At 41.6% G+C, this 72,089-nt stretch overlaps 1 protein-coding gene and 1 pseudogene across 2 annotated transcripts; both read right to left on the bottom strand.

Annotated features, from left to right (window-relative positions):
- Positions 1 to 6,285: 6,285 nt before the first annotated feature.
- fam222aa (family with sequence similarity 222 member Aa) lies at positions 6,286 to 41,702 on the bottom strand. Of its 2 annotated transcripts, XM_020920973.2 has the most exons (3): positions 40,988 to 41,702; positions 20,407 to 20,549; positions 6,286 to 7,895 (listed from the first exon to the last, which is right to left on the bottom strand). In XM_020920973.2, the coding sequence occupies exons 2-3, from the start codon at positions 20,501 to 20,503 to the stop codon at positions 6,481 to 6,483; spliced, it is 1,512 nt and encodes a 503-aa protein (XP_020776632.1). In that variant the 5' UTR covers positions 20,504 to 20,549; positions 40,988 to 41,702; the 3' UTR covers positions 6,286 to 6,480. The 2 variants fall into 2 exon arrangements, with proteins under 2 accessions (XP_020776632.1, XP_055017621.1); XM_055161646.1 differs by lacking the exons at positions 20,407 to 20,549; positions 40,988 to 41,702 and adding an exon at positions 14,614 to 14,729.
- A 12,759-nt stretch (positions 41,703 to 54,461) lies between these two features.
- On the bottom strand, positions 54,462 to 54,579 carry LOC129411411 (5S ribosomal RNA; annotated as a pseudogene).
- Positions 54,580 to 72,089: the final 17,510 nt, after the last annotated feature.

Here is a 72,089-nt window from a genome sequence, read left to right on the forward strand (position 1 = left end):
ATTGATCATAATAAAGAGAGGAATGAATAAAAACACCCTAAATCTAGACCTGAACTTGAAAAGATTGTCTAGTCCCACCAGAAGCAACTCTGTGTACCACCAGAGCTACCCTTGTACCACAGTTTGGGAACCAATGTTTAAATAAAAATATTCGCCAAAGCCTCCTTTCTTATTACCCAGGTCCTCTCCTTATGGCCAGCAGCGTTTGAAGGACACAGGGAATCTCTCACCACCTCAGAAGAGAGCATAATCCTCTTTGCCCCAACTTTAACTGGGCCACTAATCCTGCAGGTTTATCTGAGCAGCGAGCACCTAGCTAGCACCTCGACCTGCCCTCCTCCTCACTGTCCTTTAAGTAGGCCAGGCCGCAGGTCGTTCAAGTGTCACCGTCAGCAACTTTGCATGGTGATTCTCAATGTATCCAATGAAAGTTAAGGCTACAACAAACAAGACAGTTTACCAACATGCATTTGTGTGTGTTTCAACAAAGAAAAAAAGAGAGCCAAATTGGATTATCTTTCAAGGACCCAATTTAGTAACCACACATAAGGGAGAGCCCCATTCTCAGCCAAAAGGTCTTAAGTAAACCAACTAGCAGAGATATTGGCAGTACAAACTGTTCAGCTTCTGTATGCTCAGTTCAGCTAAAAGGTGTTTAGGCTGATGAGACTCAAATGGATACTTGGCTGGACTAAGACCCAGTCATAGTTTATTAGAATACTACTAGCCTACTACCACTACTAATACAACTAGCCTAATACTACTGCTGCTACTGCTACTACTGCTATTACTAATACTACTATTACTATAATTACGACTACCATTACTACTACTACTACTATTACTGCAGCTACTACTGCTATTACTGATGCTAGTTCTCTGTAGCCCACAACACACATTTTGTATCTTGTGGTTAGATATGTTCTGCAACACACAATTCAATCATATTTTGTAGTCATTTATTTATCATAGGCTATTGTGTAGTCATAGGTGGGGTTCATCACTGCATCACAGCAGTGAGCTATTTTCATGCGCCACTTTTGTTTTTGTTATTTTCAGATTTTGTGTGCAGTGAAGAACAGTGGGACCTGTCATTTATGTGTGGTATTTGTGAGTGAAATGAGTAATTACTGGGAACACGGGGAGATGTGGACTCATATAATTTGGTCAGGGGGTGCGTGAGATGACCTTTGAGTTGGATCACAGTAGATACTAGTCTGAAATGTCCAAACCCATAGTACCTGCCTGCTCCCTGCCTGGCCCTGTGCAAACATCTCATGATTTACAGTGAAACCGCAAGGGCTCAATGTGGCGTGCAGGTGAATGAGTTTCACTAATAAGAGAAGCGTTTCTGCTCTACAAAGCTTTTTTTCCGTCTGGCCAGGTGCAAATGCATGCAGTGTGCAGATTCACAGTAGCACATCATGCTCTGTTGAGGTCTATTCTTTAAATATTTTAGCAAAGAGGAAGAGAAATCAAATATAACATATAGGCCAATGAAACATATACATTTTTGTTAAATTCTGAGTTGACTGAAACTATTTTGCACCTACGTTAGCAAAACATTATGATCACTGGCTATAGTAATAAAATTATACATGACAGTGGCTAAGTGGTCAGCACTTCTGCCTCACAGGGCTTTCTCCCCAGTGACCTCAAAACATGTACAATGGGGAAAATCCACCAGCTAAGGTGGTTCTGACTAAACTCAGACCAAGATCTGGAAACCACAGCACCCACAGTTCTTGACCCAGCTCCCCAGCGGCACTGAAGGATAGGTCAAACCTTAATAATGACTATCTAATATGTAACTCAATAGTGAGCAATAAAATATGGGTAGCCATTATAACATTTCATGAGATAATCTTAAATAATTATTTTTTGCTTCAGCCATACAAACTTGAGGATGCCCAGTTTCTTTGTGGCCAAATACAGATGCTGTGATAATAACAATAATTTACATGTGCAAATTGTCAGTCTGACCTTGCTTTTCAAGTAATCACTACAGTAGTCTTAGTGAACATTCAGTCTCAGAGGTGAAGAAGGTTACATGAACAACAGGATTGCAAAGGGAGGCAGATGGCACTGATGTGTGGGGGCTAATGTGCTTATACTGTTATTCCTGCAGCCCAGTATCTTCAGTTATGATCTGCTGAGAACAAAAGTCTATAGAGGACGGCTAGAGGAGTCCTTTTAATAACTTACATCAAACAATAGTACATAGAAATGGAGTTAAAATAATAATAAAAAAAAGTACACTGAAATAAAAGGTATTTCAGTCCTGAGATTGACAAAAGCAGAGTTAAATCTAGTGTTGATGTGAGAATAGCAGGGGGCAGAGGCAGTGTGAAGATGATGGAGGAGCAGAGATTAGGGGAGATTTCAGAACTGCAGAGGGCTAAAGTAAGCAATCACCCGAATGCTAGGCTGTAGGCACATTCAAAAGTTGAAAACCCTAAAAGACAACAGGATTTTACAGCTTTTTGTTAAGAATCAAACTTCTTATTTTTAAAACCATCTCCAAAATTACCACCAAAGAGGAAAAAAAACATATTTAAATGTTTCAACCTGAGAAGACAAAAGCATTTGAAACGTAAATACAATACTGCAGGGAGAACAATATGAGAGATGCTTTATAGATTCCCATTTCCATATATATTATTTTCTCAAGGTTGCAGCAGCCTCAAACTTTGGCAGCATTGGTGCATTTGAGATCATTCAGGAAAGAAAAAGTCAAAACAAAACAAATGAAAACCTGGAACATTCGGAGAGCCACACCAATACGAAGAAATAGCAAAATCCCCAGACTTTTGTGTCATGATTTGATATCACAACCATTAAATAACAAACTGTCTGCCCATGCATCCTCTTATGGGTAATAATGTATTTTAAACAAATCAAATATAATTTTTGTTGCACTTTACAAATATAGTGACAAATGAGCAAAATGGTCACATAACTAAACACACAAAATATATTTAATGAAATTTGGGGTCACTTCATTAAATATATTGCAATCACTGTGACATGGCAGGTATGATGGAAGAGGGTAATATTATTGGCCCTTTGTTGTACTAAATGTATAAAATATATTTGCTATATGTTTATATTTATAAAGTAAGATGTAAATGTAAACCATACTGTACTATATCATGCCACCAAATTTGAATTTACATACATGCAGTTGTTTTGCAATTGTGGGTAAAAGTATTCAAACCTCAGTAGGGCCTTTAGAATGATTGATTTTAGTATTTTCTTGCCAGTTCAGTGGACATGATTGAGATTGTCCATAAAGCACCATTAGCCTTCCACTTAAGTGTCCCAGGCCCGGCTGCTCTGCTCTCCTAAAGGTGCCTAACATGCAGCCAGACCTTTGTGCTGGTTAAGGGGCTTTAGACAGGGATTTGAGCTAATTGTACATTAGCTTTGCCCTCGGGTCGTCCTTCTGTGTCTCCAATTGTCCTTGAAAATCTTGCAACAGTCAATAGTCTGCTCAAATAACTATAGATCTGTAGGCCCTATATTCATTAGCACTTTCAATAGCGTCATTTATCATTTCCAGACCAGTACGGTGCAAAAAATGTGTACTAGGTGCGTGTTAAAGGTAATATTTAACAAGGATTTTCTTGATGTGAGACACAGAATGTTACCATAAGACAAACACAAAACCAAAACCAGTTATAGGAACATTTATCATAATAACTGATGCTATGAGGCTTTTCTGATGTGAAATCCCTCCCCTTATAGCTTTCTTTTTTCCAGTCAAATTCAGTTATATTAGACTGAGACCTCATTTGGGCATAGAACATCACATGTAATCCAAGAGAAAACAAATAACCTTGATGTAACAGAGGCAGCCTTTACAAAGGCTCTATGCAGCAGGCCCTATGAGGCTGCCCCCTCCCCAAACACCACCCCCTGTCCTCTACTCCAGTGCTGCTCTGTCCTAACCTCCCGTTTGTTTAAGTACCGCTGAACCCTGCTGGCCCCAGACAGGGGGAGGCTAGGCTCACATAATGACATGCCATATGCCATTCTGCTTCCACAGCTGAGTGAGCCACGCACAGATCAGTTCAGGCACAAATCTATTTGAAACGTAATTCTATTATCCTAATATGGGCTAAGCGTCCATTGTCCAAATCAGGGAAGGCAGAGTGCATGGGGTTCCTGGGCTAAGATGCATCAAATCAAATGCAGATAATATAAAAATTTTAAGAATCAGGACATATACTGTAGTTTGTGCAGTAAAACATATGACATTGTCATTTAAAATAAGAATGATTGAATTGACAGTGTCTAGCAGCTGTACATCATTCAGTGTAACCAAGGTAGGAGCCCCAGGACCATATAAAGTGTGTCTTCTTCCTTCAACATCATGTGACAGGGTTTAATGCTCAAGCACTGAAGCCAAGCACAAGGGATTTAGAGATGGGCTGAATCTGTAAATCTGTCAAAATATTTCTACAAGACAGAAATATGCTGGGTATTAGGACTCTGAAACAACACACAGATTTTGCTGGAATGTTAAGGAGGCTTACAGTGCAAATTTCAGCCAAAGGGCTTGATACTTGACACGGAGTCTTTGTCAACCTTGACATGAGCCGGCACCATCAGCTCAGAGTTTAAGGCTCATAAAAGTTGGCAATTGTTTTAGAAATCTGATGTTTTGGGGCATACAAATGTTTCCATTTTACTACTAGGCAGTAGATCTCTTGTTTTACAAAGCTCCTTGAGAACTGCTTTTGGAAAGCCAACATGTAAACAGCAGAAGAATAATTATTAAGTGACAGTAACATGAATAAAAACAGTTACAAATAATGACAGACTTCAAAGCCAGAGTGTGGCTTCTGAATAAATTCTTAAAGAAATTTATTTTACACCTCAAACAAAAAGGATTAGGATTGTGGTACATTGGGAATGTATTGACAACTGTAATTTACATTTTTTGGTGTAAGCTCAGACAAAAATGTTAATACAGTCATAATAATTGCACTTTATAAATCTTGATGCCAGTTTTCCCCAGAACAAAGCTTCACTTTTCCCTTCAGTTAATAAATTCAAATTTCCATTGAAATTTCACTGACAAAAGAAATGCTAATTTAAGACCAGAAGACTGCTGCACTGATCCATTTTCACTTGAGTCCCACAAGGCAACAATCTATTGCAGTAATTTAAGTGCAGTACATTCAAGGGAATCTCACAGTCATAATAAATATTTCACTGCTGTGACTCAAGTCTATGGACTGAAACTCGTTCCCCCTGACTTCAGAGGACACTACATGATTGTTTCTGTTTGTTTGTGTAGAGTACCCCCACAGTAAATCCCCACTCCCATCTCACTCATGCACCTCTAGTCATTTGAGTGCTTGGTAGTTATCCTCATTGTTTCATAAATTTGAAGTTTTTGGGACACATCAGTTGTTCAGTCTTTACCAAAAATTTTAATGATACAAAGTTTAAAAAGTCTGAGGATTTTGAGAAACAAAAGCTAAAATGCACACATGCATGCACTCGGCCTCATACACACAGTATCACACACACTGGTTAAGGTGATAACCCTCAATCACATTCTTCATTGTAACATTACTTTTCTTGAATTTTTGCTGGAATTTCCTTTTAAATAGTTTATCAAGATTTCTAGAAGATTCCAGTGTTAGCAAAAGAGATCTGTGACCGGTTCTTACAGAACCAAAACAGCAACTATGTCTCACACAAGGACATAAGAAACTGCACATCAGCTTGAGGAGAAAGTTATTAAATCAAACAAAGTAAAGAATAAAAGCTTCCAAACACTCCCTCATAGCAGCCAATGCATAACATAACATACCTACAAATATATAAAACAACAAAAATAGGTTCAAGTTTTTCAAGTTTCTTAAATATTTCATTTGCAAACTACCCAATTCCAAACAACAAAGTTAACAAGATTCAAGCAGTGCAAGTTTGTATCAATTATATTAACTAATAATAATGTACCATCATTCCTTGGATCCTTGTAGATCCTAAGATTGATCTAACTCTTCACTCGTGTATAACTATGGTCTCATTAATAAAAGCATATGCACTGTTAAAGAGTTTTGGATTTCAAAAGCAGCCCTAAACATTGGCCATTAAGACCTTTTCAGTGACAATCTACTCAGTAGCTTTATCCTTAGCATTTGGAAAGGGGTAAGAGTGCTGTTTGCACTTTATGTTAAGCTCTATCAAAAGGTTCAGGCAATTACAATACAAGAAGAAAAAAAAAAAAAAAAAAAAAAAAAAAAAAACAGTCCAAATTTCCGACTGGCATATCACACAATGGAACATCCCTTTAAATTTAGTGTCTTACAGTTTGTCTTAATTCCAACCAAACCTAGTACCATACTGCACAACAACTCTTGGTTACTCTTATTCACTGTCATTGCAGTGTCACAAACTCTAGCCAAAGAACCACAACAATGTGTTGATTTTTCTTCTGAATTCTGTCCCTGTCTGTCCTCCCTATCTGTAAACAGGGAGGCGGATGTGTGCGTGCTGGTGGTCCAACAGCCGCGGCACAGACACCGTCTCGTAGCCTTTCCCGAGCATCTGCTCCTTGATGCAGGGTGGGTGGATGTCATTGATTAGGTACTCCAACGACTGCAGGCTGCTGCTCAGAACTGATGTGTTACACAGGCTTTTGCTGGGCAGACTGCAGCATAGAGCGCCTCCACTGTCCATGGCGGGGTGGTGCTGATGGTGATGATAGTGGTGGTGATGGGGATAGCCCAGCTCTCTGTGGCCTGTGGCAGGACCACCTGTAGAAGTGCCCAAAATCTCCTGGGGGTTGTAGCAGTCACTGTCTGGAGTAACCAACACACTGTTCCACGGTGGAGCAAAGTATTGCCCCACTGAGAAGTTCCCATGCATCCCAACACAGTTCAAAGGGGATGAACTGACTTTGTCCAGCCCGCCTCCGCCACTCGCTGTCAGATGATAAGGTCGGGAGGAGGAGGAGGACCCCTGGGTGCCCATGATCCCTCCAGGAACACTTGATTCAGGGGACTTGCTGACGGCGCCCCCACCCCCACTGCCCCCACTGTACATACGGAGCACAGCCTGCTGCTGCTGCTTTTGCCAAAGGATGTAGTCCATGCTGTCAGGGTAAACCCCATGTTTTATTGCCTCCGAGTTCTGAGTTGGTACAGGTCCAGTGTATACCATGTTACCCTGGGGCCCCATAGCCACCCCATAGCCTCCCCCTGAGGAGCCAGAGGAGCCCATCACCGTGGAGCCTTGTTTAGAGGGGCTGGCGTTTGATGACGCGGTGGCAGCTCCCTGACATGCCTGCTGCATGGCCTGTGCCTGGCATTGCTGGTTGATCTGATAGATGATGCTCTGAATTGAAGGGAGGTTTGACTGTGGGGGCAGAGTGAGGCCTCGCCCTCCTGTTACCGGAATCACAGATCCTGCAACAGTGACATTTGGTGGAACTGACAGTCCGGATCCTTCTTGAGGCTTAGTGGGTCCAAGAGGATAGACCATTTGGCCATGGCCTGTGGCTAAAGTGCTACTATTTGGTGGTGGGTATGGGGCAACCGCTATGTGGGCTGGAGAGAGCTTAGTCCGTCTTCCGTCAGAGTTCTTAAGAACTCCTTTTGATGGGACAAACATGGGGGCAGATGAGGAAGAGGGGGAGGGCTTGACGATGGCCAGCAGGCCCTGGTATCCCCCTGTATGGAGATGTGGGTAGGGGCTGTAGCGCTGGCCTGTGGTGTCATATCCATTCACAGTCCTATTAAGGTGCTTGTGCTGGGGTACCCTGATGTTTGTGGGGAAGATTTTGATGGAGAGAGGGTTGTTGGCTGTCTTCTGGGCATATGCATCAAGTTCTGCAGCTGAGGGGTAGCGAGGAGTGTGTGTAGGCACCAGCTCACCTGCAAGACAAAAATATAAAAAATTTAAACCAGTGAAAGGAGAAATACATTATTACAACAATATATTTAAAATTTATATAAAAAAATAATAAAAGGAACGCTACTAATTTTGCAATTATTTAAGCCACAATAAGGTTGTGTTCAGTTCAGAACTGAAGAAGCAGATTGGATGTTGTTGGCTTGGATGCTTCTCCAGTCGACAAACTGAATTTTCTCCTCGCCATGGATTCTACCTGGACGACTGAAGGATTCTTCACACATTGTGAAAACATATTTAGAGATGGTAAATATGAACTCATAACTGTCACCTCCCTTCATTACATTCTGATTTTCATCAGATTTTGAAACTCTCCTGTAACGTCCTCCCAAGATAATTGTATCGGCTTAAAACTCATTCTGTCAAAGTCTGGCACCTTAGGCACTGTAAAATCAGCACATGTGAAATCCATTTAGGATCTCTTCAGCACTGAATTAGGTTAGTCCTGGCTATCAGCTAGAGGGAGGGACTAAAAGAGAGTTCAGTCATGACCAAAAATATTCTACAAGATAAAATACTGTATAGAAAAGAAAAAAGAAATCACTCCAAATAATCCAGCATATTATAGAACCACAAGATTATTAATGAATGAATGAATTGAAGATGCAAACATAGCAGATAAAAATAAAGTAAAAAATAAAGTTAAAAGGCACTCATTGTCTGGGGTTGAGCAGAGGTAAGGGGCAGTGGTGAGCTTGGATTTAATTTATATTATTCAGGCAATTTCATGGCTCCTTAGCTCAGCGTAACAAGACTGGGGAGATGGAAAAAAGAGCTCAATTACAAGAAATATCTGCTGCCATAAATGCCTCTCCAAACAGGAATCTTATACAACAACATAAACTGTAAAAACTGATAGTCACAACTGTGCTGTCTGCAGAGTTCAGAGTGTGTCCAGAATCCTATTCCATTTATACTGAAAGTATAAAATAAACATGATCAGCATATTTTAAGCAATCAGGAATAACCTTTACCCCTTCTGTGTTTGGGGCATAACTACAGCCCAGAAATAAATTACAAATATACATTGTAAATAATATAAAGTAAAATAATGTATTTTAAAACAAAACAGGAAAACAGGTATGGGTCTAATAACCTCAGAAGCGGGTCCTGTCTGCTCCAAATCTGGCTCTGTGCCATCCTTCAGGGCTCTGACATTTTCTTTGATGTTTCAGCTCACAGAGGAAATGACAGAGGACTTTTCATTTGCTCAGAAGAAAAAAAAACATGCTTATTTCAAAGCATATTGCCAGTCCACATGCAAATGGAATGGCATTTTTTTCTGATCTTTTTTACATGAGGGTAAAAACATCTTTGATCATCACATGGTCTAAATGAAGGAAGATGCTTGGCTTTCAGGCATATCAAGGGCCTTGGCCCTGCTGCCTCTCCAAGCCCCCAGCTGCAATGTGCCCATCAGTTTCCCTAATTACTGCCACACGAAGAGAAAGAAATATGAAAACATAATTCATTATGGGTGGCTAATTCAATTCCTTCTCTCTGACTGAGTCCATATTTCCATGCCCGAGCTTGCTTTTTTGTGCAAGAGAAGAAAGCTTGCATCTTTTTGCAGTCTGGCCCTTGTTTGTCAATAGGCAGAGCCTTTGGCACACCAACCTGGCATCAAAGAGTTTCACACTTCACAGGCCACAGGGATTAGAGGCCTTTCAGGCCTACAAACCCCATCTCAGCTACACAAAGGTTTCCGGTTATTAGAACTCACAAGCATAAAAGAAGAAGATCCAGGAGGAGGAGGCAAATGAGCATCTGGGAGTCTCTGATTCCAGCTTCTCTCTTTTAAAGCTTCTTCTTTAAAAAGTTCCACAGCTTCAGATTTAGAGTAAAGTTGATTACATTAGGTATGGCCACTGTGCATGATTTTAGTCTGCCTTCATGTGCTCCAGAGCAGCTAAAGAGGAACTGGAGCTGAGAGTGTTATTGATAAGACCAGCAGCAGAGTTTAGTGAAGCAGAGTACAGACAGAGCAGCCTTCACCTGATCAGGAATCAGCATGGACATGTAAACTTTAATGTGCACAAAGAGATTCTAAATCTCTATGTAAACACACATACTTGCACAAGCTGAATCTGCAGCTGGATGTGTCATTTGCCATCAGTGAAGCATGTTGTTATCCTCTGCTCAGCTCCTCTGCTGAAATATAGGCCAGGGACAACAACAGGTGCCTGTGCGGGCGACAGCCTGCTATGCCTCCTGGGCTAAATGCTTCACACTCGCTACATTTCGACATGCGACAGCCTTGTAAGGATTAATTATTTCCCCCGGGGAAGAAAGAAAATGCTTTTCTCCTTCCTCAAAGAGGAGGTGTTATGTGAGCACCCACACAACCAAAGTAAGTGCACAGAGGAGTTGGAGTGCATCATTTAAAGGAAAAGAGCAACTTAAAATAAAATTTCACTGATCTAATGTAACTTCAGAGGAGTGGAGCTGAACTGAGGCAAACACATGCACAGGCTGGGAGATCACGAGCCAGGCATACGAGATGGCAGGGAGGCAATTAATGGGCTGACCTTCGTCCTTAATCACCCAGAGCCCTGGCACACAATGCCCATGTGTCAGAGCAGCACATCTCTAAATGCCACCCCTCATTAGCGGGAGGTGCTGAAGCCAGCAGCCTATCTGTGCCTATCTGTGCCTATCTGTGTGCTGTTCACTCTAACGCTCCAGTCTGATAGTGAGGCTAACATGAGCTGCGCCAGGCCATGATATGATCTAGAGGACCCATTTCACTTGGAGGATGGGCAAGTTTCTCACCATTTTTGATTGGCATGAAATTCCCCAAGCACAACGTCCTTGGTGCACCCGCCGCTGTCACTGTGATTGCTGTGTGCTAGAGTGGCGACGCCCCTGTGTGTATTTCTGTGTGAAGGGGGTGCCCAATTCTGAACACTCAATTAACACTCCTTTAATTAGCCAGCAGTACAGTTTGAATTCTGATGAACTAATTTTCTTGGTGTGAGGTGGAGGAAATGGTTAGAGGGGGGTGTGGGGGAAGCAAAGATGAGGTCCATTGGGAACAAAACAGCAATAAAAGAGAACTGGTTAGATTAGACTGTAAAAAATCCATTAAATTCTGTGCACTACTTTCAAGTGAGGGGTCAAATTGTGTTGATCACAAGAAGCAGAAGGAGTGGGAGCTGAGGTGGAAAACGGGGCGGAGGCGAGATAGGCAGTCAGAGAGCACTGCACCAAATCCACAAGACCATGAGAATACTTTGCATTTTAATTAGAGTTTAAATGAGTAACCAGAGCAAAACACACAGAATACCCTGAAATGCCCTTGCTCTAATTTATTACTCTTTCAAGTGTTCTGAAATTATGAGCAGGTTGGAGTTTCTTCTTATTAGCAGAGAAATGCTCTACATCAAAAACATAAAGATGGCTTTGATCCCCTTTGACTGTCCACTAGCAAGTTGAAGAAAAAAAAATAAGATGAAGGAAAAGACCACTGGGTTTTCACAAAACAATTATTGTATGATGCACATTGGCTAAACAAACAAGCAATGTCTATGGTGATGGCAGGGCAAACAACAGGAGCAGAGCTTACCCCAGAAACATGAAAGAAAACATGGGGTCAGCTGCAGTCCAACACGAGCCATTCCTCTGGGAAATGCAGGCTGTTCACCCTGTGTGAGGTATCAGTGCAGTACAGAGGACACTGAGCACTCTCTGTCCCTGCATAGACCTTTACAGAACAAGCAGCCTATTCCAAAAGATGGTTCACATTTTATGACCCGAGGCACATCTATTTGAAAGAATGTATTAAAGTCTAGGACACTTCACCTTCACCTCTTTTTAAGTGGAGTTTTGAATTTTTTAAAACCTATGATTCATTGACTTCAAAAAGCTCTGGGAAGAATGCCTAATTCTGTGTTTGACCTGGGTGTGCCTCATCTTGAGCAGATTTGAAAGTGTTTTCCAAAGCAGAATCCTTGACCACAGGCTATTGTTAAGCCCTGTGCAGATAGGATCAGAGCATATGACATCCTCTGCTTTCAGCCCAATAAAAAGGATGGGCAGCGATGGCTAAGTCAGAGGCAGCCCCCTGCTTGAACAATACCTGCCCTGTGCTAATGGAGGTGTCATCTGGCACAGGCCTGATTAGTCAGCGATTACAGCCAGGCCTCAATTGCCGTGACAACTGCTGCAAACACAATGGGCCCTGATAGAGCCAGCTGTTTGGTCCTCTGCAATTAACCCTGCATCCCACTCGTCTCCGGCAGCGCACTGCCTCTAATTGACTCTGGGCCACACAAAGCAGGGCTGCGGGCAGGACCCCCTACATGCAGCCCCGCCCCTCTGTGAGGTTCAGATGATAATAATAGAGGAGTCCCGCCGACTAGGCTGCCAGTCAATCAAAGCCCGCATACCCCTCCGGAGCTTCCTGAGGAGGCATGAGCCACTGATCAACAGGGTAGAGCGGCTTGGCAGGAGGCAACATGCTGAATATTCCCTCAGCCAGAGTACTAATCAATTCAAGTGCATGTGAGGGGAAAGGGAACCCTGCTGCTAGCTTGATATCAGAAAAGCCATTTATGGAAGCACTTGTCTCCCCCTGTTCTTCTCAAGGTTGATTATCAATCCAAAAACAGAGCAAAGAAAAACAAAGCAACTATTTGTAAAGTCTATAACTGCATGGTGATTTTTCAGAGAAGAAAGGTCTATGTAACAAGTGCTTAAAGTAAGACAGACGTTTATCAATAATTGTATAACAAGCTTATATCTACTATTTATGCAATTTGTAAAGTGTAATGAAAGTAGTATTTAGCAAACTCTTAGACCATGATGTAGTCATAGTTAGGGCTTTTAACCTGCAAATAAGTTTATAAATTTAAAAACGATAAAAACATTGTTAAGCAATCTGCACACTGATCCATCATAACAAGCATGGCACTTCGTCAAAACGTATTAGTCAAGGAGAATTTTAAAAACTTGGACAAGACTCCGATGTCTAATCTCCTGTTTCAGTAAATCTTATCTCATTTAAGATTTCATCCATTTCTTGCAAGCAGATGGAGGGAACACCAAAATAAGTAAAGTGGAAGAAAACAGCTTCGCTGATGAATGCCTCCTTGGTTAAACTTGGAGTGTTTGTGGAAGGAAGAAAATGCAATTTACAAAAAAGTATAATAGTTTTTCTCTTAAAAGTAAAATATTGCTTCATAGATATTGTCATGTTTAGATCTGCTCATTAGAATTTATCTTAAATTCCAGATGTTACAGGATCAGTCGTGAAAATTAATTAGCCGGTTTGATGTGGCAATGCTGCTCCTTCCAGACAGACCTGCCTTTTATGAGCTGGGGGCAAATTACTGAGGATTGATTGATCCTGAAGGCATGCTGACACGGCAGAGGCACACTCAAACCAGAGCGAGAAGCCAATGAACCTAAATAAAAATGAACGAACATCTCCTTCCAGTCTCAAGTCTTTAGTCTTTTGACCACGTCTCTGTGCTTTCCTCCCCTGTTCTCTATCCCCTCTCTTTCTCTTCTGTCTCCTATTTGGAATAAGTGAGTTTCATCTGAGGTGCTGGCTGGGCGAATTCACCTCAGGGCAAACACTTTATTATCTGTAGTCAAAGCGTCACCACAAATACCATTCTACACACACAAGTGTCACTTTCCATTTGTCTGCGTGCAGGCTGCATTAGCAAAGCCCGGCCTGCCCAGAGCCTTGTCTCAAACACGACGGGCAGAGGAAAACTAACAGCGTGGGAAAGCGTTTGTCCTGCATTCCTGCCCTAAAAACACACAATCAATGAGACCATTAACTGGAATCAACTAATTATCAGCTATCATTTACATGTTAACAATAAACCAGGCTTAAATCTTGATTCACTACATGCAGGCTAGGCAAGTGTCTAATTTGTTGCATTTCACTAAAAAGCAGGCCAATCAAGTAAACTCCTTTGTGGGATAACTGCTCACAAAACAAAACCATAAACGAGGCAAACAATACACTATGCACAGTAATCGTAGCAACATGTTTCAACAGAGGAGCAGAGTTCAACTTTGCATCTACTGAAAAACATCAAAACAGACACAAGCATTAATTGAACAAACAGTGTTTTCTAATGCAGTGTCGCCATTAGGCTTAAGGGCCTATGTTGAATCCTGCCTGGGCCATCTACACAACAACAGCTTTATCAGCAAATAACCCCAGTCAGCAGAAGCAGTGGGGAGGTCATGCGTGGAGACTGGCACATGGGCCGATATTGTCATGTACAATTAGGCTTGTGCTCATGAGCCTGTGAACTCCAAGTCCCCACACTGTTCTCTCCATTACACTGTATACTTTCTTTACACAATATACACAACATAAAAAGCAAACAATTGTAACACATATATTATTAATAACATATATATGCGAATTTGAAAATTTTTCTAGAAGGTTCCACTGTACTGCATTAAATGTAAAGGAGACAAATTACTACAGCAAGTATGTCCAATAAGGCAAGTAAGAATGCATGTTTCCACTAGGGATGGGCATGATTAGTCGATTAATCGATAATTGATCATTAAGAATTTCATCGATTACATAAATTTTAATTGACAAACCGAATGTAGGTTGCTGTGCGTAGCGTGACCAAACAGAGGTCCGTACAAGTAGCTCTCTGCACTCAGAAGGAGCGAGCAAACACAGTCAGTCCGCCTGTAACGTACCGACGTGCATATGCGTATTTAAAGATGACTTGTACAAGAAATTCCACACTTTCCGTTCCGGTCGGGACAAGTGGGAGGCCGTGTGCACAGTGTACAAAGCAGGAACATATGTTTCGGTGTCCAGTGGGAAAAAGCTTTGCCAGGTGAGAGTCGCGCAATGTCGATGACGAGTCCCCACCTCCCTCCTCCCGTACGGTGTCCTGGTTTTGACAAACGCAAATCTGGTCACACTAACCTGTATTCCACTGAATCATGTCTTTTAATCCGACAGAAGTTGACCGCATCAGCGCACAAGAGCTGTAGTTTTATCTTCTCGTAGTTTATGCAAATTAGCGATGCGGTTTTAAGTTTCGTTTCTGTGAGAGATGCGCAAAACTGAATTAAACACATTTTAATAAACGGGCTGATGTGGCTCTAGTGTCGTTACGGTTTATTTGTCGTATAGTTGAATTTATTTATGCAGATTAGGAGTGCAGATAGTAATAATAATGATGATCATTTTAATATAAAAACGTTAATGATTAATCGATAATCGATCGTTAATTCTCTCGACGATCGATTAAGAAAATTTCATCGAATGCCCATCCCTAGTTTCCACTGTTGAGAAAATGCAAGAGGGATCAGTTTAATGCCATAAAGGCAAAGCCATAACACCTCAATAGAAAAGCAGGTGATGAACCCTCAAACTGAAAGGTTCCATAGTCCACCTTTAATTAACCAATTAAAGTACTGATTTATAACTTGACCTTGCTCAAAGAAGAGCAATGGCTGAGCCAGTCATTTTGATTCTTTATGTATAGTAGAGGAAGCAGATGAGATGAGTGATAAGGAATAGTGCCGAACTCAGACATCAAAAACTGACCTGAAACATCCATGTAAAGCTTTTTGTACTACAGCTTTTAGACAATATGCTACACAGAAATATATTCTTTGTCAAAGGGCCACATATTCAGTCAAGAGCTTGTGGCAGTTGTGGACATACACAAACTCAGAAGGACACAAACACAACACAATCTGTGGGGGTAGAGATTAGTGCTTTTCGGAGTTGAGGGGAAAAGCAAGGAAATGCACAGGACACAGCGCGGAGGACTGTCAGGCCAGGAAAGAGCTGGAGCGCAGGCCTGCAGGTAAATGGGAGAAGAGAGGCGCCCGCAGGCAGCCTCAGGCAAGCCCCAGCCCTTCTGTTCTATCATTTAGAAGACAAGTCCTCCACTGATTCTCAATTAATATTTAACACTGCACAGACAACAAGACACTCGGCAGCAGAATGCATAATTTGAATGAGAAGCGAGTGGAGAAAAGGATGAAGGGAGTCACGTGATTAAGGACAGAATATGCATTGTTGTAATTAATTTTTGTACATCTGAAGCAGGTTGAGTAGATGGTTAGTTCTAAATCTTATCTGTAATTTAGGTTGGACAAGTTGCAACCTGGACTCTTTAGGTAGGCATTTGTCATATCAGAGTGGTACAAAAGTGGTATATGAGGCATCCTTATAATAAATAATGACTTGAGTGGTCATATCCTTAACAACCCCTGTGATTATTCTGCATTGGGCACAGCTCTGAGATGAAACAGGCACCATGTCATTTCCTGTGGGGCAGCTTCACTACATCACTATCCCTGGCAGGACGGGCAGAGGGAGTCAAAGCCTTGCACCTGTGATGTCCAAATGCCAGGCTGGAGCCTTTGGAGCAGGAGCTTGTTTTTCAACCCAAGTCTTGCTGTGCCCATAACTAAAACTGAGGCCTATTCCTCAAGCTCACCTCTGAGGCAATAAGATTTTTTCACCTCCTGTGTACACAGCAGAAGGCAAAGGGCAGAGGGAAGGCAAGCCACTGTGGGATGCCACCATCCGGAAATGATCCTCTACAGCCAACACAAGCGTGAGCTGGAACACAGTATAAGATAATGCAAACACTGCTGTGCTACTCTCTGCATAGAATAAATAAAAAATAGATTACATTGTGTGGCAATAAATGACACCCCATCAGCCGGCTCAGGGTTAGAGAAATTAAACTACATAAATAAGCATGCAGAAGGAGGGGGCTCGTAGACAGCCGTCAATCACAGTCCACCATGAAAAGTACCTCTGACCTCTGCTTTGCGACTGCACACAGAGGATAATGACAGTCTCTGTGGGCACTCTGTGGAATTTCAAATGGAGCTGGAAAACCAAGTAGTTCAATCAGTGGGAAAAGGTCAAGTGCATGCAGATCGCTCCCTCGTCTGCAGTTCCACTTTGCCTCACCTCAAGAGCACAGAAGCAATCAGGAGACTGCATTTCCTTCTATTCATAACCACAATGAAATATACCAACTATTGAACAAATGGGCTGCAAAAGCATATTGTGAAGTCCTCCTTTGTCTCCATGGAGTGGTTTAGCAGGGGGGCAGCTAAACCCAAAACAACTAATGGCAGGGTCTGCTAAACCCACAGCGTCAGAGGGCAATTAGGAAAACTACAATCCCCAGGTGAGCCTCCATGACATGTCCTGAGGCGGAATGTGACAAGGCCAGGTTGTCTCTGTCCATCACACTGCAATAGGGCTGAACCTGGGTCTGTCCATGAACCTGGGATCCCAGAACGCAGAGGTAGAGCAGTTCTTCTGGATTTGGTTGATTGGCACTTCACGGCCCTGGGGTGATGTCACGGAGGGTTATGGATGAGGCTTCAACAATTAAGTATACTTGGAGACTGAATGACACAGCTGGGAATCTCTTGCTTGACCAGTTTTATACGGCTAACATTAATGTCAGTAAATATATATACTTTAGGGATTACAAAAAGAATTGCTGCAAATTAGCACCTTTCTAGACAGACAGGAAGGGTTAAGTGAGGAAACACGCTAGTTTAACCTAGAGTCTAATCCAGTCAAAAAACACTCAAGGTGTGGTGGGGAATTGTGTGGTTAAGTTAAAACCCACAACAAGAGAGGATTACACACACCCAATCCAAAATTCAATTCTGAGTTATACAATGTATTGATTAAGCATAAACAAAACCAATAAGAAATTAATTGTAAAATGTAAAATCTGTGGGTGGAAATCTAAGCAAATTTGATTTTTAGTAAAGAGCCAGGCTGAACTGTCCACATCAGCCAGTCATTTATGGGATTGGGGACCTGTTTTCTTTAGCTGACATGTGGCAGAGTAATTGCTGTCTGGTCCAGGAAGGAGGGGGTAAGTGATGAGCTGGGCCTCCTGTCCAGGCATCAGTGTTACTCATCACTGGGTGGGTGCACAAGCCCCTCCTGCTGCAGATTTACTGTGCATTTTGGACCCACATGCAGGACAGTGATGAAGAGAGCAGCACAGTGAGGGAGGGAGCCTGTGGCCAAAGGTGTACCGGGTCAGTGGCGTCCATTCACCCCTCTCCCCCCAGGCCCTCTCTCTCATCTGTCTGGATAGGTGCCCTCTCTCTGGGGCACTGTATGATGAGAAGCCCTGGCAATACTGCCGTCTCTGCCTTTCATGTCTCCATCTAGGGCAGTGCTAGAGTAATGTGAAGGGGAGGATGGAGGTGGGGGCAGGCTACAAATGTCACCCATAAGGGAGGGATTTAATTAAAAATGACAGGGGCTGGTGCTGGTGAGTGGAGAAACATACGTGTGGAATTTGGTCACACTGAAAGCAAATGCCTATGATTTATAATTCAAGTAAAGTCCCACATTCCTTTTAATTCTATGCCCAAGAAAAAATATCAAAAGGCCACCCTGTGAGGCTAATCCAATATGATATTTTTAAGGGCAGGCGGTCAGTGGGTTTTCAAAAAGCCGGCTTCTCTGTCTCCCATTCTGCTTCTCTCGCTTTTCTTCACTTGTCTGTTTTTTGCCATCTTCACTCTGCCATTCCCTCCTTCCTCCTCCTGCACTCCCCTCTCGACAGTAGCTCATCCCTCCCCCCTGAGCCCAGACACAGAGCGGGCTGTGATAATGGAAACATCTCGCTCCCCGCCTCCCGTTTCTCCTGCTAAGCTCTGCGCGCTCGGGGGAAATTGATTGTCTGGCGAGCCGATCTGAATGCTTCCAGCTGATGGTACAGCCAGTTAAGTCCTTTTTTATTGAGGGTATGAGGGATTTTTAATGGGAGTCGCATCAATGAACTGTACAGCCACTCGGCATCTGCATGCACAGGCTTTTTCTAAAGCCTCCTTAGCCCCATCTTAACTGTTCTGCTGCTCTGCTATTCCTCATGTTGTAAAGGACAGCAGATGCAAATGGAGCATTCCACCTCCAGCTCTGTGCATTTAGGACCCCTCTCTCCTTATATTTAGAGTCTAAGCAATACAGCCCACCTGTCGGGGCCCAGGTCACCTTAAGTACCACTGCGTTGGCTCCCACTGGCGCACAGTAGCTCAAACTCACATCAGTCATAGCGCCCTGCTCTGCCTGGTGACCTGAGCATGGTCACTGCCTCTCTGCACCCTCTCTGGACACAACAAACAATCGGCTTATTGAGGCCAAGAGCTGCACAGGGGTGGAAATCCAACACTCCCCCCTCTGCTCCTCCAAGGATAGAAAGGCGGCCATTATGTTCAAACATCCTCATTATGAGCCTGGAGTCAGTCTCTGTGGTAGCCTTTCAATCAACAGGTCTAACAGGTGGAGAAGTGGAGTGAGAGTTTGACAGGGTCAGTACAAGGCTGCTGGTTAGACTGTTCTTTTCTATTGATCTGAATCTTGACTCCCTCTGGCAGCTTCACAATGAACGGCCTTGAAAGGAAGCAGACTAATACCTCAAAATTGGATGGGCTGAAACACTTAATACGAGTGCCTCCCTCATTTGACCATCTTCACATCTTTATTTTCATTTTGCCTGTTCATTCTTCATTAGTGAACCTTGCCAACCCAACAAAAGTTAAAAATTACAACTAAGTTTCTTCCAATATGAAACAGTCATTAAATGTTAAATGTTGATAAATGTTTGCAACTTAAGGGAGCTACAGTGTGATGTGGAACTGGGAAGTGGTTAGTTGGTCAGTGGAGTTAGAGATTAGTCAGGCAGGGGCAACCAAAGACTCTTTAGGGCCTGTGTGCAGTCCTAATTTAATGCAATGTCCTGAAGACAAAACATAGCTTTTACAAGAAAACCTCTTTAAAGGGAGTTATCAGTTCCTCCTCTCTGTTATCACAAAAAATGATTTTAAAGAACTGGCTAATTACATGACATGTAAACAATAACCATCAAAAAGAATAATGAAGAAGACAAGATGGCTGTTTTACCCCAGTCTGCATGGTTCATCAGCATTACAAAATTCCTAATGCCTCCCTGAAGTATCCCATAAACCCAAACTGGTTAGAGCTAGTTCAGCCAGGCCTTAACCTGTTTTCATCCCTGTCCCTTTGCGCCATTTTGTGAGTGGACAGGGTGGTGCTGGGAGCAAACAGAGCAGCTGTCATGCTTTACAGGCAGTGTGCAGAGCCAGGGCCAGACACTGTAAATGTTTACAGACCCTCAGGGTCACCCCCGGCCAGTGAGGCACGTTAAACACTGTCTGTTCAGCCCTGTTGCCACGACTGCACAATCAGCACAGCTAAACAGCCCTGCACAATGAGCAGCTAACTACAGAGCTGTCCGGGGTCTAAGTGCAGAGCCAATGAAGCTGTTTAGAATTCCTCAGCATGATGAAGGAACATAGAAACCGGAAAGTCCATTTCCCTTCACTCATTCATAGCTGGGGTTAACAAGCCGTTTCCATCAGTCACCAAACTCAAAGAGACAAACAAGCCTCATTCCTTTTGGCTGATCTGAACCTTTGACCTCTATGACTCTTGTCACTTTGTGCACTCACATTTCCGTCCCAGGGCTTGTGGTGGTTCCAGGGCCTTGCTGGTACACACTGGGTGCTGGGGAGGGGGATTCTGCCTCCTCTGCAGACAGGCCAGCATGGCGAGGTGGGCACGGTTCAACAGCCGGAGGACTTCTGTGGCCAACCTGCAGCAGAAAGAGAGAGAAGTGGAAGAAAATTGAGTAAGTTGGTAGGTTGATTTGAGGTCAGAGCTCCATGGCTGTGTCCGGTAAGCCGGCAGGAGCTTGCTTTAGGTGAGATGGGCCAAGTCTCTCACCCTGGATTTAATTGGGGGAGCATGCCTCCAGCTGCCTGCCTCCCAGCTCTGTGTGCTGAATGATAAACACACACCTGCACCAGAGAGGCTGACACGGGTTGAGAGCACAGCCTGGTCCAGTCACTCTGCAGCTCACACACATTCACACAGCCATTCAAGCACATCTCCTGCCTACGAGGCTCTTCTCAAAACAAACACGCAGGCACTCCTAAAGCACCCACATTCGGGCACTTCCCTCCAGCCCTGTGCATGTGGTGATTGATGGCGTTATCTATGGACAGCAAAAAATGGTAATGCAGAGAAAACAGCAGTCTGTTGGCAACAACTTAACATGCAACAGCTCTGGGGTACTGTCAGGAAGGGCCTGGGGGACCTAGTTTTTCTGTTGTGTGGTTATGTGTGTGTGTTTGAGCCACTACGATGAGTAGGGAGGAGACTGCCAAGTGTACATCAGGGCTAGTGATGGTGCTAATCAATCTTCCTCCAGGCCATAAATCTCCAGCTCTACACTCCTGCTGCGCCACACTTCCACCTTCACTTGGCACCAGCGCGGCACTGTGAGAGTTTCCACTCAAAAAGCACACCACAGCTCAGTGGAACAGGACATGCTTTTTTCTATTTATTTATTTGTGAAAACACCTTGGCTTCCACTCAGAGTGCCCCCTACCGTCATGTACCATAGAGGGCATCATTTATCAGCAACATACCACTGTCACAAGGCACAATGATGACTGATTACAAAGCCTTCATCTCAGATTATGTGGCCGATGAGAACCACTAAAGCAAGGAATTTCAGTTCAGAAAGTGATTTTATGTGATAAAGATCAAGATTCACTGTACTATACTTCACTTAGTGTATATTGTTTTGTTTCCAGAAACCCACATCTCGTACAGTACTGCAAAAACCATTCTCCCCCTAAAACGTGACTCTAAAGCAAGGGTGTCAAACATAAGGCCCGGGGACCAGATCCGGCCCTCCAAGACCTTTAATCTGGCCCTCAGATGATTTTCTACTAAAATATTTTAATTATATTTTCTATTAAAATATTGGTAATTTTCTGCGGTGCTTATCATAACAGTGTCTCCAGCGCCTCTGTGCGTGGCCCCTCCCACCAGAGCAGCACAAATGAAGACTTGTCTCTTTCCAAATGCTCTTAAAGGACGATCGTTTTGACTGTTGACCGTGACACCCTCATCAGCAAAATGTCCAAAATGAGAAAAGTGGAGCCGAGTTCAGGATTTTCCAAAAAAAATTTGACTTATTCTTACTTGCAAACAAGTTCATGTTAAAATATTGTGTTGAAATTGCATTTTTCTTAAAGTTTCAGGTTGTTCATATTCATATTATAATATTTTGTAAAAGAAAGAGTTCATCAATTTAAAAAGATTTTTGTAATAGATTTGTTTCTCTGCACCAATATTTTAACCTATTGTTATTTTTGGGGTTTATATGACATGAGTCTTCTGATCCGGCCCCTTTGGGATCAAAGTAGGTTGGACATGGCCCCCGACCAAAATGAGTTTGACACCCCTGCTCTAAAGGATTGTGAGATGAGACTATGGACCAAAGTATTGCATTATTGAGACACTATCATTTCCATCTGGGCTGGTTGTGTCCCATAATAAAACAAAAACACAGGAAAATATTTCATCTCCTCTGTCACCGGCAGCAGCCTGTGCTGTGATACGTGGCAGATCATTGAAAAGGGATTCCTCATGAGACTGTCACACGCTTCTCCCTAGTTATTTATTTTCTCAGTGAATCACTAAATGAACATTTAGCCACCCGCCATCAGTCCATTACTTCAATACAAATGATCATTCTAATATGAAAGAAAGCTATTACAATGCATAGATGATAAAGTCCAGGTACAGTTCTGACAAACAAGAAATAAATAAGGATTAAATATTTAAATTAATATTCATTTATTTTACTTTTTATTTTAATAAAATATAATATTTAATTCAAAATGTATACTCTATTTTTATTTATTGTATTGTATTTATTTATATGTTTTTTCGATAAAAACATCCGTCTGAAAGTACATGTTTTTTTATTAGTTGTAGTGTTTTTCAGATTGAAAAAATAAATAGATAGTGATGCGCATCACTGGTGCCATTAAATTAGTCACAGTTTAATAAGAAAACAGTTACCTTTGACCTCAAGGCATGTGCAGCTCTAGTTCTATCATGTCGTCCTGTTGTGTACTTTTCTAAAAAGCAGGACCAAAATGAGGACGTTAACTCTAATTAAAATCAGCAAATTGCACTCTAAAAGCCTGTCTTTCATTGCCTTTTTATCACACACACGAGGTGCAGATGGAAGAGAAGGGGCCACTCTATTTGTCGCCAGGTGCTGCTGTTAAAAAAGGTTTGCTAGCTGGGCCATTTCCTCTCCAGCGTGGACAGAGCTGGCCCAAACACACTAGCACTTTGAGCTCATTACCGCCATTCACATAATCCTTTCTGTGTGTCGTCTCTGTGCAGATACTCATTTCACAACAGGGCCATCCTCCTCAGAGCCCATTTGTTAAAAGGTAGTGGTTGAGTAAGGGAGAAAAGGAGAGGGAGAGATCGAGACTAAAAGCTGGCCTTACAGGGGGGGATACCTCCACAGCTTTCTGCTCTGAAATGAAAGACAATCACCATTTTTCTTCCATTTGCTGCCCACCAAATGTATTCAGAAGCATTACTTTGGTGAAAGAGGCCCACTTTTTCAATTCAATTTCAAGAACCAATTTTCTCTTATTATTGCCTTAAAGACCAAAGAAAGAGGGTGAGGTCTTGTCTACTTGTTTGCAATGTCCTTCTTTCATCTCATCTCATTCTATTAGGTTATTGTGCTACTTAGTAGATGTCTATTGGTGGCAGGAAATTATGTCAGACCAAAAAAACCCCACCAATCCCTTGATGCATTTGAGGCTGAAAAGGTCAAAGGTCAGTGTTTGTCTGGATGTGGGAGAATGTGTGCAACTACTACACATCACTCACTCATGCACTTAGAAGTCTCCTATTACTGCAGTACAAGGATATCTCCAAAGCCAGGATGTCTATGGGCTCTTTCCCTTCGTTCTGCTAACTCTGCTGCAGGGTTTTGTGATGGGGGCGGAAGATCAGTCCCATGAGATGAAGGAATAAGCCAGAATCAAGAGGCGGTGGGATTGGCACAGGGCTATTTCTTAGTTAAAAGGTTCTTAAACTGCAGAGGAGATCAGAGGAGATAGCTCCCTGCACCCAGAGCTGTCTGCCCAGATAAGCATCCTGCCAAGTGCAGGGTGCAACAGGGTGGTCACGGGTGAACACACACAAACGGAGGTGTGGGTTACCATTAGGGCCAATGAAGGAAGGTACAGGCAACAGGCAATAGTTGTTTATGAAGAAAATACTTCCTTGTATTTTTAAACAAAGAAAGAAGTTTATGTTACAATCAACATAAATCACCATATATAGAGAGAGTAAGTTGTTTGGTCTTAAACCTATGCTTAAATTCTAGCATGAATGCTTATAATTTGCTCTGTCATATATATGAAAAAAACTAATGGAATAAACAATTGAGGAGTAGTCAGAATCTGGTTTGTAGTTGTACCACATTTAGCTTTAATAACAGAGTTATTTGTGGGATACAGTAGTGTCAGCAGTTTTCCCTTGGTAACACTGTCTGATCCGGTAGCCCAGAACACAGCCTGCCCAATGAATGTGGGCGGGTCTTGAGTCTAATTGAATGGTGACCCTGCCATCTCACTGTGGGATGCCCCATGCAGTGCTTTTAACAAGCTGCTGAGTCTCCCCTCTTAATAAGCCCAAACAAGTTAATCCAATCGACACACTCAAAACCCTTTCTTTTTCTTTAACAAGGCAGTGCTGCAGCCCCCTTAATCCCTGCCCCCCTTCCTCGTCCCTGTCCCTATATCCTCACAGGAATGGCACACAGTGAAAAGCTCCATTAGGACATATATAGCATGGGCACTATAAGTACATTTTCAATAAAATATGTAGAAATTTGAGAATACAATTATGCAGTAATTGCTACATGCACCTGATGCAGAGCAGCTTTGTTTGAACACAATAGGAGTGTTAGATTCAAAAACAGCAAAACAAACAAAAAATGGAGTGGACGTTTGCCAGCAGCACGCAGTCTGCGACATAAAAAGGCATTGTTAACAAACCCTCTCAGCTCCCCAAACAAGGGCCACTGATTCCCTAACAATACGAGCCCCTGGATGCACTCAGTGCTGGTGCGGCTCAACCTCACACCCGTGCAATAAATAACCTGCAAAACAAAAGGCCATTGTGTGTTAAAGCCTAGTTTAGTCATTACTGCCTTCATATACAGTTTGAATAACACTTTGGCAAATGTGGCTTTAGATTATACTGCATGTCACAAACAAACTAATCGCCTTTGATTTATCAGTTTATGTCATAATAACCAAAACATATGCAGAGTCCCATTGTGAACAAACTATGGAGGTACTTTTCAAGTTTTATAGCTTTCTTAGTTAGTACCATTAGTTTGAACTGCAGAACCATGTATCACACCATGCTCTACCAATACTATTGCCAGTTCAGCAATTTTATTAAAAACTCTAGCCCTAAACCATTGTTTGTTGTACAAAACATGCTTGTCCATTTACATTAACTAAAACATACCATATAAAGCATATTACACTGACAATCTTCTACTCACTTCTCTAGTGAGTGGTCACTGGTATAATGCAGTGCCATGTCTCATTGGTGCATGCAGGCTTGCACTATAAAACTGCCAATAGAAAAACAAGTTGCCAAAGCACTCAGCTGTCGAGTTTCCATATTCCAGTCAGCTTCGATGCTTCACCTCTGGGATGAGGGGTGAGAAATATCTGGCAGTGCAGTAGTAACTCGTCTGTCATCTCTAATCAAAATGCGCTGCTTAGACTAATGTCAACCCTCTAATAGCCTTGAGGACTAATTGACTTCACAGCCAACTGCGGCAGCTCTGAGTTGAGCCACGTTTCATTAATCAACATAATGCTTCTGAGATTACAGCAAATGGAAAAGTCCAGAAATAACAAATATGAAATTGCAAAAACTGTTAAAGAGTTAGTAGTATGTAGGTGTCTCATTTTGAACATCAAAACACAGCAGGTTTACACACAATCTTGAGAAAATATAAGACCAGGTAAAGTGTAAAACTGCTGCTAGGAAACAGTAGTTTTCTTACTTGCATACTTTCTGGTCAAAACACCAACCCAAGAATAAACCAGCAGCATCTTCATCTTCACCACAGGATGCTAGCAGCGTTGACCTTTCCCTGGGTCAGCTACACATATGTTTTCCACAATGATGTACAAGGTGTTAATATTAGAGCAATGTTTCCCAAAGAATGATGGGGTATACACTATACACTTTCACTATGGGTTGACCATTTGTACTCATAAGAGTAAAATACATGACTCACATCACACATTCTTTTTGTATCTGTGGTATAATGCAATATTCTGATATTTCTTGATAACAGCTAATGTAAAATAGTACTGATATATCCAATATGTCACAGTGGCTATTAGTAAACCACTACACAGAAAAAACAAAATATTAACCCTTAACAATAGGACTCATACAAATTTAATAGGGACTGTGCATATCAATGAACATCTGCAACACTGCAGTGTAAATATGCCAGATTATAGCAAGAATGCTAATTTCCATCTGTAGTGAAATGTCTTCCACAAAAGCCTTGCCTACCCATTCATTTGTTTAGAAAAAAGAACAAATTTTAGATATTCAATTTGAGATGTTTGTTGTTTTGTATAACAGCTATATGTGTGATATGCCAATAAATAGTGTCATGGTGCCACACACTTAATCTTTATAATGCTTTTAAGAGGTAAATAAAGTCATCTGCTTGTTTTGAGAGTTCATATGTCACATTGATTGGTTAATCACATCTGTCACTGACTCAGAGCTAGGGCTGGGCGATATGGATAAAAAAATATATCTCGATATATTTTGCTATATCTCGATATACGATATATATCGATATATGTTCAAGAAAAAATAATCCCCTAAAACTGAAAACTGCAAAAACAAATCTGCCAAATTCCACAAGGTCCTTTTTTTTATTGAAGTGTAAGAGGTCGGCAGTTCATATAGGAACATTTAAGATTACAAAAAACCTAATTACATAAATAATAATTTAACTGTAAAATAAAATAAATAATACATATTTCCTTCTTTTCATTCATAGATAAAACAACTCAAGACAAGCTCATCTTTGCATTAACTCTGTTATCCAGACCAGAACCAGAACCATGAGCTCCTTCAGCAGAAGAAACTCAGGATGTTCCTTATTTTAATAGATCCATGTTCCAGCAGTAAGGAGCTCTGAGGTTTCCCACAATCCACTGCAGATCAAACCCAACGTTTCCAAACACTATTGTACAAGTGACACTGCAGCAGATTATTCCTTAAAATCTTCTCCATCAATAAACTTTACATTACTAAACTTTACAATATATAAAGCACAACGACTCTAGAGCCACATCAGCCATTTTGACATTATAATGTGTTTAATGCAGTTTTGCGCAAGTGCGTTTACATTTTACAGAAACGAAACTTAAGCGCATGGCTCATTTGCATAAACAGCGAACTTCTCATGCAGCTCAGCTCGTTTAGCTTCTTTCGGGCTAAAGGACGCGACTCGGTGGAATATGAGGATGTGCTGCTGATGCTCTTGTCTGTAAATGGTGGAAAAGGTTCGTGGTGCTTGAAGCTTTTCACTGGCACCAACTTTCGGCGTTCACGGCGATAGTGAGGAGTGAAGGAGACACGAGCGAACAAAATCAGGGAGGCGGGGACGCGCGGAGGCGACGACAGAGAAGGTAAACAAGCGAAGCGGCGAATTCTAAATTTAATATAAGCATTATATCGATATATACGATATGTCAGAATTCATATCGAGTTTAAAAACTATCTCGATATATATTTAAAATATCGATATATCGCCCACCCCTACTCAGAGCCTGACCAGAGGGTGGCCAATAGGAAAACTAGGTGGGGGAAAGTCAGAGTTGGATTATAGAGCTGCAAGCACTGACTTGTGGTCTAACAATATTATAGAAAAAGTAACATGGATGAGATCACAATTCAATTTTTATCATCATACAGCCCAGCCTTAGTGTATACTCCATAACAGACTGTGCTCATCCTTGACCAAAAGCATGCTGCTGGTTTCACACTTGGAGAGTCACTTGAGTAAAATGAGTGTACACAGTGTATAGAACATGACAGAGCCTCGGAGCACTGGTGAGCAATGAGAGAGTGGCTTCAGACTGTCAGACAAACCACAGGGGAACACATCCTCTTCTGCTGTTATTGCCTCAGCCTTTGTTGTGTTGTTTTCAGCTGCCATCTTATACCCCTCTCACTCACTATGACACACTGAACAGATGTGAAGGGAACGCTGTGTGTGGAGTTTGCGCTTGATCACATGACGACAATGCTCAGCTGTTGATAAAGCGCCTCTACAAAAACAATTTAAAACAATACAAAAAGTCACAGAGAGAGATTATTTGCTAATTTTTCACCACCGATTCCTCCACTCCGGTCAGGACTCCTGAACATAAATCAAACTGTCTCTGCACAAGCGTCAGCCAAATGTGAAAAATTAGCTTTCTTGTTTTTGTGGCCAGATTTATATATTCTCTGTAAACCTTATTACACACCATTTGTAAAACATTGTTAATACAGAAACGAAAATCTTATCCCAATGTGACACAATCCTTTATTGTCCCAGACAGGTCCATTCACGGCTTACCACGGCAACAACAAAACAAGAGCTTCTTTTTTCTTCTCTTCCCATCCTATAGTGGCCCTCTTGAATATTCAAAGTGTTCATTGTCTTTTTGTGTTTTGTTCATTGTTTGTTGTGCTGTCATTGCTCAGGCTGGCTCCTGAACTTCAAAGAAAGGCTTATGTCAATTTATGATGAAATATAGCTGTTGAGAGAAAAACCAAGACAGGCCTGACACAAACAGTATCTATTAATACCTGTTCAATATATCAATAGAATATAATTAAATTCAAACAATACTTGCACATCCAAACACTGTGCCTAAGGTGAGCCCAATACCCATGGACCATAGGAGAGCTTCCACTGGAGGCTGTTACAGATCTAATAGTCAGTCATGCATAACATTAGCGTGTTGCAAGGCCCACGAGGCAATCAAACAGTGCACCGTCAAAACGCTGACACTGATCCCATTTGATATATGTGGAGTGTGACAAAGCCATTTTGCTCTACTAGATATTAGGAATTTTTAAAAGACAAGATGACATTGCAGCTCAGGACTAAAGCAAGAAAACAAGCAGACATTTTTACTATTTCTTTAGTGGCCTATGGAATCACTAATGTGTGCTCTCCAGCTGTTGACATGCCACTAAAATCTCAAATCCAGGGTTGGACCATGCCACCACCGGGAATCCAATTGGACAGAGTGGGAGGTGAGGCTGCGGTGGGTAATCACCTGCTGGCTAAAGGCACAGATGGCACAAACACTAGCAAGATGTTCATGTAATAGCATTCCAAAAAGCTTCGAATGACATATGACAGAAATACTATCAACATATAAGCAATATTCACAATGTAGTAGTAGAGTAGTACTGTGCGTGTTCTATCACAACATATTCTATAGTTATCAGTAGCTCTGAGTGGCCATGGAGGAGGGTGAGAGGCGAGGTCACGGGTGTGATAATAGCATATGTGCAAATGTTATTGCCTTCCTCTCAAGGATATTTGATGAACATTATCCTATTATTTATTCACCAGTGCAATAACATTCCAAATCCTGTTTTTAGGCCAACAAGTTGCATGTGAGTTCACCTTTACAATGGCTGTAAACTGTATTGTGATATGGTGTATAGTGATTAACACAAGATGATTGTTGCTGATAAGTTTAATGACTGAGAAATGAGGTGCGAAGTCTTGTCTGTGTGCCTTTGACAGGGGAAGTTGAAGGAGTAGTTTGGTTTATTGATGCTAGCAGGCATGCTTTATGGTAGTCAAGGCTTCCAGCACATCAAACATATCACAAGAAAATGCCCCAGGTACCTGGTTCTTCCTCAAGACTCCCCGGCAAATGAGCTCCTTCTGCTCCCAGTCTTACTGCTCTGAGCCCTGAGTTTGTCCTTCACAAGAGACAGGTAACTCTGCCAAGACCCAGTAATTAGTGCAGATGGAGACTGTAATACGCTCTTCCCCTCCCTGCAGAAATGCCAAGGGAGGCAATCTATAAATTCCTGCATATTAATGCAATTTAAAACCACTCCAGACACCTTGCTGGAGGCAGGTGATAAAAAGGTGAAAGGCAGTCTCGCTGGCACACAGCTGCTGATACTCCACTGACATCTGTCCTGTCTCAGCAACTTCATGAACCCACTCTTCTACACATCTACGCCAAAATAACCCCATAATCCATCTTTCCACTCAGAAGCGTCTCTCCAAATCCTGACCCTAGGCCCTACAACTGAGTCTCTATCAATAATTAAATGGTAATCTAAAAACCCATTTTAGTTAGGTCATCTTTCTAAGCCATTGTCCCAGCTTCCCTTCTTCCTGTGTCTATTTTTTCCTCTTTCTGTAAGATCTAGTTAGAGATTCCATTAGCATGAGAAAGCAGGCTGGTAATTGTCTTCACCCTACTGAGTGATCCCTAGATAGAGGATTAGCCAGAGAGAGAGAAAGCCCTATTTCAACTCGGGAGCACAGATGCTGCCCACAGCTCTGTGCTCCAGATTAGATTAGACTGTACTGTAGGCGATGTGGTGTGACTCACAACTTCAAGAAACATTAAATCTAAAACCTGGACATGAGGTTTATAGAAGCAAAAGACTTTTATTCACCTCCTGCCACCATCTGTGAGCCTTAAAATATTCTAATCCCCTTTACTACTGAAAAAGGGGGATTGAGGGAAGGCATCTTAATTTTCCTCCTATTCATATATACAGAGAATATTTAGGTGCAGATACGCCTAATTCACTTCCCTAGGCCATGCTGTCTGTCACTAATCTGCCTGTGATAGTAGAAGAAGGTGTCACATTTCAGGCTCTCCTCTGTGGGATCAACACTTCAAACAGCACCACTCCTTTCCCTGACCTTTCCACACAAATGATCGATTTAGCTCATTGGATTTATTTCATAAACAGGCATCCTTTACTTTAAAAAGCTAAGGAATTTACCTCAGAGGCACAACTCCAAATCCATATAAGCTTCATGAGCGCTTCACATTTTATTGGCTTTTTCAAATAACCTGGGTATAAGAACTACTGAAGTGGCTATTTGCTGTTAAATATCAAAAAAGCCCACCACACATTTAATGCAGAAATCAATGTAAAATGAGTGCTTCCTTATAGAAGTGTCTGTAGCTCAGTTGCTGTATGATCCATTAGGTTACACTACAGGCTGTCTGTTTTTATGCACAGACACTTTCTACATGCTTTTAGCAAGGACAATGCTTAATAGGAACAAATAAAAGGCCAAGGAGAGAATTTAAACTGAATACATGGACACACAAATTGCATAGTTCTCCAGCTGCAATTTGCAAAACTAAAGAAATTTTCAGAAGTGGAATTTGCTAGTTACATTAACTGGATGGTCCCAGATCTCGAAGTCCATTGAGCTTCTTCAGCTCCAGGGGACATGTGCTTTATGGTGATCATTTTCTATTAGAATAATCAGGCAATAGGACTGCTACTGCCCACTCTGTCTGCATCCAGCAATCCTCGACACTAATTCTAGCTCCATCTATAAAGCTCTGCTCATACATATTTAATAGAATCTATTACTTTAGGGTTAAATTATAAAAGACTGTCCTCCTTACATTTTTTATAGTTTGCATAATTAGTATCCAGGCATGGACAAAACACTCAAAAGTGACACTGAGTGGATTGATGGAGTCTCATCATTCACACAGGGTTTATTAAGGGTTGTCTTGTTGTAAAGAAGATGGTGCAAGAGATAGAGCAGGTGTGCGCAACCATCTGCTGCCACTCAGGTCAAGAATAAACAGGAGTCGCAAAGTAAATAAAAAAAAAAAAACGTAAAATGTTGTACCGCATGTACAGCTCATCTTCATCATTAACACAATAATCATACACAACTGACCAAGTGTGTCTGATGATTCCTTTCTAACGTAGAGCCCCTATGAAATCTATGCACGTCACCTTCCCCCAAATTAGCACCACAGGGACACCCCCTCAACGTCCCTGTCTGCTGGCGGCAGCTCTTTGGCATATCTGTAGAGGGGAAAATATTTCACACTGTATGAATTATTAAGTGTGGGGCCAGTGCTAAGCAGTGTGGAGATAGGCCAGTTATTCACAGCTCTTTTGGGACGGATGCGTTGGAAACGCAGGACGCTCGCCTATCAGACCATTTGTCAGTAGCAATAGACAATTTACAATGAGAGAATTTTTCAATTTATCCATTTTGCTGTCACTGCAGTTTTCCACCTCAACTCACTTCACTCAACAAGCCCTTCCACCCTCAGCTATGCTCTGCTCAGGGGCGTCATGTCCGCCTCTCCATCTGATTAGTCTGTGTGCTGATACACTTACAGAACATATGCAGAGGGACCTGAGGACCACCAAAGAACAGAGGGGGGTGAGCTGCAACATCTGTCTTTGACTGGCAATCACCATAAACAACTCAAAAGGCAGACCACCTACGAGCAAGAAGAAGAGAAAAAGAAGAGAGTTGATAATAACTACTGTAACATATGCAGTTTATTTCCTTCTATCCTATCTGGTCCATTTGGCAGTGGAAAAAATGATACTCCCACACAAACACAGAGGGCATAAGGCTGGCATTTTAACTTTAATTACTAAAGGTGAAGCAGATGTCAAAACAGCCCAACTTTGTTTTTATTCATAAAGCTCCAGTTAAAGAGGATAAACTGCAGATGAGGCAGGGCTTAGCCTCTAGTTCCACTCCAACGCTTCATTTAAGAGATGGGAACATACACTCACCCAAGACAAAACAGGGGTAAGGTTTCAAAGCAGTTTGTTCCATCTGAACTAAACAAGACAATATAAAATGGCAGGAGCAGCTTTGTTGGTCTAAATGCTCACTGAAAACAGTTTGACCTGTAAAGCAGCCCAGTTTGAGACTCTATCAGAGATGGCCTTTGAAAGATGGACACAGACGGCTTCCACTGAATGGGCCTTGATGTGAAAGGCAGAGATGTTAGATAAATGTCCTCGCAGTCAAGGCCTCTGCCCTCTTCCTGATGATGCATTCTTATAGTCAAATACTCACTCCCCCCCACACACACGCACATACACAGTGCCAACAATCCCACTGAGGGCACCATTTGTTTCGGGACAAGGTGACCTTGTTGCCTAGGGGCCTGTGAACAAGCACAATGTGGGCCTCTCATCCCCACACACCCAGCTGGCTGCGCAGGACGGATGGCAGGTGGGGTGTGAGCGAGGGGCATCCAGCATGAACTACCCCCCCAGAGCGTCCCATTCACACCCCGCACAACAGAGCGCAATCCCTCCCTGTAACCCAGAGTCACATAGTCAACAGATGGAGGGCTATTGAGTGAAGGATCGCAGTGGCAGAGGCGGCTCCCCATCCAAACCAGCTGGAAGACAATAGGGCAGCAGGTCAAGACTGCTGTCCAGTGGGAGGGGGAGAGAGAGGGGCATACTTCCACTGACTACCTCGAGTACTTTGAACAGAGAAGTTACCAGGAAATGGCATGTGTGCATTTACAACCTTGAGAGCTACACTACATTAATATATATTTTGCCTTCATTATATTTTAAGTACTGAGTAAAAACAAATTATAATGGGCCTCAAATACTGAACAAATGAATGTTTAATTCCCATATCACATATGACCAGATGCACATCAGTCCCCTTCTGCATATTTCAATATGACTTCATGATCAACGGATCCTGTTCCAAAAGCAATAGGACACTTTAAAGTGTAGCTTTATAAAATAAATGGCTGACAAACTGACAGCCGTCTTCTAGGCGCTTACTTGCCTTAAGGGAAAGTATATCCATTTACCAGCAGTCTGGCTATCACATGGCTCTAACATGAGAGTCAATTAGTTGCCTTGCTGCCTCACTGGATTTCCAAAGGCCAGCACATAGATCTAGATACAAAGTGCTCTGTGTATCAGAACACACACATCCTTATGATCTAAGCTCACTATTTTAAAAAATGTCAAATCAGCATGCAAAGACCATTTACAAAAGGTGAAAGATTTTCCTCAAAATTACAAATAAAAACATTTATGCAAGGACACTTCTGAGATGCATCTGTGCTTTCTTCTCACAATCATTTGTGTTGAGTGAACAAGCACATAAGGTTAAATAGTAGTCCTTTCACCTCTCAGTCACATTAAAATACAATGATTCAATGATTTCTTATTTAAAATTTTCAGTGGAAAGAACTATGAGTATATGTAAACCCATTGGGGATGTATGCATGTATTTAAAAAAATAACTTGTGATAATAAGTGTTTTGTGAAAAGGGCAAATCTGAGACCAGCACTAGACAGGACAGTGATCAGGAGGTGCCTCAGAGTTATGCATGCACACTTCTTTAAATTGCCAGTTTAGAGGAGACATTCTGCCCTTTTTAACATTTGAAGTGGTTTCACAAGCTCCTCTCAGTTTTCAGCAAACAATACCATGGGTTTTGGCCCTTGGTTAAAAAATTAATTGGATGCCACCTCAGCCTACAAGCAATCAGTTACATGACAGCAGAAAACATGCAAAAGATATGGAAAAGAAGAGAGATGTCTGTCTTGTCCTGTATTTGTGGCTGAGTGGGCTATTTCCCTGTTTCTGTGTGAGTGTAAATCACTCTAGAGGGGGAGATTTTAGTGCAACCAGTAAGTTGGTCGCTTACCCCTAAATGATGTCAGAATGTATAATCACAGAATGCCTTTCTCTCAATCGTTGTTCCAATTGGTAGCACAGTGCTGTCACCAGAAATGGGGGAACAAAATGGAGAGCTGACTAAAAGACAAGCTTTAAGTGACACTTAATTTGAGATACCCAAGTGTTCTCTCGGCTCCAGTAAACAGGATCCATCAAACTTTGCCTAGAGCTGGTATAGACTGCAGCTGTTTGTGTGCCAGAGAGGCCCTTACTTATCAAGAGGACTGATGAAGAACTCATGTCCCTAAGAGTTTCTTAAAACACCAACGACAGACAGAAGCCTGGATAGGACTCTGGTGCCTAGTCCATGTGTATACTAATGCTGGAAACGTGTCAAAAGCTAATGACAGCCTGAGAGTAGACAAGATATGCTAAAACACAATAGCTAAATCCTGAAGTGCAAGAAAAATAGTGAACAGCTGCTTTCTCTCTGCTCTCCTGGGCTGGTCCCTGGAGAGGCTCCTATGAAGTCCCTGATCCTGTTTTGAGGCAGACAGAGGGACGGGCTCCTGCAGCTCTGTGCCCCAGTGTCTGTGCCAGCAGGGAGGGAGGGCCCACGGCTGGCAGTGGGGGGCACATCAAGGAGACACTCTCCCAGTGGGTTCCTGTCAGTTCCAGGCCATTGCACCTCACTTGCTGGGATGTTATTTACACACACATGCACACACAGATACCCAAGCAAGGCCAGATGAGTTTTAATGGAGGCACTAACAGCACATGATGTCTAACTGTACTCTCATGCTGAAAGTGCTAACACAAATCATTGCAGGTAAAAATGCCTAAAGTTATAGTTCAGACAATTTCAATTAGTGCAGTGACACAGGGCTGCTGTGACCATGGTGACCACAGAGCTCAGGGGCCTGTAGACTACAGACTGTTTGGGACACTGAGAGTGGCAGGACGCCCCAGTGAGTTCACATCTACAGATGTTGCCTTGGGACCCACTGACTGACTACACTGACAGCTGGACAGCTGTTCTATACATGCAGGCACAGAAGCATGCCACACAAATGAGGAGGGGTTTACTGGAGGAAGTTCCCAGGACATGTAAAGCTGTCACTTTTTGCAATGGTGCATGGATAAGGAAAGATGGCACAAAACAGAGATCACAGATGGGTAAATATTTGACAGAGCTAAAAAACATAATTTAAAGACAACACAACAGATACTCATTCTTTAGGGAAGGATTGGACACAAGATCAAATTAATCTGCAGCATTTATTTATTGCCAGTTTCTGTTTGTTCTATTCAACAGAAATAGCTCAAGATGTGATGAAATATGAACTCAAAAAAACAATTTAAACTCAGCAATATTAAATGCGGTCACTTGCTGAACAAACATCCGGCAAATCACAAGTTCAACAACTTGGATTGATGCCAATCTTCTCTGCCAAAAAAAATCTCATTTATCAGGAGCCAGACGGAGTATTTATTATGCTACAGAGATCAGCAATTTGTTCAACTCAATAAAAATGTTAATAAAACTAAGAGCACACAAGAAAAATACTTATAGTCATCGACTGTCTCTCAAAATGTACAGTAAGGCAAAATAAATAACAAATTTGAAAGCAACAAACTAAATAAAGTGCAGGTCAGAGGTTGTAATGGGACTCATATAACACCTTGTTTTGTTGTAAACTTGGTCAAACTTCAGACCATGAAACAGCAGATAAATAAGTGATGACACAGTACTACGATAACAGACTTGTACTTAACAACACTATATACAGACTTATTATAAACATGAAACTTTTTAAACATTAATAATTAACGAATAATATTATCATTTTGTTATATCAGCATGCAAGTCTGACATGGGGGCATGCTTTCATTGCTTGCACTTCAGTGCCTGTCTCCTGTACTAACTCTCTCTCCTCCGCTACTCTCTCTCGCTCACCCCTCCGTCTCTTCGTCCGAATACAAACAGAGATAAAGAACGCAGCAATCGCTCTTGACACACAAATAGGTTAACACAATAAAGCCGGCTTTGCCTGGCTCACTCGAGGGAGGAAAGCAATTCCAGCAGCAGGCAGGAGGTAATAAAACAGAGCAGTGTGTGTGTCGCCGTGTGTGTGTTCATATATGTCCTCATGTCAGTGCTCCTATGTTTTTGTATGTGAGCCTAGCCAGGCGCATAGAAGCTCTTTGGCCGTAGGGCGTAATATCCTACAGATCTCCAACTCTTTCATGATACAAATAATAATAGTGAAGGGAAAATGACTGAAAGCCCATGCTTCTGCTCCATTTAAATTGGGGAAATGGAGGCTTTATTGCTGCAGTACATACCTGACGCTCACAAACTCATAAAAGGTTTACATATGGAACGTAAGGATAATGGCCTCTTGTAAATAGAACTGGTTAAAATTCAACAAATTTATCTGCAATTCTTCTGCTTACTCTGCCAAATGCTGACTGGGCTAGCAATAAATGATAAAAATCTACAGTTTTATTGAATTGTGTACAGCATTAGAGCTGAACTCAGGAAAATGGTGATGTGGCTTGTGCAATTACAATCCGGACGAGACAACATTGTTTTCTCCAGTCAGTGAAAATTTCATTACCTCACAGCAGCAGCCACCTTAGAATTGGGTAATAGCCTCTTTTTGTCACAGACACAAACCATCTGGGTAGGTGTGACACTCCATAAGTGTTTTCCATTTACAACAATATGCGGCCAGTCAGTGAGAGTGAGGGTCAACATTACATGAATAGTTATTTGATGATATGGTGACTTTAATGGAGATACTGACAGTCAATAGCTAATTCTTGCACAGACAGTTGGGTAAACAAATGCATTGAACCTTGATAGTCTTGTGCTTCTGGCATGACTCTCCTAAGGCTATTCTATAGACAGATGATGCAGGCCACACATGGCTCATCTATTAAATGTCAATAAACACCAACAAGGCTAGCTGATATCCTGACATGAGCTCCAATTAAAGTTTACCACATTTGTCCAAAGAGAGACAACCCCAACTGCCCAGTCCCTCCAATCCGGTAATCAAACAGCAAAGATGTAAGTGCTGTTTATTGTCAACAGGGAATAAATTACCTAAGCATGAAGAGAAAACGTCTTATCTGTCTGATGTATTTCCTGCTTCGGCTGAAAGCTACAAAGCCCGAGGGAAAGCAGTCGTCCAAAATGCAGGAGATAGAGATTAGGATGATGTGCGGTTCCTTGTTCCATTAAAGTTTGATCTTCCTCAATAGCCGAGGAGAATCAGATATCTCCCATTCAAGATTAAAGTACAGCGGCATAGAGGGAGAGATTAATCAGAGGCCTGCATGAGATAAAAACCTTGCTTCTGGCATGGAAAACAGTAGCAATAAAGAGTTCAGCTGATAATATGAAACATGGCCAGGCACAATAGCAAATCAAACAGTGCATATATGGGCCTCCAAAACAAATCAAAGGGCTGCTGAGGCTGCTGGTTGTGGCTGGAGCAGAAGGCTGATCAGATAGTGAGCACTGCCTTGGTTTTATTACAGCTTCAGGTTGGAGAGGGCACACTGAGATTTTCCTTTGCTACTCTCTGTCGCCAGGGTCTCTCTCTCTCTTCCTCTCTCCCTCTCGGCCGCCTCCACCTCTCCTTCAGATCAATGGCGCTGGGGTGATTTCACAGCAGCCTGCACTGTCACCCAGAACAAATCAATGTGACCATGAGGAAGGCAAGAGCGGCATTGTTTTTAAGGGGAGCAAATTTGCTGTTGGAAAGCTTGTCAGATTTGCTTTATTCTTCTAGTCCCCCCAAGAACTCTTTGGATGGAAAAAAAGCATGTCTTTTCTCTACACTTTTCCAGCTGGATCAAAGCCAACTATAAACTGCTCAGTGCTCATCATAACAGTGCATTACTCATTAACTACACAGACACTTATGTTTACTATGTACCCAAGAGGGGAAATGGACCCTAATCAGTTATAATGCAAGGCTATACATTAAACAAGAGGTAAAGTGAAGTTGACAGAGGTTTAAGAGGCTGAGTGGGAGGTGGAGATTGTGGCAGCATGTCATGTCAGTAAGTAGCTGGACAAAACCAGTTTGTTTGAGGAGAGGACAGTGGCACTCACATAAATACAGCACTCTAACCAAATATGAAGCTTTCCAGCAGCACCAGAAGTTTCTATGGTTTCAGTAATTCTGTACCATACATACATCTCATTAAAGTGTGGAGTCAGTGGGGAGGAAAATAAGTTGTTCTTTTTTGAGTTCACTACTGCTAAACACCACCTCATATGACATAAGATTTATTCACTATTGCTTTATGATGCAGAGTGCAGATGGCCAAGAGAAAACGGACACAAACAAGCAACACACTGGTAAGAATTTAAGCAAATGTCATGTAGATTTGTTATGAACAGAAAAGGCTACACCCTTTGCTAGTGTATGAGAAATGCTAAAAAGTGACTCCTTCCCCGAATAAGCGCTTTGATCAAACATCTAATGAGCTGCATTTGTAGCTGCTTTTGAATAAAAAGTTGCCTCTTATAATGTGCCTGAAGACATTTTGAACAAGGAGAGTTAAAGCTTTTCCAATATTATGACAGGAGGAAAAAACATGCTGCTAATATTCTAATGAACAAATGTGTATTTCTAAAGCCTAAAAAGTAAGTAAAACTCACTATTTCAACAAGACATACTAGTCAGCATTCTTCTATAGTTTTTACTACTTCAGGGTTATGAGATGTTTAACTCAAACCGACATATTAAGAGTCAAAATTAGCTCTGCTGCCTCGGGAAGGTGTGGAGGCAATTTAAACAGGGATTAAAAAAGATTAATACATGCAACAGGAAATTAAACTTCAGTATTCATGAGCTGAGTCCTTTCAGACAGGAAGTTTAATAACAAAAAATGATCAGATCAGTTCAATCTGGGCTCACACCAGTAAAATGCTGTGTTCTGTGAGACAGATGATGCATCCATAATAATATGGAACAATTGCATAATTGTGTTAAAAATGCAAGATATACAGAAAATATACATAGTTTAATATGGATACTTCACCTCTCTCTCATCCTCTATGGGATCTGAGCAGAGCATTACACTTAGAGGTCTAACCTATTATGAAAAAGATCCAACAGCAAGCCATAAAATAAAATAAAAGGAAAAAGGCTAAATAAGAACTCTAAAACATAATTCACTGACCTAGATATTAAAGCCTTTTGCCATGCAGTTCCCCGTGCCTTGTCCAACCTTCATGTTGAGTTAAGGCAAGCATTATGCTGGGGAGACTATTTGTTTAGGTGAGGAGCAGCCGCAGAGCTAATATGAGCACAATTTGCTCAGCAGGTCATAGGCGCAGAGTGGAAGAAGTAAATGAGGCAGTTCTGCCCCCTCGGGTGCAGCCCCTGCCTCATACATCACTGGATGTTTTATTCAATAGAGCCATGGAGGCTCTATGGCAGGTGCCCTGACTGTGGGGGCGCCTGGGCTGCTGTAGGGGCCCATATTACATTCAGTAAGCTGTCTGTCTGCTGCTGCCTGGGGAGAGCGACTGGGCCAGGGGAAGATGAATTCTGAGGATGCTTGTAGTCTAATGATAAAACATACTGTGCAGTTTTTTACTGCTCACTCAGCATAATGTGTAGCCTCATTTATGTGCAGCATGAGAGATGTAGCTAAATGCAAAGCAACCTCAGCAAGCCACCAGCGCAAAGTTCAACCGCCCCGACTTTATCTTCAAACAGATTCTATCCACAGACATGTCATCAGACTTGGATTGTCTGCGCCACACAAGACAAATTTGCAGGACAATTCACGATGTAGTGACATTTTGCCTATTGGCCAGATACCGGAACATCCATGATCCAAGCACAAAGGCAAAAGTTTTACCACTTTACGCACACGTCCTCGTGAGTTTTAATAGCAACGTGCAGTATGCCATAAAGGAGCCTTCAAGTCATTAACACTCCGCAGAGAGAATTCACTAATTGTGGCAGACAATAAACGACCCCCATATAAGTGGCGCACAGAGGCGACGCTACACTAGAGAGAATCACACCTTTTTCTTGTAGCCGCACTCTACTGGTGCCATATATTGTGCTTACGGCGCAATCCCCATGACAGTACATCTAATTGCACGCTGTACTCGAAACGACCAATATTACACATCAAAGCAGCTCCTATTGCCTATTGGAGCAGCTCTAACAAGTCGATTTTACAACACTTGCTTTATTGTGGGTCAGTCAGAATGACAAAGACGTTAAATCTAAGGCATCATTATGTGAACAACATCCTGGGAATACCTGGCTTTTCATCATTTAGGGCTCGTTTTACGAATGGGTTGAGTCTGATTGCCACCACACACGTGTCGTGGTCTTTACTTGTCTGAACTGGGATAAAAACAATACATAATATATATATAAAACATTTACCATAAATTGCTCCGTGGTGCAGGCTAAAACTCCATGCAGGTAGGAGCGTTCACTGGTCCTTCTGCCTCATACTTGTGTGGTCCAGATTAGAGGAGATGCATTCTAGAATCCCAATGGTTTGAATCAAACGTCGATCAAGTTTATCCTCCTTTTCCAGGGATATGCAAATGGAACTGGAACCCTGCGAATTAGATTCCACACTATAGCCTCGCATGCAAAGTTAATAAGCTTTGCCCTTTTCTACATTTGGTTCCCAATTTGTGACGAGGAGACAAGTGCGAGTCAGTAATTTCAGAGCTTTCTTGAAGCGCGCACGGTCTTCATCTCAGGAAGAAAGTGAAAGGTTGGAGCTCTTGTATAATATCCCAAAAGCACAGCTTTTACGCACGGATAAAGTGATTCATCTGCTTTGTTAAATTAGATAAACCGTATTTCAAATAAAAGATGCGGAGTAGTGAATGTACCCTGAAACCAAAGCTGGGCCAGAGCCTGTGAAATCCTGAAGTAAAAATCCCGGAGTAGCTTCCTGGCTCCGCACTTTCCTCTCCGCGGTGTCAGCAGCCGGTAGAGATGTTTGGACCTGAGGTGATGCGCCAAGGGGAGTGTGCGCCTCGACAGCAGCACTCCGACACTGGGGCTCGTCGTTCGGATAAATGGATACTGATGTGAGCAGCTAGCTCCAGCGGCCAGCTCCGGGATGCGGTCCTACCCTCGCGCTGAGCTGCCTAGACTGACAATAACCCGGAACGCTGCAGACTGTCAGCTCGCGCAGACCGCCCACCGACCAATCAGCGCACTCGGAGAATAGAAACATTCCCACGGGTTGGCCAATCATGGCTAATTGAAGGCTGTTACCATAGAGATGATCGGCGTCTGTGCGTCTGAAACCACGTTGTTTATTCATGGAAACAAAATAAGATTTTTAAGAACGTTACAGGAGGTAGACAGACCTAAATAGCATATGGGTGGTCATTTTAATTGTCTTTTTTTATAAATTAAGTTCAAGGTTAAGGGTCTAATTTGATTTTGAGCATTTTCTTAGCCTGTGACTTATGCCCATTGGCAGATATATCAAGGTTAGTTTGTGCATTTATGTGTCAGTAGGCAATGAGGCTATGTTTCATCATCAGTTTAAACCCTTTTGTACATAAATCACATGCAGGACTACTGTTGTGTTTAACTTGAACTTTTCATAACCTCACTCTTCATTCATTCTTAAATCAATTTATCATATATTTCGATCTTGTTAACTAAAATGCATTGTATGTGACATATTTGTGATGAAACCCATGGGTTATCAAAATTTCAACACATCTTTCCTTTTTCTTTTCACAAAGTAAGACATCAGCATGCAATTCACTGTGGTGGCGGTTCTTGAGTTCTTTTTGAGTGTGTGTACATGGAGCCAGGAGCCACAAAGGCAGTACAAGCAGCAATCACACATCATGGGCTCTCATAATAAGCTGACGCTGGGAAGTGGGTGATGCAGCACTCAGCTTATGCCAGCGCTGATAAGAGCCTGAAAGTATTACCTCGGTCTGGCAGGCCGCTCTAAGAAATCCATCCTGCGCCAGGTCATCAATTCTGCCCTATCTGATGGCTTACCAATCCCTGGCAGCTCCATGTCGCTGTCCCGTCTTATGCCTTTGAAATACTCTCTCTGACTTACACATTTATGTCATTGTTTCAACATATGGATCACAGACCGAACAGCTTCATACATAGATTAGCCTGTGAAGCATACATTAAAAGCCTGCAGAGCTCAATCATATCACCTACGCTGTGTGGCTGTATAGTCGATCAAACAGGCCAACAATTAATTGAAAAATACCCAGAGCAGTGCAGAGTGCAGATGAGGCAGGCAGGCAAATAAGCCATTTGATTAGCCGATAAGCAGATGACTCAACAAACATTCAAGGGATGTTTACCGAGGTTTGATTAGCGCACGCCCAATACACTGAAGATTGGACATAAATACATTGTGAAAACACTCAGCTGTTCCAATCCCCCAAGCAGCATGAGGGCATATAAAAACAATGAATTATTTATGGGAGAGACACAGAAAATATCCCAGTGGATAATTTTCCGTGGGCTATATTAAATGCACTTTTCAAAATAATATGTCTATGTCTTGCATTTTCCAGAAGCGATTCAAAGTGACAGGCCAGGAGATTGGAATATACTGTGCTGCCAAGTAACCTAAAGACCAATCAGGTGTGGCAATTGAAGCAACTACCTCTTAATGTTAGTCATGATGTTGCGAGTACATGGCTACTGAGCATCTTACTTAACAAAACTAGGAGGCACTGTGCACATCTGAACCAGCATTGCCCATTTAAATGAAGTTTGAGTATAGAAATTGATTGATACATCTATTGCAGAACAAGGATACACTTTATCTACTCAGATTAAGAACAAACTGATAATTTTACTATACCGATCACCAAGGCACCGATCACCTGTCAGTGGTGTTATGCCAGATTGGTATGCATTCCTCTGACTACAACATGCTTTTCCTAAACAATATGCTCAGTAGTTTAAAATGACGTATTTTGTGTTGAGTGCACTATCAAGCCCTCAGCCAATAATGGTTTCAAGTTGCCTTTAAGCTCAGCCCCTGTAAAAAGCACTTCAGTTTGGTTTGAGCCTATCATAAATAAAGTTTAAAGGAAACAGTATACCCTCATTCCCGGGGCTAACATCAGTCTGCCTTCAAAACTGAAAGCCATGCGCTGTTACAATTTGTTCCTCAAAGTGAACTCGGTTAAATTGAGCAAAGTTCAAGTCTCCACAAACAGAAAAGTAACAGGGCAAAAAATCAATAGCGGCAGAGGCATGGAAATAGAGATAGCATTGATTTATCTGCCATTGATTGGTGGGGATCGCTGCATTGTGCCCCCGGAGTGAAATGCATGCTGTCTGCCAACTGATGGGGATGAATCTGAAAAGGTGTCAAGTGGTTAGAGGACACTGGGGGTGGAGGAGGAGGGGTGAGGGGTACGCAGAGGTGGTAGAGGATGATGGAGCAACGGCCTAAAGTATCAGACAGAATAAGGCCTTAGATGAAAAAACTCGATAAGAGGAGATTATGTTGCAGTGAGCTATGCCAGGGTGACTCTCTAACGGGCTACTGTGTTAAATGTCTTTGACAGAGGCAATAAAAAAGATCACAGCACTGACAGCAGTTGGCAAAGGGCCTCAAGCTTCATCCATCAAGTAAAATTAGCTCTGATGTGCGGAGGAGTTTTGTTATCTTAAACAAAGCTGGCCCCTGATTGGACTCTTCACACAGCTTCAGTGTATATCTATGTTGAAACATGAGAGATAATATGCAATATAGTGGATTACTGTAATTGCGGTGTCTCTACAGACTTTGCACTGAGAGCCAAACACTGTGGAGACAGGAGGAGGCCGGACAAAGATCAGAGGGCAGAGCGGTCACAGCAGACAGAGAGATACTGCTCAACTTTGCTCCATTTACAACATTCGTCTGTGTCTTCTCCGGCAGCTGGCATCCTCCCATCTTTACAGGAACTGAGCCGTGTCTTCTATTGCACCATATGACCATAAGACTATGGAGCAAAGCTTGCAAAACTTGAATGTTGGCAAACAAGCAAAAAAGAAACATCTTGCAGCATTGTGTTCAGTGCCTACTTGACTTTGTGCTACTTTGATACTAAATAACTTCTGCATAAGAAAAAAGATAATGAAGGATGTGTATATAATGGAAATTTCAAAAGTAAAACAAAACAATTAATATCCTTTAAAGTCTTTATGTTGTCAAAGTGCCAAGTGACAGTGTAGGCAGACAGTGTTTGCTTGCTTTGTTCCTTCCTTTCAAAGAGCAGCTGCTTTGGGCAGGTCTGCCAGAAACACAGCCATCTTCCTGTTGTTGGAGACCCTCACATGTCATACAGACCTCTTTGCACACAAAGCGCTGTAAGGTCTCCACTGGTGTGAGTGACAGGTGAGGCCCATTCAGTACACTTAGTCAGGGGACAAGGCCCTTTTAAAGTCAATGCACAGGACTTATACTCATAAGACTATAATAAACATGAGAATCTCTGATATGAAAAACAACAGTTGGAGATGGGACTGTTATTTCAGCACAAACTGATTTCGCAGCCTCACAGTTCTGCTTCACTGCAGTGACACAATAGATACAAACAGAAAAGGGAAGGGAGTTAAAATGTCATGTTGTCTTGTTGGTATGGTGATGATGGACACTATTGTTCCACAGTAAAACTGCACAATGGCCTTTTAAAAATTTCAAAGGATTTTGCATACTGATTTCAACATGTCTGCGATCATCTAAATCTGTGCCATTTAAGACTTCTATACCACAGTGTTACTTCATGGTCAGATAGTATAATGTATTGTATTGCATATTGAATAGAATTTTCTCATTTCATTGCATGCAGCAGCTCGTTGAGCATGTTCCATGTCTCTCCATCTCAGTCATTCAGGCTCCAGTGGACAGAGGGACCATCATCCTCTGCTCTGCGCACTGCTCAACTCGGCCCAATTTTGCACCTCCGCTCACAAGTGATAGAGCACTATCAATCCTGACAGCTCCCCAGAGCCACAGGCATTTGAGCTGCCTACTCCTCAAACACACATAAGGTTGACTCCGTGCCCTTACACATTCAGAGTCTTTTGTTGTTCTAGTTTTGAAAAAACAGCAATACAAAAGTCCACATGATATAGTTCATTTGATGTTATATACAAGTAACAAGCACACCTCAGTAATCTGTGTTTGGACGGGGATTGTACAACTTAATCTAATGCAGTGGTGGTTTCAATAGTGCCCCTGAAAAGAATGGCTAAAACAACTGGGTTAATATGCTACGAGGGATGGTTCTACACAAAAGTTTCATAAACAAAGGTGGAACAAATGCTGTAAAGAAAGAATCCGAGGAGACATCCATTGAAGGATAATGGCATATAGTTTGTCCCTAGTTCCATTATTGTTGTGTGTTTAATTTGAAAAACAGACAGCTAATCACATTAGAGACAACCTCTCTACAACACTTGAGCACTGCTTCTCCTGAAAGTAATCACTGCGCACTGCGATCTGTCTCATTGGATTCCGAGTCCAATTACTTAAAGCCTAACAAAGTGCTGTTGATGCCACTGAATCATTATCTGGAAATACAAAGACATTTTTAAATGTAGACAACATTCATACAAGGAACATTAACACTACCAAAATGACTATAATGATGGTTATAGTAGAAAAGATTATAAGCAAATATAAGGACATCCCAAAGGCAAAATACTCCATCCATAAATGAACACTTTGGACACTAAATGAGGGAGCAGGTTAAACGTCTGTGTTGGAAGCTAGTTAACAATCCCAGCAGGACTTCCGAGCTCAAAGCACAGAGTATGAATAAGATCAGAGAAATATCTGGAAAGCAAGGTCTTAGGGGCAAAGATTTCAAACATGCAGTCACCTCACGAGGGAGGCAACCAGCCGAAATAAGCAGCATGCAATTAGCCCGTGTTAGAGGTGGCTTTGTAAAATTAAATAGCCCGTTTCCCATTTCAGCATGACATAATTGACTTTCAGAGTGATTTGGTGTAAAAAAGCAGGCAGTGAATGAGCTTTTAGTCAAATCCAGGTGTTCATTTACATGTGACACGGTGGTTAAAACAGCTCGGCAGACTTAGGCAGAGGTGAACACTTGCTTTATAGATGCTGGACTGGGTTTTAACAAGGCTTTGACCTCTGTCGGACTTGGCACGCTGCACTGTTCTTTACCTTCATCACGCTTCACTTCATTCAACCTGGCTCATTTCTATGTTGCTCCACTGCTGCTTTCAACCTCTGACTGCCCCATTGCACCAAATCCTCTTTTTGTGTCATGAGAGGATCCAGCTACATTATTTAATATTCATATTTCTATCTTCATCATTCTTCCCTGCTCAACTCTGACCTCAAAAACGCTGCCTTTCTTTTGCTTGGTGAATTATTATCCCATCTACTGTGAGACCTTGCCAATCTATTAATCTAACTTGCCATTTACTGTCTTTTCTGGCAGCGCTGTTAAAGGTTGGCTGCCTCTCTTTTCTCTCGATCTGTCAGTCAGTCTTTGTGTGCAAATCACACATCTCTCGCCCAGACTCAATTATTCAGTATAGATGCCATTTGTTTCACAGTTGGCAATAGCAATTGTATGCACTTTCCGCTGTATAAACCCTGGTTATAATCGTAACCCATAACCTCTTCTAATGCAAATCATCACAATTTCTGTGTGTGTATTTTTGTCTTTTCCACCATATTAGCAATCTTGTGTATGAGAAAAGGCTTTTTAGAAGCTGTTGTCTCTGGGGGCTGTGCTCACACGTAGAAATCAATTTGTCGAGACAAGCTTTTCTCTGAGAGGTGCCATTAGTATTTGCTAATATCAGTGGGATATGGGTTGTGGTATTTGCACCTGTGACCTTACAGCTTTTAAATGGCTTCCTCTCAAGTGTTGACAGGCTGTTTTAATAACATGCAAAAAGAAAATCCTTGAAGAAATTATTGACAAATACAAGAATATTTAATCAGTTAAATAATGCAAGGATTTCTTTGAGTTCAAATAGATTTAAAATTTCTGAAAGCAGAAACGTTTAATATTGAACCTCATTCAGAGATGCAGGATTGCTGAGATAAATTCCAAATAAGGAAAGCAAACATGAAATTGCATTGTTTATTGGCCATATTATCTGTAAAGAAGTTTACCAAAAATCACTAAACAGTGTGTTTTCACCCTCGTTTCACCCTGTGTGTTTTCACCCTCGTTATGTATGCCAGTGCCAGAAAGACTCAAAAATTACAGTTGACAAATATACTTTATTTGTCAACTGTATACTTTTAGGAGTTATAAATTGAGGTTTTAATTCTGTAAAACACCTCTATAAAAGGGACAAAGTTGAAAAAGGCAATTCAGTCACTTTGTAAAGTAGTCTGACAGACAGATTTAAGATTAAGTACAGGAACATCCCCAAAGAGCTTTGTTCTGCCTCCATTCATTCATATCAGAGATTTATTCATTCTCAAAAACTGACAAAAAAGAAAAAAAAAATCTAAAACTGATTCTTTTAGTGAATATAAACTTTGAGCAGAATTACCCACCCGACATAGTGAATTGCAAATAATCAGCCTGCAACACCCTACACAGCAAATATAATGCCGTTGCAATTACCATCCACTTTACCATCAATATAACACATTGAACTGACTTCTATAAAGTGAAGTTTCTTTTTGTCAAACAACAAATAATTATTGCCTTTTACATTTTGCAGCGTAAAAAAAAGAGTAATCTGGCTCTAAATTCTGAATTTGCTGAAAGCCAGATTAAAAACTATCCACAGTTACTCCCTTGGTTGAGCTGTTTTGATGACCAGTGATGTTTTTGTTTTTTTGGGGGTTTTTTTGCAATTTTTTTCAGATTGGCAAATAGGGCCAGGATAATGACATTCAAAGGTCTAACAATACAAAGAGGAAAAGGCAATGACTGGTCTGGCAAATGAAAACCACAAGAGCTCCTCTGTGTGTGCACCAACGATCCTTACAGGGCATTCTCTTCCCGTGGCCTCAGAGCACCCTTCCTCCTAATGGAAGGGAAGCAGAACAGATGGGACACAAATTGCACTTTCATACACCTCAAGGTTCAAGGCAATTTCCCCCGTGCGCCTGTGAACTTCTCGGATTGCCTCTCCAGCCTTTGAGCCTTTCACTCTTCAAAGGGGTTTGGGTTTGTTCAGCGGCAGGCCAGAGACACGCAGTAAAACATGCTCACTCTGACATGTGAATGTAGCATACTTGGCCTCAAAGCACATCTCACAGTCTATGTGGTTTTGTTTGTGAATCCATTTGGTGTCTTCATTATCACAATAATGACATTCAAAACTGCACCTATTTGTATAAAAGGCAAATCACTAGTCTTGTACATAGTCAAAACTGGTGCAGGTTCTGTTCATTTCCTTAATTGGGTTTTAATGTTGAAGTTTTTAATGACTTCTATGTTAAAATGTAGCAAGGTTTTGAGTTTTGCACCTACTTGACTTCAAGCACTGTGTTCACTGCTATAAAACCACTGCCACAAACTAGACCCACCAAAAGGAGACAGAACTTCCTCTTCCTTTTACTTGATGTTTAATGTCCCATCAGAAGAGGCAATAAAAATCTATTGTTTTACCACGTACCTCATTAACAAACATCACATTTCATTTGACTAAATATTGCCAAACACGAATACCATAAATTATCAACAACCTCTGTTAATTAATATTATGTTGATTTTTTAGAATAAGGACAGAGCAGGGTGCATGTTTTTGTCCAAAATATCTTTCATTTCTGGCCTTTGTTCGACCCAACAACAGAGTAGTAGCCTTGCTTGCTGCATACCAACCAAGGGGTTAGCAGTGTCCCCAAAGCAATTACAGCCAATTGTGGTGCTAGTTAGCAATTAGCGGCATAAATGTAATGAGTCTGCCGTTGCTGTGGAGACAGAATTTTTCAATGATACTTGTGGAAATGAAGAGCCCTTTAAAAATAAGGCGGTGGTTTTTAACAGATGGAGGCAGATAGGTGCGGTTCCATTTAGTACAATCATCACTTTAGTTTATTATTGCATGTAATTAGTTGTTTTGAGCTGGAAAAAAGCTTTTAAGCCACAGTGTAATTAATATGTGTAACCTGTAGAGAATACTGGAAATAAGATGAAAGGTAATAAGTGCAAACGGACACCTGGTGTGGATGGTTTATAGCATCGCATTTGAATCATCTTAATTGTTTAAATTCTGATGTATTGACTAATGCACAACTTTGTATTTTGAACAAGGCATGTGCGTCGAGCTTGTGTGTTTTTGCTCAGCTTTTGCCAATAGTTAGTTATAGGATGTTCAACCATATGCATACATCACATTTAGCTTTTGTCCCTTCAGGGCAGCACTGTGACAAATCAAAGAGAAAAGACACATATGATGAGTATTATGGATTCAAATTGTGCAATTTGGATGTGCAATTTGATTGCTATTTAGTCTAGATATGCCTAGTCTTCTACTTTTATGAATGCGTTTTGCAAACGGGACTGGAATCCAAAAATGATTTATGACAGATTCATGAGGAGAGGCCAGGGGGAGAGATACAGATTAGGTAAAAATCTGGAGCGATAAAGATGAGACGTGTGTGTGCCACTGAGGCCCAGGCTAAATCAGAGCTCAGGGCCTGACAGATATCATCCAGCCATCTCACTACTGACTCTCACAGCATCTCTCCTCTTTCCCCCTGGGCAAGGACAGGACGCTGACACTATCAATTACAGAGAGCGTAGGTGGTCACTCTACACTTTATATAACGTTTTGGTGACTAAATCCAACAAAGGCTACTCAATAAACATTATATTTCCATAAAGGCTCTGGCACAGAAAGAAAGCCAATGCAGTACATCATAGACAGAATTGAGAGCGGAGGTCTGTCAGTGGAGTGCACAGAGCAAAGTGGACAGTATGATTTATCCAGTGCGCCTCTACACTCAGAGCTGAGAACTGTGACAGGATTCAACTGTAGCTGTAGTGTTCACAGATCCTTGTTAGAAACAGCAGTGCCTGGCATTCACCGCCTTCATCATTATGGTCCTGTCTGCTCAGGTCTTTTCACCATTACATCACCACAGCTGGAGTATGGGCACACTTTGACATCTGATCACACCAAGGCTGTTGTTGTGTTCACTGAGTAATCCTGCATTTGTGCTGACAAACCAACTGCATGTGTGGGCTGATTCAGCCCATTCCTCTGGTTTTCAGCTTCCATCTCCTGTTCATTTCTCCTCTTTCAGGTACGATGACTGTAAGCCATAATGGCGGTCAGTGCTGGAGGCCTGTACGATTAGCTCTGGCCCTCCTGCTGTGAGCGCCACAGCGCTCGGGCCCAAGGGGAGGGAGGCGAGCTTTTAATACCACTCACAATAGGGCACCTCAACCCCAGACAGGCACCATATTTACACTGAGTTCTCCCTGTCTTATGACAGAGCAGGCGAATGATCAGCCCTCGCCTCAGTCACACATCCATAATTCATGAGCAGAGGTGGATGGGGCAAACAGGGCATGCTTACAGAGGGGCTGTGCCTCAGGAGTGTGTCCTGAGTCCTGTGTGTCCAAGTAATTAAACAGGATTAGGTATGCACTGAACCCATTTTCAGAGAGATTGGCTGGCAATGCCATTATTATTGGAAAGGATCAGAGGGGCTTATAGCATTGGGCAGAAAGGTAACTGAAGAGAGAGGGTTGAAGAGATTTATTAAAATACTCTGTAAATGTGGGTGGCAGATAGAGGAGTGAGTGAGAGAGAAAGAGGTGACAGAGGTGAGGCCTGAGCTTCCAGTGGAGTTGTAAACAGACACTAACACCTCAGCCCATACTCTGCACCTTTGCTCTGCCTAAAACATCCGTTTCTAATTTGTGTGACAATGCCAGAGCGGATGGCATCTGATTTGCAAGAGGGTGCCCGGAGCAGAACTCATTTGAATAAGCACACATCCGAGTTATCTGGGATCAGCAAGACAAGCTCCCAGACAGACGAGGAGCTACCTCTTTCCTGAGTATTGCTCAACACATTGCTAACAATGTACCACATGCTCCAAGACTGTAATCTACACTGCAAAGCATTAAAAGGTCACACAGTACAAAATTATGTATTGTAAATAAAGCCTCTCATTTCTAATCTAGATGGATGGTAAACTAGTGCATCCCAGCCAGAGCAGATTTCCTTCCTCAAGAGGAGTTGAAACTTGTTTGTGCCTTCCTTTTCCTCTCAGAGAACCTTTTGGCGACAGCAGCCCTGGGAGAGATGCAGAAAGCATGTCCCCTGGGGAGAAAGCTGCCTCAGGCTTCAGAAAGCCTATTTACAACAAGCTGTGCTTGTTACTTTCATCAAAATAGAGCACTGAGCTTTTCTCCTGCCTTGTTTTTTGTGCTTTTGGCAGGAGGTTGTTATTGTAAAGCACTGACTCCATTGTGCTTAGCAGTGCAGTGGAAGCCTGGCTGTCCACAGCTATGAAGACAACAAGTGAAGAGATGGGTGAAAAGAAAAAGAATCCACCCTTTGTGTATGCGACAGGAGCTGAAACCTGCTATGTCACCAGATTTTGCCAACCTTTGATCCTCAGCTGTATTCCATCAAGTTCAATTAGAAGATGTGTGGTCTCTGGTGGGCATGTTTGTCATAATCTATTGGTTATGCCACATTCCAGATATTGAAGGAGAGGACAGAAAATCAATAAAGTGTATTGGGCGTTTAGGCCCAGAGGGAGGTCTCCTTACCCTGGTGTGTGCACTCCTCCATTAGAGCTCTCCTTTACTGCTGTTTGGACCATCAAATTGAATTTCATCAAAAGGGCCTGACAAAAAATGGATGATACATAGCATAAGGCTTTTGTATTCCACGGACTTTCCTTTTGCCCTCCAGACAAATATGCAATCACGTACAGTCAGCGCCCAGGAAGGTCTGCTGTTTGCTTTTGATTTTACAGCAAGCAAACACCATCTGAGTTATCACTCAGTTACACTCCAGTACACTTTATTCACAGTTTTCAAGATAGGATATCACTGCAGATCTTATTAAACATACACTTTGGATTTTGAAGTAATGCTATTGTATATTCAAATTCACATTCAAAATGAGATGTGAGGCAGATCTTTGATCCTGTTACCTTAACGACTAGAGATGGAACTCAAGGTCACTGACTTCTTGATGGTCTACTCTATAAGGTGGATTATCTTTTCATTACGCCTGTTGTTTTCCTGCTATTGAAGGACCATACAAAGCTCAACAATGGTTCTATTATACCATTTAATGTTTCATAAACTAAACAATAGGCTTCTTAAACTGTACAATGTTTTAAAAATGTAAAGTTCATCCAATTTCAATGCTCTTCTTACACAATGTAGAGCACTAAACATCAACCAATGCACATGTTTGCCTGTCTTTGTCTCATCTCAAATAGAAAAGAAAGAGCACCCGAAGGAGGTGGTCAAGTTACAAAATCTATAAAGTCCTCCATCAAAAGCAGCTCAGTGACTTTATGATGAGATTAATCTGCTGCTTGATGCTCTGCTCTTCAAAGCACCTTCACAGCATGTTTGTACCTTTCTTCTTGTAGAGGCCCTTTCTTGTGTACTTTGTTATACAAAATCTCCAAAAGTTTATCAAACAGAGGGGAGGCTCTGAGGAAGAGACAGTGCCTAGGAGAGAAGTAAAGGATGGAGATGAAGACGGGGCAGAGATAGATAGAGAAAGGGAGAGCAGAGAGGACAGAGCAGCGCTTTGAGTAACAGCCCTGCCAAAATAAATCCTCCATGGGAAAAACAAAACATCCTTTGAAATAAAACTCTAGCATCCCCTTCCAAAAGCACCCCAACCTTCATCTATTACTCACAAGTGTCGGGTAACTGTCTGAAAGAGATGGAGGACTTGTCCTTGCACTTCCTCTGCTTACATTAAATAAGTATGTACACTTGGGTATATACCCTTAGGGTTGGACTACATTCTTTTGATTGGATAAGGGAATTAATAAGGATGCATAACTAATCGTCATACTGTACAGAAGCTTTCATAGTGTATGTTTGGTACATAAGATCTGTGATGATAAATGCCACTGATGGATGCCTCCCATTTATTTTTACTATCAGATTGATCTGTACTGTGCTCAGTGGCCCCAGTAAAGTCTGCCTTAAAGTTTATTTACTGTTCTGTGTCAAACACCTGTGCTGAAAGCATGAGCCAAGTAGCTTCAGCACTGTTCTATTGATTTACATTGGACCCCACCTTTGAGCTGTAGCACCCATAGAAAAGGGGAACATGATTTTTAAGCAGAGCCATTTGTGGATAGCTATGTCCTTAGCTCTGGATAGAAGGTGTTCCTCTATCTTCCAAAGACATTTTTAAACAGGCAGTCCTTTCTGAAAGATTCAGCTGGTAATCACACATGAGAAATGTGAGCATCAAACAAGATGAGCGACTTTGGTCTACACAGCTGCCTTATAAAAAGCAAACAAGCTATAAATAAAAGAGAATTTTATAGAGGCGCGTCTGTCGAAGCTGGGAGAGGGATGTTGAGAGGAAAGCAAAGGGATCTGAGAGACATCAGAGACTGTGGCGCATGACATTACCTATTATGAATACAATGTGATGCTATTTGAATGTGATGGTAGGAACAGGTTGGTGCAGTGTAGGACTGGTGCCACCGCTTGTAATGAGATCCTTTGATGTGGCAGATATGGGGAAGTGAACAGGGAGTGGGCCCTCCGGTGATGAGAGGGGAGAGGGTTCCACAGCACACAATCACCAATGGTGGGAAAGTTATATTAAGTCAAGTACATAATAATAATAATAATAATAATAATAATAATAATATAATAATAATAATAATAGTTATAGTAGTTATTATAATTATTACATTACGACAGTTTTAGTAACTGGTGGCCCACTGTGGCACCTGATTTTCTCAGCTGTCTCCCATCCAAATACTAACCAGGCCCAGCCTTGCTTAGCTTCTGAAATCTAATGGGATCAGGCTTTGACAAGCTGGTATGGCTACAAACATACATTATGAAATATCTATCAATTCTCAAAATTAAGTGTATGTGAAGACATTTGCCACACTCCATCATGCACAGATAGCCATATATTTAACAGAACATCCTAAATCATATACTTGTAATGAATACTTTCATCAAAACATTAGTACTGTCTATTGTTCTTTTTATAGCAAAAACAAAAGAACAACCTTTCTGAAATACGCAGCTTGCTTTTTACACATGCGCGTACACACACACATACATACACACACACACACATGCATGCATGCACCCACACGCAAACACACACACGCACACACACACACTGTGACCTTAAGAGCTTTGCCTCACTCCAGGTGTCTCCTGGAGACTAGGTTTGCTTTTCTGCCATTAACACAAATCTCCACCTGCCGTCTCAGTGCAGCCTTGGCTGCTTTTATTTTTGACAGAAATCAATCGTGCTGTCACAAACCATCATCAGCTTACAGTGTGTTTGAGCGCACCCCGCTGTGCACAAAATGCACACTCGCACACAATTACTTATAGACAAAGACAAACAAAAGGCTGAGAGCAGCACATGGGCCCTGCTTGTTGTTCTTTGATGGCAAACAGAATAAAGACGGTGAAAAATAATGTGACTCAAAATGGGAACGAGACAGTGTGTATACAGGGACCTTGTACTCCTGACACCGGAGAGTGAGGGCAAAACAAAACAACCAGTGCCTTATGGGAATACTGCACAAGATGTTCTTTGTAACTGGAGAAAATCTGTCTTATAATCAACAAAGTTTCATATAATCATACATACCACAAACAGAGATGGTCTTATCGTAATGAGAATGTTATTTTGTGGTTGTTGTCAGTGTAGCAGTTGTCCCTCTGGTTGTCGGTTCATATATCTTATCTTATACATCTATATCTTAAGCTGATCGGGGACCCTGCTGTTGTTTCTGAGGCCAGGTGTGGGGTTATCATGAAGCCAGTTCCTTACCAGAGTCTCCAATCTCCAAGGTTGTCTCTGACAAGGCTTAAATATCGCAATCAGTTATCCTCTGCCTCCACATAATCAGGAGATCTCACTCCATTGTTCCTCACAGACAGTACTAATACACCAAACAAAGGATAATAATCTACACTGTGGAAACAAAACAGAGAAGTTCATGGGCAAACTCAATATGGTGAAACCAGTTGTAAGGATGAAAGGGTAAAGTCACACTCTATACATGAGGAGAGGACAATAGTTTCACCTGTGATTTAAGATCATCAAAGCTAACAGCCTCCACCTAGCATGTAAGAGGTCATACCTAATTTCTTCCCCAGTGTCCATGTCTGTTGGCAGGCAAATGACTGGCCATACCTCCATATATCCTATTGCAGCATACATCACCAGACCTGTCATAAATGTAAATGTTACATATATACAGGTAGATAGCGTAAGATCAGCCACACCACAAATACTGGCACTAGCCTCAAGGAAAGTTATACAGTCCCTGACAAAAGTCTTGTCGCTTATCCATTTTGTAGAAACAAAAGCTTATAACTTGACTTTAAATTAATCGATTGGTTTTAGAAATGTCTCATATGAAAGCTAAAACCCTCCCAAATTATGCTCAATAAACTAAAATAAATTTGCTTCACTGAAAAAAGATTGATCATTTAATGAACACAGAAAGGTCAGATTTTGGCAAGACAAAAGTTTTGTCGCCTACAGAAAATTGAACAAATAATTTACTTCAAATACAAAAATATGTTGCATAACGTCAGTGAATTAAGTAGTGGTGCTGTGAGATCCATATTTAATATCTTGTATGATTTCCATGAGCTTGAAGGACGCATCCATGCGGTTCAACAATGATTCATACAATTTGTTGATGAAGTCATCAGGAATAGCAAAGAAAGCAGTCTTACATGCCTCCCAGAGTTCATCAAGATTCTTTGGTTTTGCCTTCCATGCTTCCTGTTTCATTCTACCCCAGACATGCTCAATGATGTTCATGTCTGGTGACTGGGCTGGCCAGTCCTGGAGCACCTTGATCTTCTTCACCTTGAGAAACTTTGATGTAGAGATAGAAGTATGCGATGGAGCACCATCCTGCTGACCTCTTTTATGGTTGGGAATGGAAGAGGTAGCTAATACTTCTTGATATTTTAGGTTATTGATATTGCCTTCCACCCTGCAAATGTCTCGCACACCCCCATACTGGATGGAACCCCAGACCATGATTTTTCCGCCACCAAACTTAACTGTTTTCTGGGTGAATCTTGGATCCATGTAGGCTCCAGTAGGTCTCCTGCAATATTTGTGGCAGCTGTGATGTAATTCAACTGAGGATTCATCTGAGAAATCCACCTTCTGCCAATTTTCCAGTGTCCATCCTTTTAGCAGGCTGTGGGCCTTGGCAAATGCCACATGGTTTTTTAATTGCCTTTTGTTTAGTGCTGGTTTCTGTGCACTGATTCCACCATAGAGGCCATTTCGAGACAGAATTCTACAAACTGTTCAGGTTGACACAGGGACTTGAGGTGACCAGGCCTGGTGGAGCTCTGCTGCAGTGGAAAAGGGGCTGGCCGTGGATTTTTGAATCAACAAACGGTCCTCCCGAGCAGTTGTCTTGTGGGGTCTGCCGGACCTGGGCTTGTCAAAAACATCTCCAGTCATTTCAGATCTTTTTCTTATTCTTTGTACTTGACGCTGAGAAACATTGAAGGTGTCAGCCACCTCAGCAGTGGATCTGGTCTTCAGCCTCTTGATAATTAACGCTTTGGTCTCTGGGTGGATCTTAGGCATGTTGTCAGAGTTCAAGTTGCAGATGATGTGAAGGTCTGGTGTGCGGGGGTTCTTTTTATACACACCCACTAACTGATTGATCAGTAACTGATCACAGGTGAGGCTGTAATCTAGGATTGGGCGCATCATATGACAAGGCGACAAGACTTTTGTCTTGCCAAAATCTGACCTTTCTGTGTTCATTAAATGATCAATCGTTTTTCAGTGAAGCAAATTTTTTTTAGTATATTGAGCATAATTTGGGAGGGTTTTAGCTTTCATATGAGACATTTCTAAAACCAATCGATTAATTTAAAGTCAAGTTATAAGCTTTTGTTTCTACAAAATGGATAAGCGACAAGACTTTTGTCAGGGACTGTATTAACTAACTACTATATCTACATCTACATCTACATCTATATCTAGATACATATCTATATACATACACACACACACACACACACACACACATATATATATATATATATATATATATATATATATATATATATATATATATATATATATATATATATATATATATATATATATATATATATATCCACAGGTGCAGGCAATTAACAGCTACGCCCTGCCAGTGATCAGATACCCTGCAGGGATTGTAAGCTGGCCAAAGGAGGAGATACAGACCACAGATGTTAAGACACGAAAGCTCCTGACCATGCATGGAGGGTTCCATCCCAAATCCAGCACCCTGAGACTGTACGCAGGCCGGAAGGAAGGGGGCCGAGGACTAGTGAGTGTGGGAACCACTATCCAGGATGAAACATCCAAGCTCCTTGAGTACATCAAGGACAAGGCCCCGGCAGATGAGGTGCTCAGAGAATGTCTCAGACAGTGGGGTCCAGAGGAAGAGGTGCTGGAGGGACCATCATGGCAGGACAAACCCCTACATGGGGCGTACCACCGGAGCATAACTGAAGTGGCTGATATCAAGAAATCCTACCAATGGCTTGAGAGGGCTGGTCTGAAGGACAGCACAGAGGCACTGATCCTGGCTGCTCAGGAGCAGGCCCTGGGCACTCGAGCAATAGAGGCCCAGATCTACCACAACAGACAAGACCCACGGTGTAGACTGTGCAAAGAGGCTCCTGAGACAGTCCAGCACATAACTGCAGGGTGTAAGATGCTGGCAGGGAAAGCATACATGGAGCGACATAACCAAGTGGCGGGCATAGTGTACAGAAACATCTGTGCAGAGTACGGGCTGGAGACCCCAGGATCAAGGTGGGAAACACCTCCAAAGGTTGTGGAGAATGACCGAGCCAAGATCCTGTGGGACTTCCAGATACAGACTGACAGAATGGTGATGGCGAACCAACCAGACATAGTGGTGGTGGATAAGAAACAGAGCAGAGAGCCGTGGTGGTTGACATCGCAATACCAAGTGATGGTAATATCAGGAAAAAGGAACACGAGAAGCTAGAGAAATACCAGGGGCTCAAGGAAGAGCTGGAGAGAGCCTGGAAAGTAAAGGCATCAGTGGTGCCTGTGGTGATCGAAGCACTCGGGGCTGTAACCCCCAAACTGGAAGAGTGGCTACAACAGATACCGGGAAAAACAATGGACATCTCAGTCCAGAAAAGTGCAGTACTGGGAACAGCAAAGATACTGCGCAGAACTCTCAAGCTCCCAGGCCTCTGGTAGAGAACCCGAGCTGAATGAGGGTGAGAGAGACCTACCACCGTGGAAGGTGAGAAACACATTTTTTTTATTTATATATATATATATATATATATATATATATATATATATATATATATATATATATATATATATATATATATATATATATATATATACATACTTTGGAAATTATATTTTGGAATATGTTTTTGTCAAAACAGTCAGGGGCCATGGGGTCACAGCAGGGAGAGACCTCCTGAGGCTGCTGTGGTACAGCTTTCACTTCCTGCTCTGCACCTGAACACAGAGTTTGTGTATTTCTCCTCCGCACAGGCCCAGATCTCCGCCTGCTACAGCTGTGACCCCTGAGCACTTTGAGCACAGCGAGGTGGGAGGATGTACAACACGCAGTGCTCGCCTCTGTAATGTACTCTATTTTTGAAACAACACTCCTCATACACTCAACACCTGCATTTTTAGAACAGCCACAGAAAAAGACTAAATGTTTTACTCTTGCTGTGTATACATGCTCCAAGTCAGACAGTAAATTTGCAGTCATTTTTAAACTCAAGGCCACGTTATGACTGTCAGTGTCTCTCCTCTGCACTGACTTCAGACAGGATTTATGGCAAAGAGTTGCTGAAAAAGAAGCTACGCCAATTCTCTCAAATCACCAGAAGGCACAATAATCTTTCCTATAAACCATTCCTATGAGTAATCCCAAATTGCATTAAGGATTGTTTCAAAGACTTTCCAAACAAAGGTCTGTTTGGATCATTAGTAATCAGACAGCAAGCAAATTAAATCAGTGCAGTGATCAATGCCATTGGATCGATTGGTGTAAAGGACAGCTGATTCGACCCCAGAGAGCTGTGGAATTCCAGAGGCCAAACAGAAGGCCATGGATCAGATTCCACTTTATAGCCACAGCTGTCAGAGCCAATTCATGTCAAAACAGGCCACCTTTTCAGAGGAAAACTAAAACAAAACCTTGTGAGGGGAGAGATACACAATGAGTTGCCTGCTGGAATTTCAGAGACAATAGATTAAGGTACCACTCTGCTTTGTCTGTCTCAACTTCCTGTTTAAGAACAGAACCCAGACTCTGCAGCTGCTCAACAGATGGCTCTTCTCTACATATTTAGGGCCAGAGACAGCTGCTTTAAAAGGTGCAAGAGTGCATCAGTCAGTCATGCTGTTAAAAGTCTCATCCATAATAGCATTCATTCATCTCCAACTTTCTCAACCCGTTTTATTCACCAATAGACCTTTTTTTTTTTTTTTTCCCTAGAAAAACAGTTTTTTCTTCAGAATTGTCAAAACCTTGGAATTGGGGGTGAAATGTTTTCCCCTTAAACCTGATCCAGATGACAATCTTTTAAAAAGTTTCCATTACTACATCACACATTAGATACATTAGATACACATAGTATGTGAACAGGGATTTGATGATTTGGGAAAATATGGTAAATTTCATAACAAATTTCCCAAATTTGGTGGCTACATCACATTGAAAATGAAACAGGAAGCCATCCTGGAATGAAACAATTGCTAAATATTAAGCGTGAGAAACAGTGTTTATCCACACCTTATATTTCACACATAGTCCAATAATGCATGCATGTTTTGTGAGAAATATAGTTGTGAATTCCATAAATGTTTCACCTTGTTAGAGACTTACAATTATAGCAGCGGCCCCTGAGGCAAACCTAATCTCAAAGTGAAGGGAAATCTTCTATCATATCAAGTGAAATTACTGCGAGCTTTTCTCAGCCTATTCCGATAAGATACCGATCAGCCAAATAGATTGGCTTTTCCATTATCAGCGGGGAGATCTGGGAAGGCACTGGCTAGATAATTTGCTAATGTTTCCTATGACCTCCCCAGATTTAAATTATGTCTTTGGCTACATGTCAACTCAGTCCTTCTGTTTACCATGGTGCAAGCACTCAAAGAGCCATTAATATTCACTGCAACATAACTGTCTTCTCACATATTTCTGTACTGCTTTTACTGACAGAGCCTTATTCTAAGATTGTGGTTTGAGCTGCTTAGAAAAAGCATGGAGGAGTGATAAAACAAAAATGTATTTTTTTTTAATAGCCAAAATCCTTGAAGAAAGACCCCTATTGTTAATTTCTAAGTAGGAGAGCATAATAAGATGCTTTGATGTTAAATGTGCACATGTATCAAATTAAGCTTGTGGTTAAAATATACAGAAAAAGGGGCTGCTTAAATATATATGCATGTATTTTTACTTAATGAACACACTTAATTAAAGATTGTATGATGAACTAAAAATACACAGAAGTGCTGCTTAGAGTACATCTATTTGGTACACAAAGCATATCTGATTTGTGAGAAGAAGAATGTCCAATTTTGAATATAGTAAAACTGAAGCAACAAGGGTTCAAGACAGTGTTTATTTGTTCTGTGCCCACTTTCAGTTAAATGGGGAAGGAAAGGTGACACCAATGGGAAATTAAAATACAAATCATGCATATTATACACATCATATAATTACCAATCCCCCCTAACTACAGTATTTACAAATACATTGATTACAGCCATCCAATATATTTAATGTAACCTATGAATGACAAATAAAGGGATCAGGGCAACTGCCAATAAGAACAAAATGAGAGTAACTTTTGTAATCATGAATTAGAAACCATGCTCAGAGTTTTATATTCCAGTGCAGTTATTAAATCAGCTGGAGCAGTGTGGCACTGTCAGACACAGTATTAGGGTGCCACACCCCCTCCCATTACCAGGTGCAGCCCTGTGATTTAAGGCTTTGATTCTGTTCAAATGACAACAAAGGTGAGCCTACAGCTGACACTCCTAATTCATCATCCGCGGCTTGATAAGAGTGGGACTAATGCTTTGAATGCTACCGTCGAGGCAATCATCCATTTTAAAGCTACTCCCTGGAAGACACAGCTAAAACAGGAAAACACCTGAAACACTGAGTGAAAGGTAACTGGGAGAAGATGCTGAGCACTAAAAGTACGAAAGCTTTAAGCAGTACACTGACAGGGAGCTTCTCCCAGTAGGACCTTGCCCCAAGGCCTTGGCCTTCATCCCAGAAGCAGATGGTTGGAAGACCCTTGGTGAAGTTTGACCCACATGCTAAAATGCAAAATTTATATCCTGTCACCCATAACTCAAAGCATACTAAATGTATATATACATGAATAATGTATATATACATTTAGTATAGTATTTTTATAGTATTTTTTAGAGTTGTGTGCAAATTATTTGGAATTTCTACAAACATCTGAAGATTTTTGACAACCTGTCCCTATAATATCAAGTCTATATGTTCTATTCTCCGAATACCAAACCAGTTAAATAATACTCTAACTTCTGATATCGAACTAAAGCTAGTGAGGCCAGTGGTCACATACATTTTAACAGTATGTTCGCTGTTCGTATTATTACAATGCAGAAAACTTGATATAAAACATAGAAATATTTAATTTGTGATATATTAACAGTTTAGACCAAATCCAAATGTAAAACAAAAGTGAAAATGGCTTTAGAATATTTACATATTTGTCATCAACTGAAAAATTACAGCGTATTGGCAATTTGCTTCAAATAATCTCATCTGAAATACAGCATGACATGAGTGCTGATAATCTGGGAGTACAGAGCATTTGTGTTTTGAGCCATTTTAACCAAAAAAGCAGGCCAGAAATATGTTGAATTTGTTATAAGTTGAAACATGCACTTCTGCTCTTTAAGCTATGGGCCACATGTTCACTCAGATTGAATGTAATACAGTATGGAGAGGCAAAAACTCAAATAAAAGGTAATGAAACCTCATAATAACTGTGACCTGTGAAAGATAAATGCTATTAACGATCATGGTCATCTTACTATGTAACTTTATGTGAATGGTAAATGGTGAAAACCTATTGTACAAAAAAAAAAAGAAATATTTGTGAATTTCACCATATCTAAGTGAGCACAACATGTATTGTAGACAAATAGTTTGTATTAAGTGCTGTCTGGAGATAGAAACTTGAATGCTCACTAGTCCAGCTGAGAGGGGACAGCCTTTATTGTCTACACTCGGAGCCTATGATAAAGCAGCATTAGAATTCCCACTTCCTGCTCTCATGCCAGGGCTCTTTGTTCGTCAGAAAGCACAGGCCATTCAATTGCGCACACAACAGACAGTAATAACAGTCAGGAGTTTAGACTGTTATCAGCTTTGCTGCTTCTGTAAGTCTCTCACCCAACCTTTATTTCTCAGTTGACCACTAAGACCCTCTGACACTAGGATGCCCCAACCAAGGCAATGTTGTCTTATGTACAGACTTATAAATCAATTTTAATATATAATCCAGGTGAATCTGAGGCTCACCAAGACACTCTGGGTTATGTTACAAAAAGATTTTTCACACCTAATTATGTGGAAGAATATTGGAATTTCTCTGTGCAGTGTTGTGTTTTGTTAATTGTCATATATAGACTAAGAAATGACAGCTGCTCCAGTTCCCCTTCTTGTACTCACACTGCTATGCATTGTGCAGAGTTTTGGACAAACAAAATAAATGCACAAAAATAAATATATATAGTAATGGCAGTATGGCATCAGATGTTATGAGCATCAGACAGCACCGAGTGGATTCGGAGCTGCCATTACATGGGAACTAGGTCACTATTCAGGCCTACTCTCTTCCATTGACTGTTTTGAGTGACTATTGATTTTCTGACTGAAGCAATGACTTCATTAATATCACCATTAGTCTGCCATCTGACACAAATGGGGAGCTTGGCTGTGGTGGGGCCAGAAATGTTTGCAAGTTGAATCAGAGATTGAATGGATTAAACATACAATCATGATGATGTGGGTTATATTGTAAAATTGGAAAAGGTTGTAAAAGGCTTTTCGACATGTTCTTTAAGCAGATCGAGGCTCAAATGAAATTACTAAAAATGAACGTCAACATGACTACACACAAAGGCATGCAAACATTTCACTAAATTCATCTCTCATCATTCAATTTAAAGTTAATCTGTGAGATGAGGAAAAAATCAACAGATCACTTTACAGCAGGATTTCAAAACAAAAAACAATGAACGGAGGATTATTTTCCCTTTAATCCGAGGGCACAGGCTTAACTAAAATAAAAACATGGCCATGGGAACACACAAAATGAATGAAAAGGCTCTCTTCCAAGCAAATGCAGTTCTCAGTGCACAGCACAAATAAGCAATGAATGAATATGTGGGTACAGGAGAGAAAAGAAAATGGGATTTCAGATCTATATTAAAACTGCAAATAGCTTTTAAAGATTAGTGACAGCACAAGGATGTGGCAGCAATGGGACATGTGAAAAATGGTTTGCCCCTCCCTACTGGGACTATTTTGAAAACCATCATGTTGACAAGCATCAACTTGATTGTTCAAATGCATTATGTGCTGAAAATCCTTGACAAGTTTCTCTGAAGCATGTGGGGATCTTTTGGAGAGTGAAAAAAGCACAAGTCAGGATAATATATTACACTACTGTATTCAAAATGGTGGTGTTAAACTCTTAAGTGTCTGTTCAACCTCTTCAATTTCTCTTTATGCACTTCAATTACTCATACCTGGGCTACATGTTATATAATGTGCACTGATGACTTGAAACTAACACTTTGTTTTCTAGATAAAGTCACTACACAGATCATTTTTGTTTAACCATGATCAATTTACAACAGAGCAAAACAAAGTGGAGTACCCATGAACGTTGAGTATCAGGACCATCTCGAGCCATGGTGGCTCTGTCATCAGAGATGTACCTCACCCAACCAAAAGATATAATTTGGACATGTATAAAACAAAACTTTTCATTTGTCAAAATTGTCTATTATTTATAGATCTGTAGAAATACACATACATACAAATCATTAAAATATGCTTCCATGTGACCATGAGGACCTGCGGGCCCAGAGTGAGTGTATCTTGGGAACATGGGATGCTCATGACAGGGCCCATCACTGGTTTCCAGTCTAACATCCCTCAACAGCCGCTGTGTCACCACCCACCATTAAGTCATAGCTTGTGTCCAACACAGGGGCCAATCTGTGCCTCTGCAATCCACCCTGGCCCTGTGCCTTTATCACAGCCAACCTTTCAGTGACAGACAGGACTGATCCACCCTGCAGCAGCATCCACCCTGCCAGTAAAAGGACAGCAGTGGAAAAAGCCCCCCAGGGCCCACTGAGGATGGACTCATGAATCAAACATGTGCCCGAAGCCTCTTCTTATCGCCGGGGTCAGTCCAGGCATTAATACGCCATGGCTCAAGGGAGCTACCTACTGTGACCTCCCCCAGCCCCCCCCCCCCCCCCCCCCCCCCCCCCCGCAACAGAAGGGCACAGTCTGCAGGAGCCAAACCAGGAAGAGAGCCCTCCCTCCAACACAGTCACTTCACATTACATCCGCACACAGAGGATGGCCAAAAAGAGGGCCCAAACCAAGCATGAAAGGTCTACAGACAATGAAAGAGAAAGAAGAAAAATAATATTATTTGGTGCTGTGTTTGAAAAGACACGCACATGATTAAATTGAATGTGTGTACAGGCCCTTTCAAACACCACCAATCTTCATTGGCCAGATGGAGGTGATGTATGTGAGTGTCTACCAGCGTAAATTAGGCAGTCCAGCCTGCTGTGTGGTAAAGCATGACGGGGCCGGACACTGCACTAACTCAGGAGGCCCAGTGCCACGCACAGCAGCCTCTCTCTGCTCCAGCGTGCCATAAATCATCAGCTGGAGGAAATGAATTGCTGTCCGTCCAGGCTGGACACACCAGCTGGCACAGCCATCACCTGACCAGCAGGAGCTCCTGCCCACATGAGCGGCTGGAATCAAGAAAAATGATACATGGAGGCAGACAGAGCCATAGCCGCGTGCACGCTCTCATTAGTCTCCTCTGGGCTTCCTTCACACTGAGCGCTTGTGAAGTGAAAGGGCACACAAAATATATTTCAGATGTCACCTGAGGGAGAGAAAGGAGGAAATGATCACCCCTGGTCTGCCCACAAATCTATGGAAAAGTGAAGTGGCAGACAGTATTAGTATTCCCAATCCTATCCAATGGGAGACTCCAAGAGGCTCCTACAGCTCTGCTCAAACAGTGAGAGATACAGGACTGTATCTCTCACTGTTTGAGCAGAGCTGTAGGAGATACCATACTCCATACAACTGTATAACAACTCACCTTTTTGTAACAGATAACCCTATGTCCTGTCAATCACCCTATAATTTTTGCACTGTCTCCCTTATGACCTCTTGTATATAGCTGAGAATTTTTATTACTTATTTTTCTATTTTGTTTTGACTTATACATTGACATATACATTGATATAATTATGCCTTATTTTTTTACCATTTATATTTTTGACTATTTGTTATTATAATATATTGTGTGATGCGTGAGCTTCTGTGTCCAAAGAAATTCCCTTGTGGGTCAGTAAAGTTTGTCTAAGTCTAAGTCTAAGTCAGCATAGGGGGCACCATGGGGTAATGTGCAGCATGTGTGGGAGCCTTTGTGTTTGCTGCTATTTAATGGAGTTATTTTACCAAAAGTAATGAGTCAACCCAATTGGGGATGCCACTTTGCATTCAGATGTAGTTAACAGAAAACATGTTGATGAATAGATTTTCACTTTTCAGTATTGCTGAGTTGCTGGTGGAGAGCCCACTTAAATGCTGACCGCTGCGATTATGAGAAGCTGTGTGGGCGTCAAAACTGAACCACTCATCAGGAAAATGGGTTGAAATTACTTCAATACAATCTCACACAGAGTTGGAGAGATCTAAAATAATATACATTTGATCTTATAGCATATAACCTGAATATATAAATATATCTAGTAATTATTTATGGTCAAATTAATCAAAATTATAATTAAAATAATTAAAGTTCACACATTAAAGTTCAGGCATTACAAAACAGCAGAAAGAGTTGGTCATTTTGGTTATTTCATTTTCTTTTTAGGAGCCCATCATGGTCTGGAGATCAAATGTGTTCTGTGGTTTTGTGATAAATGAAGGAATACCTAAGGAATGTACTATGGGCTCACTTGAGGTGGCAAGGTAAAACCTGTCCTGGCACCCTGCCCAAGGCTCAAGCCCCATACCCACACAGCTGTCCACAGCTGTTTCTATAAACTTGAGAAACACTTTGTCACATTTAACCTGTAGGGATTTAGGTTTACAGTAGGTTTAATTACATGAGTAATAGTCAGGTTTGTGATGATAGTATACCTTTCCTCTCAACATATTCCATTCACACAATTCTATATGTGGCTTAGTGGTCATAAAAACATTTTATTTTCATCATCTGCAGCTGTCACCTTCAAGCCTGGGTCTAGCATTCAAAACATCCTCATTTGAGCTTATCCATGCAAATGCAGTGCATTCAGTGCAATTCCTCTGGCCTCTCCAGAGCATCATTTCCAGCTGCCTGAGCCCTTGAGTTGACCACCCAGGGGAGGGAAAGGAGGAAGTCATTATTACTATCAGTCAGACACATCCTCACCATTGCCACACTCCTCCTTCAACCCCAATAAAGTCCTCACATACTTGACTAAAAGATCCAATTTCAAACAGCTTTTAAAATGACAAATAGACATCAACTACACACTAATCACAGCACACAAATTGTGCCTATGTCTGCAGATATGGCTTCCCAGAAAAGGACAGACCAGAGCATCTTATCCCAAAATGTGTGCCCTATGCAAATCCCAGGGATATTACTATTTCATCATTTGGTCATTGCTGACATATGCCACTGATTTTGCCAATGGGTTGACTGGAATTAGCCTGTCCTGGGAGTGGTGTTAATGTGCTGGTGGGCAGTGCAATTAGTTTGGTCTGGGAGGGGCAAGAGATGGGTACAGGACTGAGGCCGAAGCGGCAGGAGCCTTTCACACTCCTAATGTGTAATTAGGAGCCATTTTGGAGTGCTGCCTTCCTGCACTGAAATTATGCAGCATTTATTAATCAGCCAGGCCAGTTCATTGCCACCACGGATCTCTCCACAAAACGCTGTTCTTAATTAAGGAAAATGGGGAGGGACCACTGGATTGCAGGTCCTGAGTCCCTAGGGGGCAGTCTAGGGACAGTAAAAAATATTTATAGCATTGTCTAAATGATAATGCTGAGTGATTTACACTGTGGTATATTTTTCTACTACAGGCCAAAATTGTTGGGTTCACTTGAATACAAATTTAGACATCATGTGATCTGTGTCTCCTATTTAGAGAAAAGTGAACTGACCTGGCCTCCCCCATCAGCACTGACGCTCTCATAACTACAGATGAGCGCTAATGACTTAACTGTGAGCTCAACAAGTAAGAAAACCTTTTTCACAATTCAACAAGTACACAATCAAAGCCTATAAAAATACTGCCTGTACTTTGGTACAATTATAAAATTATACAGTAGCACACATGATTGACTCTATAAGGGGCAGGAGTTTGGGGACTGTATTTAGTGCAATCGCAACTTCACTGTGGCATTCAGTATACTGTGGCTGAATGAAGCCAGAGTCTCACTAAACTATTGTTGACAAAATGTCATTGAAAGGTCAGTGAAGGCCTCTGTGCTCTCATCAACAACAGTTAAACAGTGACACATAAACAGAAGTTTGGATGTGAGCTTATCGATGTTACTTAATTTATCTAAGCTAAAACGTGATATTTAAAGAAAAAGAAAAAACTTTTTGCAAGTTCTGGTTTGAAAGAATTACAGTTAATTTTTTTGGTACTGTATATAAAGGTAAGATTTGCTGCTGTAATCTTGTAATCAACAAAGAAGTTTGAACAAGTAGTTATCAATCTGACTGTACAACTAGGATAGGATACTACTATAAGATAAATGTAAGTAGTATCTGTGACTGTCTCTGGGTTCTGGCCTAGTAGACAGAGAATGCACTGCAGGGGGGTCCCTAGGGAACTTGACATGGTGGGTTTCAGAGAGGTTACTGGACTGTGCTGCTGTCTTCGACTGTGAGCGCCACTGGGGACCAGAGCACAGAGGCCTTATGGCGCACTGAAGCCTGAGCCTGGCACCTGGGCTGTCTGTCACAACCACAAACACACAGGACGCTGACAGTTGACAGGATGGGAGCTGTGGCTGAAACATCACAAGTCAGGACCCAGCTGACACTATGAGATGTGTGCAGTTCAGTGACACACCGGAAGCCAAAGCATTGCTTTTTATTCTTTTCAAATTTCAGTTCAAAAAGTAAGATCTTAAAGATAGAACTCAAATAAGAATCAAACGTATAAACCAATACTACTGAAAGTATAGATATGAAAATTAGTAATGATGAATGTAGATTTTAATCGCTGAGGAGGAGGTCAAAATGTACTAATATTTACAGAAAAAAGTTGCAATATCTTTACTACTTGTTACAAGATGAACTACAATTACAATGTGGCCATATCAGTTTGTCAAAGCCTGAACCCATCAGATTTCAGAAGATAAGAAGCAGGCCTGGGTACTACTTGGATGGGAGAACTCTTGGAAAATCAGGTGCCACAGTGGGACGCCAATTGCTAAAACTGTCTTTATGTCCTTAGGCAGCCTGCCTAGTATGAATGTGGTGTGTATGTGAATTAGGGCAATGGTCGGAGGGGGCCGATGGCGCTGATAGGCAACCTTGTTTCCGTCAGTCTGCTCCAGGGCATCTGTGGCTACAACACTAGCTTACCAGCACCAAGTGAGGATTGACTGAATAATGATCTGTAAAGCGTCTTTGACTGTCCAGAAAAGTGCTATATAAAACTGAAGCATTATTATTATTATTAATTATGGTTTTAGTAAAGATTGCACTACTATTTATTCTATTTGTAGGACTGTAGTACCACAACTACTACAACCAATAGGTTGTAGTAGTTGAGGCCAGAAAATACAGTTTCATTTTTGATTTACCTCTTTCAGCTCCAAAATTGATACTTGTGCAACTACCCTTATTTATACATTATATTTTTTACTAAATAGTTATCAACATATATATATATATATTATCTTTATATATATATATATTTTTTTTTTTTTCTGAATTTCTGAAATAAAAGTATCTTGATTTGTGCCACTGTTCATTTGAATGGTTATGTTCCCCTTGTGATCCACCACACACAGGTCTTGTGTGAAGCCCGGACTTGCTGTGTCAGAACTGGACAGCCACAAAACGCAGAGACCCGGGACCTTGAAGGAGATGTCACAGGGAGGCCGGAGTCAGTCAGCTGAGTGAGCGATGGTCCGCACGCTCGCCTGAAAGCATGACATTGCCGAAGGGGGAAAAACACCATTTTATCATTCAGTGCGATTCTCAGCCTCTCTCCCTGTCAAACATGCCATATGTCCCCGTCACAGGTCGTCCTGCTGGCTTATCGAGTGTGACAGGGCTATTCACACACTGCTCCCAATCAGACACCATCTCCTGCAGAAAAAATCACCAGCACCGCACTGACAAGCTGTCAGGCAGAGGGCACCAGCCTCCACAGGACCCTGGCTCAGAGGCTGCCCATCTGAGGAAGGAGCAAGTGTCAGGGGTCATGAAGGAGACACCAAACAGCAGATATACACCCACAGACACATTATTAGTAGACAAGTATTATGTTTCATTACTAGTCTTTCATGTATTATGTAGCTTTATCATAAATGTTTGCTGACAGGTGCATAATAAATCATAATAAACTAAATACTTCTCTAAAAAGGTACCACCTTGTGAATGAGTAGTACAGATTTGACTTTTCACACATTCTACAGATTGCAACGTCTGTGAGGCAGGTTATTTGCCTGACAGGAAACTGAAGTGGTATGTAAACCTTAACTGGGACCTTACACTGCAACCAGGTCACCAGCCTATTTTCCTACCCACTAGACCATACCGGTCCCATGTGTTATGCCAATCTAAGCCAACAAGTTAGGACACATAAAGGTCAGTGAGAAGAAGCAGTGTCGCCTCTGTCAGTTCACTTTTGGAGTCCTCAAATGTTTACTTTTATATCAAAGAAGAATCTTGGGGGCACTTGACTCCCAACACAATAACACTGCAGATGCCGAATATATTCACTAACTGAGCAATCAGAAGCAAAGTGGGCTGAAAATTACACTTATCCCCCCTGAGATGATATGCATAGAGAAATAAATCAGAGTGCAAGAGGGGCAGAGGGTAGAAGTGCTATCACCTGATCCGTCTTATCTTAAAAAAGCAGCGAGATGTGTCACCTCCACTCTTCAGAGAAAGAGATAGAGCCCTCCTGGCACATTTTTATAGAAAAGATTTCTGTGAAATGATTGCTAATCTATGCAAAAAAGCAATCAGTAACTCATTCATAATGCATGAGCAACGAGATACCAATTTTGCAACGCTTTCAGATTATTAGATGTTATCATGAATGCAGCAGATGAAATATGAACCCTCCTACCTGTCCCATTGTAATTACACAGATGCAGAGGTTTAGAAATACATGACAAGAGGAAACCTGAGAAATAAACCAGGCTTACTGAGAGACAGAGACTCAAAGTGAATAGAAAATTCATTATGTCTAACTGCAGATTGCACTGGCTGGGAATATTTGTTTCGTACAGCTTTATGTTTCCATTTGTGGCATGATTTATCAAACTCAAAGCTGTGCTTAAAGTATATCTGGCTGACATTTTAATAGTCCATCAATCACACTGTGTCTTGAGATAACATTTTGATTATACTCCCTCCACAGTTGAAAAAAAAACTCTAATGAATTGGCCGCAGTCCCAGGGAAATTATGAGAATCCATTTCTAATTCAAAATGGGTTCAAAGTAAGAACATTAGATAAGATGTTTTTTGAATTCATGCAAATTAATTTTGTTTTAGGGTATTTTTGTTTTCCATAGCCCCTAATGCACTGCATGCATCACACTGCCAGTTTATATGTGTGAAAAATAAACCCTATGCTGCGGATTACAGAGCTTACATTCATTTCTTGCCATAATTATTAAAAGCCTGGGTAATACACATGTTCACACTGTAAATAAATTGAAGAAGCTTGTTCATATTTAATCGAATTTAAAGCCACTGAAATAAGGATAATCCTTAACACAGATAAGGAAGACTTTGA

This window comes from Boleophthalmus pectinirostris, unplaced genomic scaffold (genome assembly GCF_026225935.1).
Source record: "Boleophthalmus pectinirostris isolate CB_2022bp ecotype Guang Dong unplaced genomic scaffold, ASM2622593v1 HiC_scaffold_4, whole genome shotgun sequence".
NCBI lineage: Eukaryota > Metazoa > Chordata > Actinopteri > Gobiiformes > Gobiidae > Boleophthalmus > Boleophthalmus pectinirostris.

Bases quoted from the DNA above. Each gene is read 5' to 3' on its own strand.
- fam222aa (XM_020920973.2), bottom strand. From the start codon at position 20,503: ATGCTGGCCTGTCTGCAGAGGAGGCAGAATCCCCCTCCCCAGCACCCA. The intron at 7,896-20,406 runs GTGAGTGCACAA...TTTGTCTTGCAG, and splicing joins ACAAGCCCTGGGACGGAAAT to GTGAGCTGGTGCCTACACAC.